Source organism: Folsomia candida, unplaced genomic scaffold (genome assembly GCF_002217175.1).
Source record: "Folsomia candida strain VU population unplaced genomic scaffold, ASM221717v1 Fcan01_Sc043, whole genome shotgun sequence".
Classification (NCBI taxonomy): Eukaryota; Metazoa; Arthropoda; class Collembola; order Entomobryomorpha; family Isotomidae; genus Folsomia; species Folsomia candida.
The window spans coordinates 76,167-142,457 of NW_019091235.1; the positions used below are offsets into that span (position 1 = coordinate 76,167).

The window sequence follows — 66,291 nt, forward strand, 5'->3', positions numbered from 1 at the left end:
GTATGTATGTAGTAGTAGCTAGGTATAAAAATTTTAGTTTAAATGTGTACCAGATGTATAACAGTGTATGTACATAATTGTATGCATGTAGTACCACAAGCGTTTAGTTTTCGCCATATAAAAAAGTACTGTAATTAAGCAATAATTTCTGACTAGTGTATTGCAAGGTGGATTTGAAGCCAGACTTTTGCAATGTCTCTGTTAATATAATTTATACACATATGTATCTATGTATGTATGTATGGATACGATTATGTATTTATAACTACATATATTATAATAGTTATATTTGTATACAAATAAATACATAATCTATAACTCACCGTGCGGTCACCTTTGTCACACACAAGTCCTTTACACATGCATGAAGATGCATATACATACATCCATACATACATACACCTGAAGATTTGTATGTTTGTTTAAATATGTAGGTATGTAAATATGCACATACATATATATATGTATGTATGTATGTATGTAAATAAATACATACATATTTGTTTGCATAATGTAAATATGCAAATACCTACATATTTTCATCTTTCTCTTGGGAAAATCGTGCACTAATAGTGCTACAACAGATATATAAATATGTATGTACATACATAGAAACATATCTGCATGTGTTTGAGTTTCCGGAGAATGAATTTTCATGCCAAAGCACTCCACTTCTTTTCAAGTTAACGGGTCCTAACTTATACAAACTTGCAATTTTTCCATGGTGATGCCTATTGTGTGTGAATATGTAAATAAGTATATATGTACAAAGTGAGAAGTGTGCAAATGCATGCCACTTCTCCTTGCCCGGATTTTATACGCATCTCCAATGTATGTACATTCCTCGTATTATGCCCGGATTTATTATACTATCGATTTCTTCCACTGCGGAAGTCATATGTATGTGATGGTGAAAGTTGGTTTGGTCCAAGTTGTATACATACATACAAATAATGTTTGTAAATAAACCTTGGTTTACCAGTTGTTTACGTATAATTCGGCTTCAGTGAGATATTTTTATCTTTAAATGCGTACCTTTCTGTGCAAACTGTTTAAAATTAGGAGTGAGAGAAATTAAAAGTTAAATCGATTAAAATGCAGATTTTGCTACAGTTTTGTGGGTCGTCATAGTTTATAAAACTGATAACTTGTTGAAATTATGTACGCTATTATTATCTTTCGGACATGAATTAGTGTTATTTAACGTGATATTAATACATATGTAAATACTTAGAAGCTGTGTTAAAAAATTTGCTGGGTAAGTACATATGCGTCAATTTGTTGATTAGTTAAATAATTATTTGCCTTATTATACGTTAGTAAACTACATGTACCAGAAATTGAGACCATAATTACAAATTTAATTTGCCAACAATTTCAAATTTCTAAAATTGCTTTGTTACATATGTAGAAGTGATGGCTTGAGTAGTACAATTTTCTTGTGCAAAACCAATTAAATTGCATATAGATAATTTTATGCACACATAAGTACGTGCATAACTAATTCGCAAATATTTTACCCAGGCGAATCGCCATGTCGACGAATGGAGGATTTGCCTAAATCTGTCCTAAATGTTACCAGAAATCTGGCAAAATTGGATACTCATTATCATAACGCGCTTCGAAATTACGCTTTGACCCAGTCGGAAAGCACCCTTCATCAAGGGCACCGTCCCCTTTCCCCCAGGAGCGGAAATTCCTTATCATCCTGCTCGGATTTTTTGCGGCCTGTGTCATGCTGAGGTTAATTGAGTCCTATGTAAAAACATTGACGAAGGATTGTTGTCGCAGAAATGGGACAACGGACCTTCGGCGACCGAGACCTCGGGGGGTGGGGACGACGGATGTGGTACAAAATAGTTCGATAGTTAGTGATAACGACCTTATCACGTATGGTGACCTCGGGGAAGGGGAAGAGTGTCAGGTCGTGATACAGATTGAACTTCGTGATGACCCTCCGCCACCGTACTCGTGGGGCAGACCGGATACTCCGCCACCGTTGTATAAAGATATCGTGAGGGATGATAAGTGATGTTTTTTTTAATTTTGAGTTCCACGCATCATTTCCGAGAAATTTATGTATGTACGAATTACGCGACCTTAAATACAGACGCGCATTGTTTTTATAATACTTAGTTAATCTTCTATGTTAAGTTAATTGTGGGCTATGTACATACATATCGTCGGCTTAATTGCATATGTAAAAAAAATCGGACCAGAGACATGAGTGGTGATTTATGTAAATATGTTTCCTGAAGAGATTTTACTTAATGTGACATTTTATTGTTGAAATTTATATATGTGTATTTACGAATTTTAATCCTGATTACCTTAATCTTAATTGTAAGTTTAAGGATGAAAATAATATTTAATTTTTGGTTTGACGCTCATTGTATGACTGCGAATATACAATAAATACGAAGAAATTTATATTACATACAATTAATACCGCGGTACATACATATTTATTTAAATATTTTACACATTTATTTAAATACTTTACATAAATGCAACTTTAGAGAATTACTATGTATACATAGTATTACATACAGACATTCATATGTAACAACATATGTATCAGTGTTTTTGTGAGATTTAGCACAATGTTTGGCGGAAAGATAGGTGATTTTTTGCAAATTCATCCAGTGTATATGTATATGTAACTCATTTATTAAGCTACACATTTAACGGTAATGCATACAATAGCATACATATATGTACATGTGTATGTAGTATACTGCCATGCGAAAATTTGCGTCATGCGTTTGAAATTTGTCGTCTACCTATATATATTTATCTAACATCATAAAGGCTGGCCAAGTACATATTTTTGATAAGCCTGACAAGAATTAATGTGTTTCTTCATCCTGTCCGCCCTATGGCTTACTAAAGTTGTGCAATGGATACATTTCGATTTCTTCATTCCTCTCGTATTCTGAATTGTAGTAAATTCATCCCAAACGGGGTCCCAAGGTCGACCATTGCCCCACATTCGTTGCGATTTATTATTGTCAACGAGGCCCTCATTTTTGTCTCTGGGTGGTAACAATTCTTCCCTGGTGGAGAAGGACAGAGGATCAGGTGTGATTTCCGCGTCAATGTCCAGATCTACAGATTCGTCTTCGACCTTGATCCAGGGGCCGGTATTGTCGTCGTCGTGGTCAGCATCTTCGTTTGGGAAATTGGAGTCTGTAACAACATAATGAGGAAAGTAATATGCAAATAACTTGAAACTTGAAAATGACTAAATCACAATTACTAATTCTATTATGACTAAATCACAATTATCAATTATACTACCATTTGAATTATTACGTGACAAAAAATTTGTGTAAAACTTTTTGTGTTAGCCGTCAAGCGTAACAAGATTTTTGTAAATCAAGCTTGATGTGAATAAATCAATCAATCAATCAACTTTGCAAAATTTGTAAATCTCAATGAAAATTAACTTTCAAATTCTTGTTCTTATACAATTTACGGATTTTACAAAGTTACGAAGAAGTGCGTTCATAGCAAATTTACGAAATATGTTCATATGGACATACAGACAATCACATAAGTAGTGATTTTCGTATGCACAATTTTTTGCAGATTGTGTTGTGTTACAATCACATGTACAAAATTATGTATGCATGCTTAAAGTATTGGGGAACTTAATTTTTGTTAAGTATTACCTTCAGTAAAATTGAGATTTCCAGTTTCGCTCGGTGTTTCTCGAAATGTATTTTCAGCTAGAATTGCCTCATTTGTTTGCAATCTGATTTTCTTCCGGTCTAAGAAATAAAGATAACAGTTCAATGTCTAAAAATCTAGGTATGCAAAAATTACTGTAGTCCAATTACACACACACCTTTCCCTTTTTGCATCGATCTTGTCAAAATATCTGTGATTTGTTCTTTAATTGCGACCATGGCCATGTGCAAATTCCACACTTTTTGCATCTCTTGTCGACAAGTTGGGCAGGATTGGTTGTTGTTCTCTGTATTTGCGTAATTCTTACCCGACAACGGCGACAACTCGATTTCTTCAAGGAACGTTTTACATAAAGATATCTGTTGCGCGATGTGGTCGTCTGTGGGAAAAGGAGTGGATTCTTGAAGTGAGGTCGCGCACAGGAAGCAGTAATTGTGGCATTGTTCTTCATCCAATTTTCGACCTGCAAATTTCGTTGGAATTTGCAGCACACAATTTAAAGAGATTTGTGCTAAATTTAAATATTTACTTATATCGTATTACTTGTCAATCTCGCCGTGACGTTTTCAACCGTACGAGTCAATTGTGAGAGTATAGAGGATGATTCCATTTTGTGCCTAGTGCCTAGAAATTTGAAAATGGAAATGTGAAATATGGATGTATCTTACATAGAAAGGGAGAAAGTTAATGTACGAGATTTTTCAAAATTTATAACTACGAGGATGGATAGTAAATATTCGCCGAGAAGTGTGTACATACCTCGTCGTTGATTTGGTACAATTTGCTTTGCAACGTGACAATTTACATTTACAGAAGTTTATAACTTCTTTTGTTGGGTATTTGTTTCGTATTTTGAGAGCTGAGCAGGTGACGATGGGCTGGCGCTGTTGGGAATCGATCTTTGTTTGCATGAAGTATGGATTTGATGTAAACTGTAAAGCAGTACACGTAATAAATATGGCTTATGTGCACACATATTTATGTACATACTGCACATATGGACAACGCGCAACATGAAATTAATTTCTTTAAATTGTGCATGTTATTATTACAACGGACACACATGTACACATACAACATCATAGCCCATCTTCAAAGAAGGTGGATATTTCGGAGAGGAGTTGTGCAACTAAATAATTATCATACGCATGCACATATGTACATAGATAGTTATATGTACTATTACAGGTGAAATTTAGCAGCGGAAACGGGTAGTTCGTAAATTTGTATATAAAGTGTGTATGTTCTGGAATTAGTGTAGCGTTGTAAGTACATATGTACACACTTGTTTCTGTTACATGAAAATGTAATTAATATCCATTGATTTTCGCATTTAACAGATAAAATGTTAAAATGTTAAAAATGTTAAAATGTGACAGTTTTACATCGCCAGGACTCAGATTTCTCTGCTTTTCAGCCTCAGATGGCGACTTCTTGCCATAATTTCGTAGCAAGTTGTCTCATCCCCACAGAGAACGGACTCTGCTAGGGGCTGTACACAGTGACATTGCCATTCCGTATGGCTGGGCTCACCCTGTCACGAGACAGCACCTACCCCGTACTAACACCGAGCCGAGTAGGATTAGCAATAGCTTCCCGGCCAGAGGAATCGAACGTGTGACTGCGTGGTGACAATCCTACCCTCGTACCTCTGAGCCATAGGGCCTTGCATAAAAGGCAAAGTAAATTATATACACACTTTAATTTAATTGCGTACGTCTAGTTTTGCTTGAGGGTACATTTTTTAGAAATTAGTACGGTTTTATTTCTTGCTCATTATGTGCAGGACACACATATTGTGGAATTTATTGTGTACATTTGCATGCATATTTGTATGCCTGTTTATATTTTATTTACTTCTTACTAAATGTACACAAATTTCACGGTAATTTGATAATGTATACCAAAGTTTTAGTCAGCTCGCGTTGGTGTTGCCCAGTTGCCGGGGAAGCGTGGGGACCGAGGGACAATGTCCCCCGTTATTTGATATCCACATCATCCGTGCATATTACATACATATGTAAATCCCTCCCTCCAATATCCTACAATAGTAGCGTCCCTAGATGTTCTTACAGGTTCCGCGGCCACTGGTGTTGCAAATACTTCTTGAATGAACTACATACATATGTATTTATATATTGATATATATATTTTGGGATCTCTTCCAGCCGGACGAGAGTTGGATGAGATTTTTTACCTTTAGGACAACTACAATTAAAAGAGTTTTTTAAATATTCAGATAGGGACACTTATGTACGGCGCTGGTCGTTTAGCTTTTTCAAAATACATTATGTAAAATGATTTCATGGATATGTGCAAAAATGCAATAAAGTATGTAGTACATAAAAAAAAAAAAAAAAATATTGATATATTAAGCATAAATGTCCCCCTTAAAATGTTAATACCCAACAGTTTAATAATTTTACAATTTAATGGTAAATATTTTTATTGTGGTGCGAGTTTTAATGATTTTTAACGATTGTAAAATGTCATACCGATTACTGATTTGAATACTTGATTCGATATCGGTCAAAAAATCCTGTGCTCTTTGCCAATGCCAGATCCTTTTTGAATACTTCCCACGATAGTGGAATCTTTACCGGGTATAAATCGGGCATAAGCTTGGCCAACTTCTTGCTCCAGGTAAGATTTTGCTTGCCTTGAAGAAATGCAAGTTGAAAAGAGCGAGGATCATCTGCAAATTTGTTCACATCCTCCTTAAATTCGAGGATTTGTTTAACGAACTTAAGCATCGGATCTGTGTCGTCTAATGAGTTTAAGTATTCAAAAAATTCGTCCGGCTCCACAACCTCGACTTTCACCCCCAACTCTGCTGCAATTTCGTCAAACTCGCGTTCGTCACCTGTTGAAAATGAAAGGTTTTAGGAAATAACCAATTCAGATCGTCTTATAAATACGTTAAATAGGCTAAGCCTTAAATACGTTACCTAAGTTTGGGTTGAATATGTTGTAAATGCTGCTTGGAGCTTCGTCATTGAAAAATAGGTTAACTGAAAATTCTGCACACAGGTCAACTGGCATCATGCAAAGGGGTATGTTATATGCAGGCATTATACCAAGATACATATACGTGTAGAATCGAATCATCATAAAATTATCGAGTTTGATATTTCCACAAGTCACACTGTCTCCACCAATATTCGGGAAACGAAAAACCTTACAAGGTATTCTTCTCTGAATCGTCTCTTGAGCTATGAGGTCGCAGATCACTTTGGATATTGGGTACGCAGAATTTGGAAGGTGTGCAATTTGATCCAATGTTGGCCAACTCTCAGAGTATAATCCATCCTCTCCAATTTCTTTTTGGGCTACGATTGTGGACGCGTAGAATACGTGTTTGAGTTTTTTAGACACTGCGAACTCGAAAATATTTTTCAGTCCTTGAATGTTACAGATTCTACAAGAAGAAATTTCCTTCGAAGCGTAGTACTTTTCCTGGAAAGAATTATTCACTGCAACGTTGATTATCGCCTCAACGTGTTCACATAAGTTTACATATGTTGATGAATTCAACCCGAACATTTCCCTTCCCATATCACCAGGAACTACCTCAACCCAGCCATCAAGTTGACAATTTGTCAAGATATTCTTCCCTCCAATTATACGATTAAATCTGTCTTCATGAGGCAGGAAAGGAGTTGGGCGAATTTTTTATAGGGGTTAATGTGTTTACGAGGAAGTCGTCCACATGAATAGCATTAGGTAGGTGTAAATCTTCCTCAGCTAGTTGTAGACGTTCAATTAATGTTAGTTTTGGAATGTTGTCCTCCCCAGATAACAATTCTACAAGTCTATTTGACAGTTCCGCAATTGTTTTACAGTCTTTGATAGCCTGAAGTGAAATATTCACCCGTTTCCCAAGAGAAGTTTGGAGGCTGTTTTTCATCTCAATCATCATAAGTGAATCCAATCCCATATCCTTGAAACTCACGCTATCATCAATTACGTGACTCACGTTCATTTTTAGTGTAGATAGAACACATTTATTGAGCAATTTCTTTAGTGTAACAAATTTCTGTTCCCTTCCAACTGCCGAATTATATTCATCCCAAAATCCTTCCCCGTCAATTTGAGTAATGTCCATTGCAGCTGTATCAGAAACTCCTGTAAGAAGGCCTCTAGCTGAAGGAATGTATTTTTTTATTAAACTCAAGTCTGCATCATATGCTAGCAATTGAGACTTGTGAAGCCGATATTCCTTGACAAACTGTGAATGGTTTGAAAGCTCGATGTGCAATATCTGCAGCCAGGCCGACCTGTCCCCATTGCCCCCAATTTATTGTTAATCCAGGTAAACCGAGCGACCGCCTGTAGTGAATAAGTGAATCAAAGTAAAAATTTGCAGCTACGTAGTTACTTTGTCCGTAAGAACCCAAGACGGATGCCATTGAGGAAAATACAACAAAATGTTCCAAGGGAAATTTCATGGATGAGCTAACTTCGTGCAGATTCCATCCTCCGCGAATTTTTGGACGAAATACATTTTCGAAAGACTGCCATGTTTGCTTCTCTAATGGGCCATCCTCCAGTACACCAGCTGCGTGCATTATGCCTCGAATTGGGTACAATCCGTTTTCGGCACAAAATTCATTAAACAACCCATTCACTTCGTGAAGGTTTCCGACATCCTTTTGCTTGTGGGTAATAGAGACTCCGCTTTGCTCCATCGTTTCAATCGCTCGAAGGGTCCTGGCGTTGGGCGGACTACGACAAACTAAGAGAAGATTCTGTGCACCAAAGGACACCATCCATTTTGCAACTTCTAGCCCAATTCCTCCAAGCCCGCCAGTTATTAGATAGGTTGCTTCCTTGTTGAACAATATGTACTGGAGCTTAGTAGTTAGTTTGTCGAAGAATGGCATTGTCAAAATTACCTTCCCGATATGCTTTGCCCGTTCAACATATTCTAATGCATTTTTAATGTATCTCAATTCAAATGACGTATAGGGAAGAGGAGTTAGACGTTCGGAATCTTCAATACCTTTCTGCATATTGCTCCAAAGTTCCTCAATCAAGATCTTTACCTCATTCCCGGGCAAAGTTGTTAGATCGATAACGTGATAGCTGACATCAGGTCTGAGTTCTTGTAAATCTTTCTTACTCCAAATGTTCATTTTGCTCATTTCGATAAACGTAGCACCCGTTTTACAAACTGATAATGTAGCCTCTTTAAATCCTTCCCCGGTTAAAGAGTTTAGGGCTATGGTGACAAGATTTCCTCCAAGGGCTTCTCTTATTCCATGTTCAAATGCAAGTGATCTTGAATCGAATACAAGGTTTACGCCTAAGCTTTTCAAATAGTTCCTTTTGCGTACACTCCCGGCTGTGGCAATGATTATGCACCCAATCTTTCTAGCAATTTGTATGCCCAAGAGCCCAACTCCTCCGGATGCTGTATGGATGAGAAGGACGTCCTCCTTTTTGGCCTGGGCAATGTGATGTAGGGCATAAAAGACGGTTAGTGATCCTATAGGTATGGTTGCCGCATCACTGAACGTCATGTCTGTAGGGATGGGTATCGTCAGTTTCTCCAAAACCGAAATGCGGCTTGGTACAGATTCTCCGCCTCGTCGAAAAACAACTACTCGGTCTCCAATTTTTCGCTCTTGGCAACCTGGCCCAAGCGCCGTTACCGTGCCAGTAATATCCATTCCCAGCGTATTGAAAGAATCAAATATAGGATCAGGTTTTCTGGCTACGAGTACATCTAAAAAGTTCAGGCCATATGCTCTAATTTCAGCCTCAACCTGTCCTTCTGTCAGATGAATTGATTGAAAAGGTGTGAAGCAAAAGTCAGAATTAAGATTGCTATAAGGCAAAATCAGACGAATGTTCGGTGTTGTAGGAATAGCAAGCGGATTTTTCTGTACAGTTACTTGTTGCAGCCGTGGAGTGTACTTTTTGTTATTTCTATAGGCAATTTGGGTATCCAAATTCCAGCAATGTAATTCTGAAAATATTTCGTCCACAGCACCACCGCTGAAGTCCAGGTCCAATGCCTTGCACTGGAGATACTCATTTTCGTTTGCCAGAACCTGAATCATTCCCAGAATAGGGGACATGGCTGGGTTCCTTTGACAATAATCCATGGATCCCACTTTCATGCATCCGTTTGTTACAACCATAACCTTGAGATTTACCACGGTCGTAGATAAATATCTGCATATGTACAGAAATGGTTGGCAAACATTGGTTGTGTCAATCATACCAGTGCCCCACATGTAGATTACGCCGCAAATGGGAGGCGATAATACTTCTTCAATCAGGTTTTCCACGTGGTCTCCAGATACGTTATTATCGTCGTGAAGAATCATCTTGACATCGAGACCATAAAGTTCCAACTTCCTCCGTAAAGCTTGACTTGTGGAATCTTTCCCACCAAATAAAACCCACTTGTTGGGGCTGGTGGAAATACTAAGTCCCAATTGTAGTTCTTTTTTCAAGTTGTGGATCGAGTTGAGCAATTATCATTGCCACGCCTTCCTTCGCTATTGAATGTATCTTACAGTCTATGAATCCATGATTTTTAAATAAGGAGTACCATGAATCCAGATCCAATTCGCAATTCCATGGACGTAAGTTAAAGTCTTCAAACCTCCAAAAGCCCTCCAAGCCCCCAAAAGTTAAGTTAACATCCCTGGACTGACCGACAAGCTCTAGAAGTGCAACTACACCTCCAGGTCTTAGCAGGGTTTTCAGATTCATCAAGGTTTCATGTAAATTTTTAGTAGCGTGAAAAACAAATCCGCTGTAGATCAGATCATAGCACTGCGGTACAAATCCTTGGTCTAATGGATTTTTCTCGATATCAAGTATTGCAAATTTTGTGGAAATTCTGGTATCTTGAAAAATTAATTCCCCTTTCTGCAAAAACACTGGTGACAAATCGGTGTAAGTATATTCATAGTTCAAGACGCCTCCTTTTATCATCCCGTTCACCAGCGAGTGTGTGCATCCACCAACACCGGCACCAATTTCAAGAATGCGAACAACTGCATCGTCACAGATTGTTGACATTCGCTGGCAAATGTAAGTCCCAAAACTATAAAGATCTTGGCTGGCATATTTAAAGAAAGAATTCGTGTAAAAGATTTCGGCCAAACATTGTTGATTGGGTTGGTCAGAATCGTTTTCAAACAACGTTTGAAGTGCCTGCTGTTTACCAGTCAAGATTTGACCTAATTGTGTCCAGTAGCTTGAGAGTAAAGACAATGTTTTTGTCCAAGGAGAATTTGTTGCATTGAAAGCGTCGACTGAGGACGAAATCTGGGAACAAATAATCCCTAAGCTTGGGAACGGTTGAACTGGTGATAATTTAAAATCTAGGATTGAGTCGTTCAGATTCTGGTTAGCACTCAAAATCAGGTATCCGTCAATCGCCAACTCCAGCAGGATATAACGTAAGAACTTGTTAAGATGTTTTGAAACCTTAAGCATTTCCGAGATATCTGGCCACGTAAATTGACTATGCTCATCCAGCTTTAGCTCTTTCATTGCCTTAAGCATGTATAGCCCACAATGCTTCCTGTATTTATTGTAAATATTTTGTTCGGCGGGTGTCAAGTTCATGGTTTCGACAGAAGTGCTTCCAAGAAGTGTTTCCAACCTAGACCTTTCTCCTCCAAGCTGAAGTCGTTTTTCATTTATTCCAAGATGCTTCTTCCACTCATATTCCCCTAGAATTGGGAGTGGATTTCTTTGGGAGTCTATCATGCCGATTATGCTGTTTATCGTCGTTTCCATAAATTCAGTCCCAAATAAAGATGCTATTAAAATACCATGATCGTTGTAAATATGGGCCTCGTTATGTCGATTGTTATTTTTCGAATAGATATATCCCGATTCACAAGATTTGCCCCACCATATAAATTTTTCGATCTGCACCGGGACAATTAGTTGACCTTTCTCAAAGGTTGTCCAATTCTGAATGCCCATTCCAAATTGTAATGCAAAAAACATGGCATCAATAATGCATGGATGGAGTATGAACTTATCATGGTCTTTGCCTAGTTCCCTGCATTTGAATAAACACATATATTCACCAGAGTCCGCTTCTGGGTTTCTCCAGCAATCATTCAAAATGTTTTGCAGTGAAGGACCAAAATTATATCCGTACTCCTTCAAATGCTCGTAGCTGAACGAGTGGGTTATTGGTTCGCATATTCTTGACTTAATTACTTGAAAATTTGTTAAATGGGTATCTGCAGCGGTCGAGTTCCAGGCGAATAGTGCTTCTGCATTCTTAACCCATTTGTATTTTGATTGTTCCAGCAATAAACGCGAGTTTATTCTTGTTGATATTTCTCCTTGAGCATTTTTTGATACAATAACCTGCAAGGGTTGGCAATATATTCAAATCCCTTGGATTCTTAAAACGTGTAAATTGTGAAGTTTTGTTTACATTTTTATACCTGAAAGTCGGTACTGTGAGTCTCACTTAGGCATACTGGGGAGGCTACTGAGAAATTGTGAATCAAAATGGATGCAATCGGTTTTGTGTACTTTCCTTCGTCGCAATGCGTGGCAACGTATCCAGCAGTCAAGCACATATCCACGTAACCTGCGCATGGAAATATAATTTTGTCTACGAGGACGTGATCGCGTAAAAATTGGATCTTGTTGACATCAATATTGGATTGAAATATTGTGGTGTCCGAGGCGTTTGGAATATATGAGCCAATCAGCGGGTGAATGGCATTATTTCTCTGGCTAGTGATATTAATCCAATAAGGCGATTCGTCAAAAGCGTAGCCGGGCAGATCAATCTTCCTGGCAAACGAAAAACGATGAAAATTATCCCAATTAATGGGAACTCCTTCCAAATATAGTTTCTCCATTGAAGTTAGAATTGTCGTCTAATCGGATGCATTCTTTCTAACTGAAGGCAACATCATTATCTCTTCCGACCTCTGCAATTAAAAGTCATCAAGTGAATCAGTATCTACGATACACTCACATAGCATTCATTGTTGACAAAATCTGAGCACACCTCATCTACGTTACTTGCCAGGAGACCTGATAGAATTGGCTGAGGTCCGAGTTCGATAAACAGTCGGTACCCAGCTTTCACAGCGGTATGGGACGCATCTGCAAATCTCACTTTTTCTCTTATGTGCTTAATGAGATAGTTAACATCAATTTTGTCTACAGACTTTCCTTCCACCCCGGAGAAGAAAGATATATGGGGTTTAGCTTCTTTAAACGTAATGTTTGCTACAGTCTTTCTATACTCATCAAGAATTGGGTCCATGTGACTCGAATGAAAAGCACGCGATGAGTCCAAGACATGTGCCAATATTTTATTTTTGTCACAGAAAGCCTTAAATCTCTCTATCATATCGAAATCTCCCGCAACGACAGTTTGAGTCACAGAATTTTCACATGCAATTTCCAAACCCGGTGAGTTGATTTTCCCCATTCCCGCAGAATCCAAACTGAGAATCACTTGTTCAGGATTTAATCCAACGACAAGCATTCCACCAGGTGGGGAACTTTCTATTAGCTTTGATCGTGTGACAACCAGTGTAAGTGCATCCTCAATGTCCAACATCCCAGCCGCCACTGCTGCTGCGCATTCGCCCAAACTATGTCCTAATACAGCATCAGGGATCACACCCCATGATTCCCACAGACGAAGCATGCATAATTCCAAGCAGAAAATGGACGTCTGACTGATCAATGTATTATTGACAGAATCTGGGCCCAAGCATGAATTAGCAAGAACGCCCTTAATGGTGAAGCCGTGTTTCGCTTGTAAATTTTCATCAAGTCTGTCAAAGTTTGACCGAAATACAACACTTCCTTCATACAATTGTTTACACATTGCTTGATATTGCGAGCCTTGACCGGTAAAAAGGAAGCAAATTTTAGGAATTATGTTTGGTATGTGTTTTGCTGCTTTCACGTTTCCAATCGTCGCCAACACTTCCTGTTTCGTGTTGGCCAGAAGCACCTGCCTCACACAGAAATGTGATTTGCCTGAGTGCATGGTATATTCGATGTCATCCAAAGTAGCATCCGAATTTTCTAAGCAATTCTTAAATACCTCTAGTTGAGAGTGCAGTGAATGTTCGGTTTTCGCAGAAAACGTCAAGATTTTCATATCCCTGTTGTCAATAAGGGTTAATGGATTATTTGGATTCTGCTGTGGCTCTTGAATGATTGCATGGGCTTGTAATCCAGTAATTCCGAACGAATTGATACCAGCAATCCGAGACCGATTTCCTTTCGTCCATGGAACTTCCTCGGTAGGAATTCTCGCAGGTATATTCACCAAATCAATATTCGGGTTAAGATGAGTCAGATAAAGATGTTTTGGTATTTTTTCGTGCTTCATGGAAAGTACGGTTTTCTGAATACTCGCAATTCCACACATAGATTCAGTGTGCCCAATGTTAGTCTTGACCGAGGCAATTGTTAGGGGATTATCGTGTTTTCGACCTCCATATATTTTTTCAATTGCCTTTATCTCGATGGGGTCACCTGTCGGGGTCCCTGTGCCATGGGCTTCAATAAATTCTACGTCGACCGGATTCACAGCTGCTCGCTGAAGGGCAAGCAACATCGCTTTAGCTTCTGCAGCCACAGTAGGAGTACCCATATTTTTTGACGTTCCGTCTTGGACAACTGCCATTCCACGAATGAGCCCCCATATTCTATCACCATGGGCTGCTGCATCCGAGTATCGTTTTAGAATAATAGCACCGGCCCCCTCAGCCCGTCCAAATCCATCGGCAGATGCGTCGAATGTCTTGCACCGACCATCTGGTGCTAGAAATCCTTCTAAGGCTCCAATTGAAAACGGATGTAGGAGGAGATTAACTCCAAATGCAATACAAAGATCTACCTTCTCGTTTTTCAAGGCCTCGCAAGCCATATCTACGCTTGCTATAGATGTTGAGCATCCGCTTTCGTTAGAGTAACAAGGGCCAATGAGTTCAAAAAAGTGAGAAATTCTAGCTGTCATTGATCCCAGCCCATTTCCCATGTAACCGCGGAAAAAATCCTTGTCGTCAAATCCTTGATTCTGCAACATTTCTTTATAGTCGCAACGCCAAAAACCGCCAAAAACTCCTGTGACAGAATTTTTCAATCTGACTGGATCAATTCCAGCATTCTCAATGGCCTCCCACACTACTTTCAAAGCCAAGCGGTGTTGTGGATCTAGGTAAGCCAAATCAGCCTGGCTGATGTTAAAAAATTTTGAGTCAAACATGTCAATCGGGCAGGAAAGGAAGCCAGCCTCCGTTTCATGGACGTGATCCATTTGTGTGTATGAGTTTTCCTTTGTCCACCGCGTTTCAGGGGGACGAGTAATGCAATCTGTGCCATTCTCCAACAGTTTCCAAAATTCTTCAATCGTATTTGCCCCAGGGTACTTGCATGACATTCCGATAATTGCGACGGAATTATGAAGTTCAGGTGACATTGATGAATTGATGTTTATTGAGTGGATTAAACACTACAAACAAGAATTTGCATATTAATTTGGGAAAATTTTCATATATTTTTTGCCGACTCTCCATCACTTACATCCTTCGGATTTGGGACGTTGGCTGGAACAAACGTTTCCCAAAATCTGACCAAGTCTTGGCTAAACTGGTCAAGGCGGTGGTCAGTTCTTCCCCCGGATATCATCGGGTGACTTCCGTTGGTAAAGTAGACCATCCCTATCTCATCCCCACTCAGTGCAATTGGGATCTCACTAAAAAACCATTACAAGGAGTATGCAATTTTTGCAATTGTAAAACCGACAAATTTGCAAATTGGGTATAGTCAGGCAGGTTTATATTTTTCAGTGTTAAAATTATACCGGACTAAAGATCTGCTATCGATGGTATTATACTACACGGTATTGTATTACCGCTTGATATTAGTTTGGAGTATTTGTATGTATAAATCTTGAAAATTGTTAGTCTTACCAATTCAGATCCACTTGCATGCAAAAATTAATTTTCTCAAGCTTCGGCATGTCGACAATCTCGCTTTTTATTCCATTCTCTCGTGCAGCAATTATTTGCATAATTTTTTTCTGATTTTCTTTTTTAGTGCACGGTGAGTTTATTAGAAGTACTGCGTATTCCGAACCCTCCTTGTCTTGGACCCATTGAATCCCATTTTTTCGAAAAAGTGCATCAGTATTCTTCAGAACTAGACAATTGCAATCGATAAAGACGCTATGGTCCAGATATCCAAATTGTTGCGTGTAAATCTTTGCGACAGATAGAAATTTTTGAGGTGCTGGATCGATGCGGTGACAGAGGGCAAACTCAGATTGGAGAAGACGGCTAAATAAAATAAATTGTCGGCTCATTTTTGGAATACCCTTGTATGTACATGCGTACGTCTAAACTACGTATTATTATAGTCTTATGCATGTGTGTGTATGGATAGGTACTCTTGTTTGATGGTTTCTATGTACCTGGTTCACACAGTTCGTACCGCTCCATTAAAAATTTTTGGTTAAAAGCTGCAGCATACGTTTTTGAGTTGAAATGGACTGGGTGCGAACGGTGTAACCCAGGTGGAAATCTTTCTACAGCGAGATTTTATAGCAAGTAGAATAAGAGTAAATAAATTTGCTTAAGTATCCCACTACCCCATGTCGTGCGACACTTTATCCGACAAAATCACTCCGAGTGGGCGTGTGGTCAAGCTTCGTTGAAGAGAACGAGCCAGTCCGATACATTTCCAAGCCTCCGTGTCATCCTCTGCATACGTGATCCAGAATTGGCTTCCTGCAATTAATTTGTGTATTTAGTAAATAGTTTATTTCATGACTGCGGTATGAATCTGTAAAATACGATGGTTAAGGCACTAATGATATTTGTATGGGTTATTTTTCGTACATTTGATTCTATTGTCCACTGTATGCCTTTGCATAAAGTACGGACTTAATGTATCAGGTATTTAAATATGGTCATATGGATAGGTGTGTAGGTCGGTAATTTTTACATCTTGCTATTTTTCCCGGTTCCGGAAACTTAACTTTTTCATTGTTTTAGTTGTTGAAATTAATGTACAAACATATATACATTTGAAAATTTTTTGCGCCCCAAATGCCACTTTAAATTTCTACTAGCCCCAAATTTAACAAACTAGCTTGATTGAATCAACGTATTAGTAATTTTGTAAAAGAAAATCAGTATTTCAGAAATATAAGACCATCTTAGCTATTATTTAATGCATGATTGATTGATAGCTTATGAATGGAAAGTATTCTTAGCAAGCAAAAATATGTAAAACACAACGTACCGAAATTTCCACTCATTTTGTAAATCTCAAAATGTATGTAACGCGATTTTTATATTCTTTCTTAGAAAAGTTTCCGGAAACGTTTTGAAAGTCATTATATCGACTGACCAGATTTTGTCGATGCTTCTTCGCTTTTATTACTTTTTGGTTTCGCTCACCGCCCAACAAATTAAGCTTTGCATGTGTATGTACAGGCATACATATGCACAAAAGGAAATCGTGTAAGGAAAATGTGCCCAAAATATTTAGTGGTTCCTCAGAAATCTTAAAATGTGACCAAGATTTCCTTGTAAGATGTGCCCCGATTCATGCTCAGCTTAATGTTTGTATTACAAAGATTTAACCTATCTCGTAAAAAGTTATCGTTTCAAGAATTTTTCTAAATTATGAATAATTTTAGCAATTTTTTCCTCAACTAACATGCTTCGTGTAGAAGAGGGGGCCGTCCTTACAACGTGTTCAGTTTGGTAGCGTATGTATAATTCAATGAAAAATATCCTTCCCTGCTTAACTCTTGGACCATCTTAATGTAAGTTCTTCCTTTTCATGTACATACTTAATGGGCGGTCCCAAACTATTTTGGTACAGATTTACCTCCAGAAACGATGATGGATGGATGCAAACGAATCACTTTATTGTGACCGGATGTTGGTATCATAATTATCATGATCCTCTTAATTACCCCTTGCGCATTAGCTTATTACTTAAATATTTGCTATATAAGGTTACTTACATAATATGTAAATGTATAATATGCATTACAATTAAAATCTCTTCAATTACATATAAATGATGCCTGACTAATTACCAAATTAATTCCACCTTAATTCAGTACGTGTCACTTTAGCAGAAATTTAAAGCGTACATACAAGAAAAGGGTGTTTGTAATCATTATAAAATTATTACCCTAATAAAATTATATTTGGAGGAATAAGATAAGGTTTCTTTTTAAAACTCAGGATTAGATACGAGTTAATAATTTAATTGCTTAAGGATAAGCCGGCGTTAATTAAACAAGGCACATCTGTTCAGCCGCACTTATTTGTGAATCTTACATAAATACGTAAATGTTTGCTATGCGTTCGTCGAAAAGGAGCTAAATAGGGAAGACCTGGAATATATATGTAAATATGCATACAAGATTATCTACGTATTTATGTACATATATCAAAATCATTTCAACCACTTTTAATACGTGTAATTGCAATTTTTAACTTTACAATTTTTGGTTACGACGGTTAAAAAAGTTACATCATTCAACCACGATAGATATTTAAAATATTCCCGGCTTAATTAATTAATTTGTTGAGTAAAATTAAACAAATAGCAATGCTTTTGAGGATCGCAATAAAAGTCACGATGGAGTTTTTGAAAATTCTAACCCTTTAATATCCGCCCCATGCATGCAATAGTCCCACCAAAAGTATGTATTGCATGATATGCAATGATGTCTAAAAATCGTTATTGAATATTAATCACGTCTTTATTTACCATATTTATGTACATACCTATATAAGTCATGAGATATTAGTCATATAACGGGGATAAATTTCACACATGTCAGCATGCATGTCATTGTATTCACGTCACTCACAAGCACCACTTCGCAACACGTCTCTTTGCTAAAAGTTTGAGAAATCCATGTAAAAGACTAAATTATTTTAAATGAAAATATGTATTTACATGAAATTTAATGAAAATGAGAGGAGAAATGAAAGTTCCATTTGATCATGATTTTCTGAAAACGATACGTATTATATGCATTTTTATTTCCCAAGATTTCATAAACATGATGTAGAATTTTGGTTTGTTCTTCCTAAGCATTGCAAAGTCACCAAAATATTTTGCCAGGCAAGTTTTATGCCTTTTACGAAGTTGAAGTGAGTACCCCCATCATAAAAAAATTATAAAGTGTCATACATAAACTAAAAATGAGAGAACTGAAAATTCCATGCGTCCCCAAAAATAGTTTACGATGATACACATGTATTTAACTAATTTTTTCGAGTATTTTGAACATAAATATAAAAAATTCTGATTGATTTTCGCATCCCAATTCTTCTCAAACATCATAAAGTGACGAAAACATTTTTCCAAGCCAGATTTACGCATTTTACGAAGTTGACGTGAGTACCCCCATCCCAAAAACTTGATAAAATGGTGAATTTGCACAAATGAAGTATAAATTAATCCTTTCCCAACAATAAATAGGCAAACAAAATAATTGGCGGCGAGCAAAAATTCTGCTCTAGGTGAGGGTCGAACTCACAACCCCGGCATCACTCATACGAATACTGCATTATAAGTACCGTGCGCTGCCTTTGCGCCACTAGAGCGTTAGTGTTTAAGCACCCCATTTTTGGAACGTGTTAAGCCTCAGGCGAAAATCTCCAACTGCGAGGGACATTTTTCATATGTAAATGAGAGATGTGAACTGTGTAAATGTTTAAATTAACATTTTTCCACTTTTTTCGAGAAATTTGCAATGTCATTTTCGAGAAAAAAAATCTTAAAATTTGTATGCATGTGTGCATATTTTCTGCAAACAAGACAGACTTGGATTATTTTAGAAAAAAATTGTATTTATTTGTCTTTTATTTTTTTACTCTGAATTTTATTTCATAATTTATTGCCTAGATATGTTATGAATGGGTATGAAAATACCATTGTTTGAAATTGTGTATGTGCATAAATGGGAAAGTGTATTTTTTAGCGTATTTTTTTGTAAAAATATGTTTTTAAATTTATTGCAAAAATTTTGCAGCAATAAAATTTATATGCAGATTCGTATTCACAATTTCTATTAGTGTATGCATGGATTAAAAACACCTTTATGGGAATGTCTGTCTGTCGGTCCCTCCATCCGTCAACACTGTGATATCTCCAGAACTGGTACGAATTTGGACATGCGGTTTACAATAATTTTTATGTAAGTCCCCAAGACATTGCAGTTTTGAAGGTGGACATTGTAGCTAAAAAAGGTCACGGCGCCAGGTCACAGGTCATGCTTTCTTCAAATTAGGACGACAACATGTGAGTACCCAAATCGATAGTACTTTTAAAGAGCAATCCAACAGACTATGTAATTTTGACCTGCAGTGACCCTTTGACCAAGGTGAAAGGTCACATAAGTCGAAAACACTTTAGACGTGTCAATTTGCACAGATTTTGAACGCTGAATATGAAAATCATATTCATTTTGACTTACTTATGCACACCGTGCGATGACGACTAACACCAGATTATTAAGAGTATATGAATGTACATGCATGCACTTATGTATGCGTTGTACATTGTGCATAATAACTCATCTTCAGCGTATGCCAAAGCCATTTGTATATGCAACACTTGAATATCTGATTAAATATTTATCGACACTGAGCTTTATACATATGTATGTAACACAGATGAATGTATGTATGTGCATATGTACTATATATGCATATGCTCATCATATGAATACCGCTAGGTATTACATTTTAATACCGGATTGTTAAGAGCGTATTCCTTCCTAAATACACTTTTATGCATATGACACTTTGTGCATTTCATTGCATGACATGGCCCTGAAAAATGCAAATACAGGACCTTAATATTTCCTGTAAAGTTGGACATGCTATGTTCTACTTTCTGGTATATACATAAATGCCAACTTCATACACGGATTTCCGGATGGGATTTATTTATTGTAATGTCCTTGCAGTGCAATGCATGAAATATGAAGAAGGAGCAAGAAAGCAAACAGGGTTTAAAATATTAAGCTAGAACCACAGGAATTGTGACACATGTACTTATGTAAAATAGGATATGAAATGAGAGTGGATTAAATTTCCAGTAGTTGTTAAATAATTAAATAGAACTTTGCCAACGCAAACACGCCTCATTTCTGGCTAATTAATTCCAAAAGCTTGTACAATATGTATATAACGAATTTTATACTTACATATGTAAATATATACATACCTAAAGAAGCATCATATCTACATATATTTCAGTAAGGTTTCACATACCCTGGAGCACCATATTGGTCACAATAACAATGATTTTTCAGAATATTGTAGCATTCCTATTCATCATCAAATTAGAATCTTCTCACTGCGAAGACTGGGAAAGCGATCCACGTGTCGTAAATAGAGGAAAATGGCCCTCCAAACCGGAATACTTAACCTTCACCATTTCAAACTTGGATGAATACTTGACCCCCTTCAATTCATGTTTTGTCCACATTATTAACTTTGAGTACTTGGATTTACCCAAAATTTCTGTCCCAATAGCTCTTTCCCGATATGATTTCGTACTTCGAAACTTAGCACCTAATGGATCTACTGCAGAAAAGTTTTATGTAAAATTCCCTGTCGGAAAGAAGTTACCTGAACGAATTGATGAGTACAAGTATTACGACGGTTACAAAGACTATAGCCGGCCCGAAACAAAGTCTCACAAGTATCGAGGGTGGATCTGTTCCGTGCAGTTGTACAGTTTTCCACCTGGAAACCAGCCGAACACGAAGGACCCCATGAAGGTAAAGCTCATTGTATGTACTACAAATGAGTTGAGGGTACATATTAACCTAACTCAACTCAATCGTCGACTCAAATTCAACTCATATCATAAAAGTCGACTTGCCTTTTTTCAGAGTGACGTATTTATTTAAATAAATGCGTTCAAACCAGGTTCTAAAGTTAATTTATCAAAAATCGGGGACTTGATATTTAGTAATTTACTTTCATAAAGGTGAAAATCTCGAAATGGCCAAATCGGCCATAAAAAAATCATTTTATTCTCATTTTCTGTAATTCAACTTAAACTTATTATTGTTCGCTATTTCAAAATGAGTCGAGACTCAAACTCAATTAAATACTTTTGAGTCATGAGTTGACTCGAACTCATTGGTAGTCGTAAATATTTAAAGTTATGTCAAAATGCTTTTTTAGCGGCTTATCTGGTACAATAATGTACCTACCGCTTATTGGAAAACATGGAATAATTTCTACCCAATGACACCTTACGGGAATTGGTATTTCTTCTCGTCCTTCACCCATCCATGGTACCACATACTACTGAGGACATCGTCAAACCAGGAAGTTCACTTTAAATGGACTGAGATGCTTCAATTGATCACAAAGACTCATCATTCCACCAGTCATCTTATTGTCTTTGAGACGAATGGCTTACTTCCTAACTCTTCGATATCGAGAATTAAATTTGGTTGCAAATATTGCTCAATTAATGGGATCCAGTTTGTTGAATTTGGAGGAATATGGAACAGAGTATCGATTGATGATGAGCTTCTAAGGCTGGACCACCATGTGCGAACGACTCGTTGGTACGCAGCAATTAAATTGACCAATAATATGTAAAGGGTGTTGATTTATTTTGTCCAGATTTTTTTCCAAATACTTGAAAAGTTGTAACTCGAAAACTGAAAACTTGGATTCTTCTGGTGAATGCTAGGATGCTCATAATCAGGACTTATCTTTATTCTTCGCATAGCAGAATTTCAAAGAAAAATATTCACGTTATGCTAAAGTGTGGTTTGAGCCCAGAAAGCTATCATCTGGATGAATTAAATCAACACCCTTTGCATGAATTAATTATGCATTTGCCCACATATTTTTAGCATACATATATATGTAAAAGGTGTTAATTTAATTCGTCCCGATGTTTTTTTGTGAACCCGGAATATACAAATTTATTAAAATTAAGATAAATTAAAAACAGAATGGTTAAGGGCATGATAAGTATACATACATAAATTGTCCAAATACTAATTAGCAATTTATCTTTGATAAAAAAATGACCTCGAAGTTTTCACCGTCTTTAAGACAATTCTTCAAACATTGAAAGGAGAAATCTGGACGAATTAGATCAATGCCCTTTACATAAATGATTTATGCATTGGTCCACCCACAGGTTCAACCTTGCTGCAAGCCGATCCACAAAGTTGGATACATTCTATGCAATCCCGTATGCCGATTTAGCTCCGAAATTATCCTTTCGTAACGCTCTTAAATACCGATTGGAGTACGATGCAAACATTGACGACACCATGGTCCGCATGATGACGGGGAATGTGACCTGGTGGCGGAAGGGGAGCAGTGGTTACGAACTTTTTCCATTTATTGATACTGACGCCAAAGATGAGTTAGCAATGACCACTTCTGAAGATAACCTAACCTGGGTTGCCTGTGGCTCGAGGAAGAAGTCAAGGATAAATTTTGAAGGGTATATCGCCGCATATGACACGTGGACTTGGATCTACGTCGTAATCTTGTACGTCGGACTGAGCGTGTTTCTGCAGATGAACGATTGGCTTAAATTGAACAAGTTAACGGTGGACGTGGACACACGACGAGATATGAAGGCGAAACCGTTCTTTATGGGAATCAAGGTGAGTGGCTAAAAAACGGTGCATTGTTTGATAAGTTATAATAAAAACGGGAACTAAGAATTCCCATACTAGAAAATTCTTACAATGGGGACGCAAACAATGTTCAACCCAGATTATTTTTTGGCCATATTAGTTTTAAAGTGGTACCCTTTTGAAGCGTTTAGTGCGGATCTTGCTAAAGATTTCTCTGGGCACAAAGATAGCGAAAAAGCTCAGTTTGCAAGCGATATCTGAGCTTTGAGGCCGCAGTTGCGCGTTTGCGCGAATTTGCGGCGCCCAACACTTTCCGAATTTTTCGCATTTGCACAAGTTTCGTACTAAATTTTGTTTCTAAAGAGTTGCTCTTTCAAACTAACTGCTCAGAAAATAATCCGGGTTGAACATGGTTTGCGTCCCCATTATTAGTGTGATCATAAATCAAAACCTCTTTATTTAGTGAAAGTATAAACTCATGAATCTAAGATTTTTAAAGTATTTATTGAAGATGCACGGAATATTGATCTATTCTAGGTATTACTTGAACAAGGTGACGATGTCGCCGTAAATACGCACAGATTGAGTTGGATGTACTGGGTTTGCAGTGTTTGGATAGTGATGGCCGTAGTTATAACGAACGCTTACAAAGGGGAAAATATTTCCAGTATCACGGCGCCCTTTAAAGATGCGCCTTTCAATACGTTACAAAAGCTCGTTGATGCCAAGTACAGAATGTTCACCTTCATTGAAAAACGTAAGCACTTAATAACAAGGTAAAAATACAGTGTGGTCAGTATATCTTCTCACCCATAAACCAATAAGATGACGTAATATGATAGACTTGTTGCGAATTTTATACATGTGAAATTTAATGCCAATACTGAATACATATAGATGTAGTGTGCAAATTTTTTAATTGATCTCAAAAATTTTGAATTGCATAGTAATTATATAAATTTTCAGCGAAACAACAAGCCTCAGTATATGGACAATGGGGAATAAATATCTTTGCCTACTGGGACATTAATAGTTACGAGTCTCTCCTCGATGTTCTACTTGCCGTGAATTTCTTTTTTCCTCGAGATCCCAGCATCTGGTCGGCTGATACTGCACTGCCACATATGAAACTGCTAGACCAACTTTTCTGGGATCGGAAGATATCACTCCATCCTGACGCTGCAAACTGGCGATTCCTTGGAGGATTACCTGGAAATGAATATTTCGAAAAAGAAATGTATTTTAACATGATGCATGACTGCAATAACATTGCTTTGTTTGGATGGTGGACCAAGAACAGGCTGAAAAATATCTATGAGTCTATGCGCCTATGAAGTCAGATAAGATCAAGACAAACTGTATCCGTCGGGAATGAAACGTACTTTAAATTCAAGGTATACATAATTTTTTGGTACGGTTTACTTGCTGATAAGTGATGTACATAAATCATTGTGTAAACAAAATTATAATATCTGTGTCGAATTCTGCAGTAATCGACAAAAGCTCTATTTCACAGTATATTTCACTCTACATACTCATTTTAACATACATGATAATGCAGAAAATTTCTTTGTTAAACTGTTCATATGTGCATAACTTTGCCCAAATCGTTCAAGTTTTGTGGAGGAAATTGGGCCAAATTTCTGCAAGAAAGCAGATACAATTTTTACTTGAGATTCTTATGATATTCTTGAAACATTATTTGCATTTCGGATAATTTCAAAAATGTTTTTCGTTCATTATAATCGTGATTTTTATTATGACGTTGTTCAGGAAAACCAATACTTGAAACATGACCAGTATTTCTGCGATTGGACTTTATACTTAGACAAATTATTATACCTTTACTTTTAATGGTTGATCTATGTAGATGGGATGGAAGCTCAAACGCTGGTGTCACCCATCAATCCTTACGAGACTGTATGCCTTGGAAGAATCCGGCATAAAAGACCAATGGCGTCGTATCTCAGATGAATTGGCGAAACTGAGAGCATACAAATTTGGACGGCGTGCAAATAATGGAACTCTACAATTGCAATCTAAACAACCCGTCTCCGTCTCATTGTTGGATTCCAATATTGCGACGGTATTTGTAATTGGTGGGGTTGGGGTGGGCCTTTGTATCGCAGTATGGCTCTTAGAGGTCATTCCAACGTGTCTGAAGGGTGCATGGAAATTGGGAAAACGCTGCATTGCAAGGAGGAAGATGGCTAAAATTAATGCAAAAAAACGTAAAGTGAAAGTCCGTCGATCAAAAACTGTTTACAAATTGGACAGTAAAAATGCAGCACATTGATCATGTATATAAATTGTTGAAATTTTAAATTTCTCATATCCAATTTCGCAATAGCAGCTTTTTAAAGACCAGTTACATAACTATGTATATATGTAGATCAAATATTATTACATATGTACATATATCCTTATTGGGCATATGCCTTCACATTCTAGTAAGTTTGGCTTGTAACTTGAGGCAAAATGAGCAAGTTTTCCTAATTTTGGTCGAAGTTGTAGGAGTACTTAAGAAGAATACGTAAGAAGAAATTTATCTGCACGATCTTTATAGATAGGTAATACAATATATGTAATACAACGCTCCTATATTTTTATATCGAACATTTTGTTTGCTTCGTTAACATACATGCGAATATTTACACACATGAAGCTTAAAACTTTTAAACAATTATGTATGTATGTAAACAGTGTTACAAGGAACTAGTTACCGTAAAGTCAACTTCATGAAATTCAGCATTCAACCCAAGTTACATACTTTCTGTGGTCCGTACTTTGTATGCATGACTAATAATAAATTGGTGAACAAAATAAAATTAAATAAATAAAAACCTTACAACGGTACAAAAGTACAACGGTGAATCAAGCACACGCATTAAAAATAAAGTTTAAAACAATCTAAAGCTGTATCAACTATAGATTATTATTTACGTATGTATATGTACATATGTAACTGTGATAAAAGCGTTACATTTTTAGACACCATTAATTTCTTATGTATAGTCGTATCCTCAATTTCACAACTTGTTTAAGAAATATATTTATTTGCTAATACTATTTTGATCTCGAAAAAAAATTATATTGTTCTGTGCCATCTTTACATTTACATATTTGTCGTCCATACATGCGTCATCAATTTATAGCTTGGCTCCTTATTTCTAAGCTATCAATAAACTAATCTAATAAATATTGATTTTTTTTACGCAAACCAAGTAAATGTTAAACTTTAATTCCTAATTTTCCCTTCAAAAACAACTAACTCAAATTGTAACCGGAGCAAAATTGTCTCAGCAAATTAAATATGTATACATACGAACCAAATACGCAATATAACAATAATCTTATAGATTTTTCGATACCATGCAAAATTTAGAGCAAATATTACACCAAAGCGTAAATCAGTCAAATGGTAGCCATGTACAAGGTAAGCATTCTATCAGTTAAGCGTGGACTTCTTCGAGCATACAGTATTTTCCGGAGGATTTGTAACACTTTTGTTCGAAACTTCAAACTTGGCAATTATACATACAAATTTGAAGAAATGATTGTCACCCCGCTAATGTGGTCGTCGCTTAACCTCTGTTCCAAATACTATGGCCACTTCTGGTCACACCGTTCGACTGGGATGTGCCGAACAAAAAGTTTAAAGTGAATGCAAAGTTATCAAAGCTGATTTTCTATGGTGTCTCCATGACCGCCATGGGATTTGCACCGATCGCATGTTTAATATTATTGGTGGGAAATTCATTTGGCCTTGGAAAGCTGGCATTTGTCGAAGTGCTCGTAACTGTATTGGCTTTGTTATTCTCAACGCTAACTATTGTAGCGGAATTATTGTTTACAAATTATTCTGGCGAGATGGAACTTTACCACAACTATTTAATCTCACTGGAAAATCTGGTTCAATCACGTAAGCTCACAAGCTCAAATTTATGTATGTACATTTGTTGTAGTATCTGGGATAATTAGAAACTATAAGACAGCTCAATGTAAAAAATAGGTTGAGTAGCCAGGTAGGGAACGTCCATAAATTATGCACACACAAATGAGGACTTTTTAGACCCTTCTAACCCCACTGTCGCGCGTTACGCCCACTTTTAACATGCGGCGAAAATGGGGTTGTCACGCATAACCAGACATCGGATATGAATGACCGATAAAACCTCAAAATATGAATGAAAAATTACCGTAAACATCCCAAAAATATGACCATACAAATGACTTTATTTTTTAAATTTGTGGCTTAATTTTTTGCTATATTTTCTTGTAATGCTCAATTTTTATCAAATAAACAAGTTCTTTGGCGATTTAATGCATTTCCAATGAATTAAATCACCTTAGGCGAAAGTGAACGTAAAATTCTGAAAGTTTCTCACAATGAATCATTGTGAGAAAACTGAATTTTTTGTCAGTTTTTTGTCGATTTGGTTGCCAAATCTTAGAATTTGGCCAAAAATGATAAAATGAACGAAAAAAACCCGAAATATGATCGGAAATATGAATATGTCCCAAACCCCGAAAATATGACCAATATGAGAAAATATGCTTTGACCTGCGTGACCTACTAGTGACCATAAACATTCTCAGAAAGTTTGGCGACTGTAGGTCAATAAATGGAAAAAGTCATTTTTCATTCATAACCGACGTATGCGCATAACTACAACCTCCCTCAGTCGTGACATAATTTATGCACTCACAATGGAGGTCTCCAGGAGACCGTCTCCCACCAAATGCACTCCAATTCTGACCAAATTGGCATGAATCAATAAGAAATTTGATAAGTATGAAATATGCGAAGCATACTACCTGAGAATATTCAGATTTGTCAGAGATATGTACATCCATTCGGAGAGGAGAAAACGCGCAGTAAATTTGTGAAGGGTAACATTTGTGAGATTTATGAAACACGTTCTCCTCTAAATATGGATGCAAATATCTCTGGCCGTTTGAAAATTTCATATTGACTTTTGCCACTAATTTGGCCCAAATCGGAGCGCATACCCGGAGGACCTCAATTTCCGGTAACCATGTTAATAATTGTTTTTTCTTCAGGTACCAAGCCAAGGGCAGCTACAGTTTGGTCATTTAAATTAGAGACTCTTTTTGCATTTTGCAATTTTTCCCAGGATAGCAACAAATTAAAATTAAAATTCGCGAAGAGCCGTTCGTAGACTTATGCAATGAATTATTTGATAGCAATTGCATTTTTTAATTGGCATACAATTTGTGAACAGCTCTTTTTAAATTTTTTAAATATTTTTCTTAGTTACCAGAAAATTTGAAAATTTACCAAAAGAGTCTCTAATTCAAATGACCAAACTGTAGAAAGTTGGATCTTTTAGGAATATACCTGAATTGTTTATTCTTCGCTTTTGCGATTAGCCCCTGGCCTGCGGTCGCCTTCAACATTGCCTTTGATGTAGAACTGGATCCCATAATTCTAATCATGAAACACATCTTGCCCCATTATCGAGTCCTGTTCCAACTACATTATTACCTTGTTCGACCCTTATTTATCATTCCCTTGGCCCAATGCAGTCGCACTTTGTGCTTTGTCACACTAATGTACGTCATACAGGGTCACCTCGTCCTAACTTGTGTCGACCATCTGGACAAAACCGTGTTTCGGGTGGCAAGTAATTTCCGCCAAAGGGTTGACCAATATTTGCGAGATTATAACAACTTGCGGATTTGTGTCATGATGATATCGTTGACGGCCGGGCCGTTCACGTGGTTCGGGTTGACGTCCGGTTTCATAGTGTCCGTGGTATGCAATTATATTTGGATTCGATTAAGGAACGAAATTCGCATGCCGATGTACATGCTTTTCCCCGCAATGGGAGTAATTGTCCCGGCCACGATTTTGATGATGTTCTCGTACATGGTTCCGGTTAACGAGAATTCGAAAACTATTTTGAGAAAGGGTGCATTTAATAGTAGTAAAAGTAAGGAGATGAAATATGTGAGACGCAAGTTGTGCTCGATGCAACCACTTTGCATTTATGGGGAAGTTATGGGGGTTAGGATAATTAGGTGTGATAGGTCTGCAAGGACGCAGTATTTTTCGGGGATGTTGCATAATACGGTGAGCGCTGTAATGGTTGAAAGTTGAGAGTATGTAGGGAAAACATGGATAACGACATATGTATGTACATACATACCTGTTCAAAAATTTATTTTTCATTCAAAAGTCAGTCATCCTAATTTCTCGTTGAAGATTTTCCATCACATTCATTCGTTTTCGTTCAAATTCAGTTCATTTCACTTCATTTCTCACTTCGCACCATGTACATATTAGGCATAGGCTGAAAAATGAAGAAGTTGCAAATCTTTTCATTCACAGTCATTCATCTGAAATGGCAGAAGAATCCTTCACTCATTTTCATTCAAATCAATCAAATGGCAGGAAATTTATCCTCATTCACTACAATAATCATTCAAATGAATGAAAGTGAACAGGTATGGATAAGGGTGAAAAGCATGTTCTATTTATTTTGACGCATTTTTGAGAGACACTAGTCAACATGGAAAGCCTATTTCGCCGAAAATGGGCATATAGTTAGATTTATGCATAATGATAAATATGAAATGATAAAAAAGGTGACAGGCATAAATAATTCCCCTGTATATATGCAAATTTGGGCCAATTTATATTTTAAACAGTAACAAATGTGTACCACATACATATAAATAATCACGGATTATAAATATTATTACAGCCAATAAAAACATTGATTTCAATTACATATGTACAACTCGGTGTCAGAGAATCATATTTCTAATTTACTAATTTAAGAATATTAATTTCCATTCATAAAAATTCATCAATTGTTCTTCACCTCTCGTAATCTGTCCATCCATTCATTCGTTCCTCACATTTGGAAATATTTCCGGGAGTCGGTCAGCTTGACGATATCGCTTTAAAAAAATATGTACATTTGTTATGACGAAATCAATCTCAATCCGTGCCTGCCATTGAAAATGGAGCCGGGCGGCCCATTCAACTTCTCGTCGTTGTCAACAACAACAACAGCAAATCTCCACGTCACACATTTCGAAAAATTAATTTTGTTCTTATATCATTTCAAGTTGAGAAAAATATAATGTCAAAAGCCAACCGATCCGGGGCCGGAGATTTTTCGGTCTTCGGGAAAAGGTCCACGCCCACCACAAGTATCAACGTGATCGCCGGTGGAGCACGAATAAAGACCGAACCAGGGGAGGAATTCCAATCGTGCGGGAATGGAAGAGACGGTGATAAGCGTAAGGGTAACGAGGTCAAGGTGAGGATTAGCCCTTAAAATATGATTTTAGTACTGTCGCCCATAATTTTTATTGATTGGGGTCCTATTTTTCTAGCCGAGAGCTGGCCCCTTTAAGAAATTTCGTTTGAGACAAACCGAACTAAAATTTGACAAGGTTAGTAAGTTATCAAAATTATTAAATTTCTTTGCATTGCAGCGTATTTTCTATAGTTCAATAAGTTCAATGGTTAATGGTTGATTCGCATCTCTTTTTCAGGAATCTCCACCTCCTTCTCGTGCCGTGGTGCACTCATCTTGGATCAAAATGGACAAACATAAGATAATCCCAAAAGACGACCGATTCGAGATAGAATATTTTTCCGTCTTCAGAAATAGGACCACGGTCACCTCAACTGCTAACCGTGAAGCACGAATAAAGACAGAACCGGGGGAGGAATTTCATTCGAGCCGGAACGAAAACGAGGACGATAAGCGACAGGATGTGGAGGCTGATAAGATCAAGGTGAGTGAAGATGCCTCACTGAAAAATATGACTTTAGTATTTTTGCATACTTTTAATTTTATATTTGTGTTCAATGTGTATTCTAATTTTTCTAGGCGAAAGTTGACCCTTTCGAGAAGTTTCGTCGTGATATGCAAACCGAACAAAAATATGTGAAGGTATATAACTGAATATTAAATCTCTTTGAATCGTAGATATTTTTCATAGTTTAATTCATTTTATTTGGTTGGTTCTCATTTTTTTCAGGAAACTCGACCTCCTTCTCCCGTCGTTGTCTCCCGATCATTGGAGAACTCTTCGAATGAAGTCGTCGTCAATCTGGATCAGCAGCAGGGACGATCCCCTAACATGAACCGGCAGACAGAATTACCATCAAACTCGGAAGAAGAAGCACCGTCTCAATCGAGTGCTTATCAGAGGAAACACTCGAACAATTCTGCTAAACGCAACACAGAGAAGAAGGGAGGGGTGAATTTTCTCTTAAAATATATCGCTCTAAAGGTATGTACGATTTGTTAAAAAGGCCTCAATTAACTAAACAGTTGACTTATCAAGTTACACTCTTAAAAATAATGATACCCTTTCGAAAAGTAAATATACTCTAATTTTGTTTACATTACGTAAACTATACAAAATCCAGAGTAAACTTTACTTTTTACCAAGTCATCGATACTCTAGATTTATTAGAGTTCGATTAATTAATACAGAATTCAGACTGCATTTACTTTTTAAAAAGGCAACATTATTTTTAAGAGGGTACTTTTCCCCTAAATAATTGTTAACCATCTTTTCCATATTTCCCCAGCGTTCGGAAGGTCCCTCCAGCTGCGACAATTGTAGGAAGCGGTTCACCGGAAATGACGACGACGGACACAAATGTAGGGTCACCACGAGTCCGAGAAAATTCCCATGTTCTACTTGCGGCAAAGCCTTCATTAGACAAGATCACCAGATCGTTCACAAACTCGGTGTGCACGACATGGTCAAGTTCCCCTGTGCCAAGTGTCACATGAGGTTCACCACGCAGGCTTCCATGAAGCGACACGTGGACACCGTCCATTCCAGGATTAGGCACCGTTGCTTCCGCTGCGGGTGGACATGCACCAGGATGGAATATCTGAACGCTCATTGGAAGAAGAAGCACCGCTTCAATCGCTGAAACACTTACGCAATTATTTGCTTTAATTGAAAAAAATAATTGGAATCTCATTAAAATGGAAACATTCGACGATAAAATTGTAAACCTTTAGAATTTGTACCTTTAAACTTTTATGAATTAGTATTGTATTAATTACCAAAATTATGCTGTTATACGTACACGCATTATGGATATGGAATTAGCCATATGTGGAAGAATTGTTATTATTCTCACAGTCAAAATTATTTTGTGGCGTGTAATAGTAATGTAACTTTAATACATTCATTTAGCAAGCTGTAATTTTTGAAATTCCGTCTTATCAAATTGAACTAGAATTAATTACTAATTTAAATTTAGTCTGACTAGAAAAGTAATGCAAAATTGGAAAATAAATAGAGCATTTCTGGAATTTAAAATTCTCTCATAAAAGCTTATCTTTTGAACAATCAATTTTTCAGTGTAAAAGATGAGCTCATTTTTTCATAATAATGTTTACCCTGATCAACCATTTTATCGGACTTTATTCCTTGTTTCTGATAAACCGGATTTCCCTTTAAACCGAAACCCTGTTTTTAACAGATTTTACAAAGTCGGAAACCCCAGTTTTGCTTGGCATAACACGAGATCGTACAGCTCGACAAGTGATCATTTTCACCCTCGTAAAAACCACGCTGGCAGAAATAACCACTGTTTTCCTCCATTCCACCATAAACACACCCACCCATACGACTAACGCTACGCCATTTAACACAATAAACTGCTTCAAGTGTTTCAAACTAATGAACGTTTCCTCCTCATCCGAACCCTTTCTACTTTCTCTTATTTGGTTTGGCAGTTCTAATTCAGCGAAATTTAACAAAACGTCATCGAAATGCCGTGTTATTCCGAACTCTAACAAATTCACGTGTAGCTGCGTCGCCCTCCTGGCCAACGCAAATCCGAAAATGGCCCACGAAATTGTTCTACTTCCGAATGCAAACTTGTCACAAATATAATTTTCACTGTCACCTTTCGAGCCATAAATCATATCTGCGTAATGTTGTAGCTTCTTCATACGAAGTGGGATGGTAGGGGTTACTCTTTTGTCGAGATAACCCACCCAAGATAAGTTTCCCCACTGCAGAAAATCTTCGTCAAATATGTACCTGAAAGTTGTGACGATGTGAAACGAATCGTTAATTCGGTTGGGTGGAACGCTATGACTTTTTAGCACGTTGACGAACGTGGGATGGTGCTTATCTATATCCTCGGGTAGGACTAAATTTCTCGTAAATCCGACCACGTGTTTGGAAGAATTTATAAAGTTTGCAACGTCCTTGTACCGATACGGTTTGGCGAGTGCGATTAAGCTGCCGGTGATGATGCATTCGTAGCAGGTGGATATTAATAGAGCTAGAAAGACGAAGGGGACATGTTTCTGGGTAAAATTCCGGATAGGTTCCCGTGTCAGGAGGGAGAATAAGAAGTAGGATGATTCCAAAGTGGATTTAAAGGAGGATCCAATTCGTCGCATAATTTGGTGGAGATAAATGTTCCCATAATTAGGCCGGGTTGTATACCTGTTCAAAAAATATTTCTTCACTTATGATATTCATTCATTCATTTTAAAAATTGGAAAAAGTTATTCATTCATTAAAATTTGAAGAGAAGTATTTATATATATTCATCATTCATTTTTAATACATTTTAACGCAAATTCGCCTTGTTAGGTGGATTTTTCAATATTTCCCATGTACTATGATGCGTGTGCATAGGTCGGAAACAGGGTTCGGAAAAACCCGGGGTTTTACTCTGAAAACAACTACCCCGGGGTTTTACTGGGTTTTACTGGGTTTTGGGGTTTTACTGGGTTTTACTCAATGTTTGGGGTGAAGTCATAAAACTTACAATGTTACGTCAATTTGTTAAATTAATGAATTTTATCAAGATTTATTAAAGAACTTCAATTCAAAATGCCAGGAACACAAAAAAATACGAATTTGATCAAACTCCAAGTTAAGCTGTAAATTGTGATTTTTAGGTCATAAACAAAAATTCGAAATGAATAGAGAATATTGATCAGAGTACTTAATTCGAGCTAGATATGCACCTGCAAACTGATTCTATTGATTTATCTATTTGAATTTTAGATAAAACTTAGTAAAACCCCAGTAAAACCTCTTTAACATAGTAAAACCCGCTGGGTTTCATTAATTTACGACCCAGTAAAACCCCAACCCAGTAAAACCCGGGGTCGGAATACCCTGGTCGGAAAAGGAATAATAAAGGAAATTATTCATTCTTACTTCATGAATATGAAACTAATAAATATGTATGCATTTAAAAATTTCAAAAATCTTGAAAAAATGCTTCACTCATTATTCCTGAACTAATTGAATTATTTATGAACGAATAATTTATCCATTCTGTATATAACAATTGAACAAATGAATGTGAGCAGTCATATGTATGTACATACCTGCTAGTTATTGATGACGCCATAAATGCGAGAACAATTCCAATCCAAGCGTTCCCTTGAAACGGTTTCATCCAATTTTCTAAAGAAGCGCTGAACCGCGCATGCGTCCGACAGTAGACCACGAAGAGTTCGGCTTCCCCTGACCAAACGATTCGACTTATCAGAGGCAAGATATTTTCGTCCGGATTAGTGAATTGTAAGGAGATTTGGGGGGTAAAGTAATTCATGTGGCAAGTAACGTTGAGGATAACTTGAAGAAGTATGAACTCTTCGACTAATCGGTCACACAAGCCAAATTTACGATAAGCAGCGTCGCGTCGGTAAAAAGATAAGATGCCCAACTGGATCGGATGACAGATGAAAGATTTCCATGGAGTCGGGTGAAATATGCGGACTATGTGTCCTCGATGGTTTACATCGGTGGGAAGGAATCGATTACCTGATAAAGTCGTATTTTTTTAATTGGTTTTATGTATAGCATAGAGGATGGAAACTATGAGAGAATTTATTAAAAACTGTTCAAATCAGATCGACATAAAGCGATTATTGATAAAAAGACCAAAACCAAGATGCATACACTCCATAGTTTTAATATACATAAGAGTAACCGGTGTTCATATTTGACTCTACCAAAGTGGCATTGATAAGTGTAATACCATATAGTAATAGCTCGGTATTAAAGTTTTACTGTATCGAGAGCAAATTTTTACGGACAGGTATAATTTTAATACCAAGCGGTAGCAACTTTAATACCGGGAAATCAATATATGCCTGACTATATCAGATTTCTAATGGTGTTTGTAACATGTGACTCCTATATAAATACGTATTATGTATTTATGTACCTTGGTACAAATCCCGTAGACTGAAATCTTGCTGTTCCATTAGTTCGAACTTTTGAAATTGTCTCGAATAGTAGTATCGAATCGGGATGTTTTCAATGTGAACGTATGGTTCGATTGTCAATATATTTGTGGATAACAGCATTAGATAAATTGACGTGGGAAATTCGGTGCAGACGAGACAAGAGACCAATGGCATATCGACGCCTGGAACCATTAGTACGAAAACAGCATTCAGAATGAAGGGATGAAGCGATGGGATATATCCTGCCTGAGCTACTTCGTTGTCGAAATCTAGAAAATTTTGCTTGTCTGGGGTAGTGGGAAGGAAACAGATTTCAAAATTTATGTTGTGCCTGGAAACCCATGGGATACGTGTGTAAGACTGTTTAATGGAAAAATTGTGGTTAAAAACTACTCGAAACTACTATTGGAAACTTGCTTGGAAAATAGGTGGATCAAAGGCTCACCAAGATTGGTATTGTTTGGTACACCTATGTAATTTAGGGGATAGTTTACAATTTCACTGGAAATTATTTGTGCGGGGTGGAATATGAGAAAGAGGCGGATTTGGAAAATTTCTAGTTTCATTTTGATTTCTGGGAAAATATTTAGTATTAACGTTTAACCAGTTCAACAAATGACAGATTAGAGCATGAAAAAAGTGAGGGCTTTAGAACCTAAAAGTTTATGTGTAGTTTTGCGTGATGAAAGTACGGAATATTTGACATTGGAGATTTTATCCCAATAAAATATGTCCGGTATGTGTACAGTGGCCGCAGAAGTGTGGGGATTGAGGGACAATGAGTGATATGAATAAACTTAGGCAAAAGCCTTTTCCCTAGGGAAATCCCCGATTTCATATGAATAAAACTTGGGGTCTTTCCTTTTGCCTAGGTCAGGGAAAAAGGCAAAAGCTTTTACCCAGTCGTCGACCTTTTCCCCCGTCACGGGGGAAATTTATATGAATAAAGTTAGGCAAAAGCCTTTTCTAATACGGCAATTGCCTCTAAAACGCCGATCAGGTCAAACCCATCCCCGATACCAAGAGAAAAGCTCATTCCGGTAATAATCCGGTCGAATTGGCATTACCAGGCGATGGCTATATATGTGTGACTACCGCCATGGTGGTAATTAATTTGTTACCGAGTGGTATGTAGTTTTGTTACCTAGTGATAGTAAATTTATTACCGAGTGATAGTAAATTTGTTACCGAGTGGTATTATATTTGTTACCGAGTGGTAGAATATTTCTTACCGAGTGGTAGTAAATTTCTTACCGAGTGGTTGTAAATTTATTACCGAGTGGTAGAAAATTTGTTACCAGTGATAGTAAATTTGTTACCAGTGATAGTAAATTTGTTACCAGTGATAGTAAATTTGTTACCAGTGATAGTAAATTTGTTACCAGTGATAGTAAATTTGTTACCAGTGATAGTAAATTTGTTACCAGTGATAGTAAATTTGTTACCAGTGATAGTAAATTTGTTACCAGTGATAGTAAATTTGTTACCAGTGATAGTAAATTTGTTACCAGTGATAGTAAATTTGTTACCGAGTGGTATTAAATTTGTTACCGAGTGGTACTAAATTTCTTACCACGCTAGTAATAAATGCAGCCGGGTAGCAATCTAAATACTACCACAGCGGTAACAAATTACTATAAGTCGGTTCCACGGTTCATACCAACATACATATGTAAATATGTATGTATGTATTTACCTGTGTTACATACGTACGCATGCGTGCGTACACTCAAAATTTAGGATTTTATGACAAATTGTAAATATCAACTTTTTAATTTACATTCAAACTCTAGCCAAAACCAAAGCCAAACCAACTGGTATTAAATCATTACTGAATAGAATACATATATGCTCTATGGGTACTGGTACCAATCCGATAGGAAGTTATTAGCAAATCAATACCGGTACGGAGTATATATGTGACTCTACCAGATTTTTAAAAGTGTAGAATTTACTAATCAGATCAGCAAATATGACAACTTGTTCACCACTTACAATGCAGGTTTTTCACATGTAAAACTCAGATTTATATGGGACCAATTTAAGTTAACTACAAAAAATAAGCATATCCGTATTTTTGCAATTTTTATAATGCGCTAATTTGAGCGCGAGGCGCGAATTTTAAATTGTTTTCCAGCCGAAACCCTGGGTTTTCAAAATGTTCTAAGTTTTCGAATTTTAGCGTGAGTTAAAAAATTCGGAAACATATCTCCAGAATGACTTGCTAAAAATCCAATTGTCGCGAAATTTAAAATTTTTTACCAGTCTTTGAAATTTTGAAAGATAACAATTCCCGTCTATTCAGATTTAAGCTTACAAGCATTATTACTAGGAATTTGCACCAGAACGAATACAATAAAGGCAAATGCAATTTTCCCTAAGGGTAAGGGAAAAGGGTAAGGCTAAGGCAAAAGGTTATTCATACCACGCAGGGCATTTCCCTTTGCCTTGACCCTTTGCCACAGGCTATAGCCTTTCCCTTTTCCCCTTTCCCAGGAGCTTTTGCCCGAGTTTATTCATACCAGTAAATGTTCCCACGGTTATTCGATGTCCCATCATCTGCCAATCTTATGTTGCGTTATTTGTCCTCCCTCTCCTATTCTACCATGTTAATGTCCCCAGATGGCTTCGACGGACTCCGTGTGTTCGCATATCGGACCTGATAGCTATAGTATAAATTATTCAGTAACGTTATCAATTTCAATGTACACTTAAAACCTGTCCAGTATTTAGATTGCAAAATTCATTAACAAAATTGGAATACACGCGATATTTTTCTTCCTCTATGTATGTATCTATGTACAAACGTAGGCATGCTGCGATGCTAATGGTAAGCAGGAGGAGCGACCCTCTGTACACACACACACACACACAAAGTAGATGAATACTACATACATTTTTCATGGGTGTTAAGGAAGTCAAATGAAATGATGTTTCCCCCGGAACTTTTACAGGATGTTTTTTAAGGATGAATCATTTCAAGATTATGACCATGCAAAGCCAAATGAGTTTGCGAAATATTCAGGCCTAAGTTTGGGACTGGACTCAATGTTTTATCTGCTTTCTATATTTTCATCATTTTTTGCGGCCTGTGCTTTGTCCTGTGTATCGTTGAGCGATTTACATAGCACTGACATGCAACATTGCAGGGTGCAGAAATTTGTCAAGCAATTGTTGCCAGTGGCGTCGGAAGGCGGGGACATATGGAAAAGTTAGAATTGTAAGATATGCACATAGAAGAATGCAGTGTTTATTAAAATTCAAGATCGTACGTAGGGAAAGATATAATTTTTAGTGATTTTCTTGAGGAACAATGTCCTCCTGTCCACCCGCTTCCGCCGCCACTGTAGCTCTGAGCTCCTGGTTTCCAACATTTCAATTTTGGGAACCAGGAAGTTTAAAACATAGGTAAGCATTTTAATATGCATTGCTAACAAATGACATTGTAAACACATTTAAATCGTATGTACGTACAGTAAACATACGTGTATGTAAATACCGTTAAGTGATTTAACATTTTAACTAAATAAATTTATTTTAGTCCTGTAATATCGATCCACTTTTAACTAACAGACATAGTTACAATCATGAAACACAGGCAGAATTTGAGAAAGATAATAAAATCAGAAAGATTAATTATAGGAATCATGCTTATTTATGTGTTTACTTGTGTTTTGGCGATTTATTCCATTTTCGAGGACGAAATGAACAACAGCGATTTGGGTTCACTAGCTGAAGCATCAACACCTTTCCTAACCAATATTGAGTAAGAATATATTCTAAAAATTTGGGAGCGTCCCATATATTCATACTCCGTACTGATATTGATTTGGTAATAACTTCCCACCCGGTTAGTATTAGATTGCTTCTGAGTGATCAATTTTTCATTACGACAACATTACTAAACTGTAATGCTAGTTGTTACCGTGCCGGTAGAGTGCACGTACACCAGCAAAACTAACGATATTTATTAAGAATAATAAGTCTTCTCATTACGACTAAATAAAAACAGGTCATCAGAGTTTAAGGAATTTGTTGGAAACACCAAACTACAACAGGATGACGATCGCTTGATCAATTACATGCGCCAAAAAGTGTTAATTCCGCCACCCACTCGTAAGGAACCTGTACTCTTGAGTTTGAAAAATCCTCACAAGGAACCATCCCAGCAAGAAGAAATTTACAGATATGTCTTCAAATTACTTGGTGAAAAGGTGCATTCTTAAAAATAATGATACCCTTTAGAAGCGTAAATGCACTTTCAATTCTATATTAAGCAAACTATACTAAATCCAGAGTAATATTAACTTGATACACACTAAAGTTTACTCTGGATGTCGTAAACTTTACTTAACGTGAGACTCGTGTCGTCACTACCAACTAGTACCAACGTCATAACAATGACGTCATAACCCTACATTTTCAATTATTTCTCAGCTACCAGAAGGAATTTTGAAATTCTTTCTACCGCTATTTTAGATAATTCCGTTGTGGTCGTACTAGAATAAGAGATTCAATATTTCGGTGGTTTTCAAAAGCTGAGGTACAAGAAATATGTAAAAAGCATAAGACCACCTGTTATATTCAATTTGTACCACAGCAAAATTGGCCAATGGAAATGGAAAAATTTCAAAACCATCATCTTAATTAGCTAATTATCTACAATAGCCGTAGAAAGAATTTCAAAATTCGATTTCAAAGTTTCGGAAAATGAGTTTGAAATCTATGAACATGACTGTGTATCTATGCATGTAAAAGTATGGGAGGGCTGGGGTGTGTGGAGTGAAGGCTTCGCGATTACATTAGCCGAATGATCCGAACGATTTTATTATTTAACACCATTCTCTTTTAGTTTGGCGTAGAAATCATACGAAATTGAATAATTTGAACGACAAAATAAAAAAAACTGGAGCTAAATAATAAAATAATTCGGCTCATTCGGCTAATGTAAGTCAAAGTCCAAAGGGGGGTGCAAATTTCGCGCAGTTTAATTTACTCCATGAATTTTTGAGACAACTCCGTCATCGATAGGGACGTTAATACAAAAGTGGATTTACTGTTTATAAAGTCGACATTATTTTTAAGTGTAATATATATTTATGCGACTTTACGCTTTATTGAAAATGAAAGATAGGTTGATAATTAGTTAACGTGTAGGAGGACGGATTTTTCATCGAATGTGGCGGAAACGATGGAGAACTATACTCGAACACGTTGGCGTTGGAGTTGCTCCACGGCTGGACAGGGCTCCTCGTTGAGCCAGATCCACTTCCTCTGAGCAAACTTCGAACCCGACGTCGAAATGTCTGGATTGCTCCGGTCTGTCTCTCCGGTGTCACGTGGCCCATAAAAGTAACTACTCTAAATCCACGCAGGATTGAACTTTTATAGAAATTGAGAATTCTGAGAAACTACGCTACTCCCAGTCTCAAAGTGATTTGAGAGATTTGATACCGTCAACATGATTTGAGGGAATTTGAGACTATGTATGTACTTTGATGGATTGGGTAGAACACCCAGCAGCTCAGACCAGAGATCTATTGCTGACTCTCCATTGAATTTAAGACTAACAGTGGCGTAGTTTCTCGGAATTCTCAATTTCAGTAAATGTTCAATCCTACGTGGATGTAGAGTACAAAATTTATTACAGTGAATCCGCGGGTGACGATTTGGCATCCAGTTTTTTTGTGTGTAAATACATGTACACTTATATTTTCTTAACAAATCGAATTCCGCTATAATATTCATTCACTTCAGGTGGACATGTTTCGTCCAAACAATGACGATCTCATGACACGATTGGGGTTTGTGGAAAATGCCTCCTTCACTGCAGAATGCTATCCAGTATTTTCACTCCTAAAAGCTATAAATATCACTTCGGTAGACTACTTCAGTTTGGATATCGAGGGGGCGGAGCTGCCCGTATTAAAAACAATTCCTTGGAATCGCGTTCGAATAAAGGTAAATATTTGCACTGAACTGTTAGAAATCTGGTATAATCACGCGGGGAAATTGATTTCTCGGTATTAAAGTTGCTACCTGTTGGTTCTAAAATTATACAAAGATTCTCAAAAATTTGTTGTCGATATGGTAGAAATTTAATGCCTAGCATATTTACATACTATACACCGAATTACTACTTACTATCTACTTATCAATGCCAATAACAATTTGGTAGTTTCACGTATGAATGCCGCTTGGAATGATTTTAATACCGGATTTTTAAGAGTGTACACATATTTATGAGCATTACATATTTTCTGCCCTATTCATCTACATATTGATTTCCAGGTTATATCCATTGAAGTTCCTCTCAATTTCCAGGAAAGGAAAGCAATTAATTCGTACATGAAATCAGTGGGCTATAAATTCATGACGCACATTTCAAATACATATTCACACGATAATATTTACATTCATTCGTCCGTCTAATATGATGCATAAATTATTCAGGCGTGAAATTTAGATTGTTTTATTTTATTTTTACATATCTCTTTAAAGCAGGTTGCGTATAACATAAATAATTTTACTTATGTTAACAAAGCCTGGTGGTTATGTAAATAATTTCCGTAGTATATTGCAATTGTATGTATGTATGTACTTAAGTATGTACATATCTCCCGACAAACTATCAATTTTACATATATATTTGTATAAAGCAGCCCAGCCTTAGGTTGTGTCTTCTAAGCAAATTAGTAAGAAATGGTTTCCTAAATAAATTTTGTAACAGTAAATTTCCATATTTATACATATGCTCATGAGCAAAAAACGGAAAACACCGCTCATGAAGGAAGCTGACAGGACAAATTATCTATAATGTACATATGTAACTGCATTTCAATAATTTTCCATCCAGATTACACACGATTGTTTGTCCAATCATTAGCAATATCAATAGAATGGATCAATACTGAGAAATACTTAGTTTTCCTGTTACGATGCCAGCCTCGACAAATAAATGCGTAATTCTGTAAAGAATAAAGATCTGAGATTATGTAAACAACCGTCAGGTAACATTACTCACAAGCTTCTTCTTATTTAAAAAATAACAAATTAGTACATGTCAATAGTTGGAAATCATCATGTTATAAAGGTGTTACATACCTTTCGACTTTCGACCATAAAGACTTATTGTTAGCAATTAAATCCAAACCGTAAGGATAAGGGTTAGTAAAAACAGACATTTTCTAAATTTCCTGGCCAATTCGGTTCTAGCTAATCAAAACCAGAACCTCATCTTAGAAAACAAAGTTTTTTTCAAACTTACAAACTCAACTTTGGTGTACATTGGTGTTAATCGCTCAACAATACAAACCCCTAAGCTCAGTGCGCATAAAGCAATTAAAATATAGAACGAGGACAAAACATTCGAATCTAGTCCCAACTTTTGAACTGGATATTTCCCAAACCCACTTCTCTTATCAGTATCAAAATCTTGAAATGACTCATCCCTAACAAACATCCTGTAAAGGTTCGCCCAATAACTGTGAATCCCTGAACTCATAAAAATCTGTATCCGTTTTCCATACACTAGGAACATGTGACCACTCCTAAAATGGCCCATGGACCATCCCGTATAAGATCCCGCCACGGGTTCCTTTCCCTTTTTAAAATGGCTCACCTTGCCCGTGTAGCGCAACGTATTTTCAACATTTACCCGCGTATCGACATAAACCCTTCCCTTGCACTTCGGATGTGACAAATTGCCCCAGAAATGTTCCGGATGGGAGAACGTCAAAGCTTCACATTTGCCACATACGCCGTTCTCTTGGTTAGACATGGCCATTGCAAAGTCCTTTTGCCAGCATATTGGCGACTTCAGCCATCCCGAAAGGAAATATAACGGGTCCGGCAATGGATTCGGTGACATGAGGGGCTTCTCATATATTTCATATATCCATTTTGGAATCGAGAAGAAGTACGTGAAGTTAGCAATATCGTTGAATTTCTGATACTTTGACGATGTCTGAAACGGGGAGACGATTTCAGTCGTAAAAGTGGCTTTATACCCGTTGACCAGAATAATGCAAGAAATACCCCATAGCACGAGGACCCCTTTGGTAATAATATTTACTCCAAGAAGTTCTTCACGCCCACCCGACTTCAAACTGCTCGACTGTTCTAGCAAGGTAGCGCCAAAGTTGAAAACATTCTCCACAGTTTTCCCACCAGATGGTGCCCCTATCAAGCACCCCAAGGATACCAGGCTGATACCCACTGCTACCCAAATATATTCATCGAACGGATTCGTATACATTTTATAGCTCAAAATTTCCTGCACGCCGTCACACGTTAAAAAATTGTACTCTACCCGTCCCGAAAGCACGGTGTATCGTCTGTCGGTTTCATACGGTTTTGGAATTTCTCCGTGTTCCGGAATGGACACCCAGATCCGGGCCTGCCAACTAGGCAAGTCTCCTGTGGCGTTGAGTAATCCTAATAAATCTGGAAGAATAAAAAATGCAGCCATGTGTTCATATGGGATCAGTTTTAACACGTTTGGTGCCCAGGAAAAGAATAGGTTGGACAGTGGTTCTGGATTAAAGGTGTCGAGAATCCCTGCTTCATGAAGGTCAAGCAGACACTTTTTTACAAGGTGCAGCCTGTCCGGGATGGTCTTGCAGGTGTCATGCGTTCTCATTACTTGAAAGGTGTGTCGAATATGAAATAATGAGATTAAGTATTCAGATTCCTCTATGTGGATAACCGCCTCTATAAATTTAGTTAATTCCCGCGGTAATTTAGGTTGATTAACTTCTTCCGTTAATAATGCTACTGGGTGATATTGACGCGTACACGTGTAGCATATCATGACAAGCTTCTTGCATTTGGGTGTGTCTTCTTCCATAGTTCTTTGTGGGATTAGGAACGTCTTGCTAAAATCTGCCCAGAAGTCAATAATCCTTTCACGTCCGCCATTTTTTGCTTTTGATAACCACGAACTATACTCTTCTCTAAGAAGTGGAATTACTCTGAATTTAAATGAGATGGGAAGTATTGCTAGAACATCTTGCAAAAATTGTTGATATGCGTAGAGCCCCTCTTTATCCACAGGTACGGATTTTCCCGTTGTGCCATGATTTCCCACAATGTACTGCACGTAGCAAGACGATTTGGACGTTAAGGAATGCTTCACGTCGGAGTAAAAATATGGGATAATTTTCAATAGCGAGAAATTATCTACTTTTGTAAAAATGAGGGTGGGTTTTACGACTTGGGCGGCACTCCAGAGGTTGATATCATCCAAGGAAAATAAACTGTTGGAAGTGGGACTTCCGAACATTGAGAGGCAGGAGGAAAACGTATTGTAAAAAGATGTGAGTCCGAGCACTTTACAATTTGAGATGGTGCAACTACTTCCGAAGTGAAGTATAAAAATGGTAAATTTTAGGTTTAATATCATTTCAGTAGATACATGCGCAATATTTGAACTTAAATAGTAGAAGGTTGACTTGAAGAGAAAAAAACTTGGATACACAGGTAAAATAATTGGTGGTATGGTATTTTATAATGGGAGTGGAGGTATTATATAATTGACAACCATTGATAATACGTGAACTTTGCCATTAAATTCATGTCACAAGATGTATAATGTAGTGACTAATGAGGTACAGAGTATAAATCCAGGTCGAACTTTTCCTATTTCGATATCTGAGGTTGCCGGATAACCTTTAAGATTTAAAAATGAATGGAAGGGAGCGCACACACATTTTTGGTACAAAACTGTATTCAAAGTAAAAAGTTTGTGACTGTAATACCAGCACTATATTTAACCAATTATTTCTGTAATTGGTGCGAAAAAATCCTGTTCAATACCTTACAAAGTGTGTTGACGTCAAAGTGAGTGCGCAATTTCAATTTTGAATCGTTTAAGTTGCTTTGAGTTACTGTAATACCAGCACTATCTTTAAGTAATTATTTCGCTAATTAAAGTCAGTAGAAATTGTTTTTCACTTTACAAAATTTGTCAACTTCAAAGTAATTTCACAGTTGTAAATTTGAACTGATTAAGCCGTTTTGAGTGACTGTAATACCAGCACTATCTAAACCAATTATCTCCGTAATTAGTAATTATGCTCATCACAATTTACAATTGCATTACAACTTTTTTAGAATTTGGTAGAATTTTATTTTAAATAAAAAAACGTCATGGTCTATGTGTTTGTCCCCTCCAGCTATCTTTATGCTGTTTTCAATGCTGAAAAGTCTTATGGCATTCAGGTCGAACTCAGCCCTATCTCGGTTCGATCTGGATTTATACTCTGGTGAGGTATACGTATGTACTGACATATGTAGGAGGTCAGCCAGCATATTTTCTCCAATTTTGGCCAAACTAGATAACAAATTTACTTAATATGACATTTGCAGAAAGTGCGATGTATCTGACAATGTTTTGGTTTGTATTTATTTGCATCTAAATAAACTTGTCATCGATTCATGCTATTTAGTTTAACAAAAAAATGTAACAGCATACGCTGAGAAACCTCTACTATCGCTGATAATTTCTAAGTGCGTCACTTTATGGTGACAGGTTAGTTGTAACTATCAAATATTTTGAGTGGTGTCCTACAGTTTGAAATTCGGTTTATGTAGAAACGAATCAACTTTGAAGTTAAGTGTTTCAATTGAAGGAACGACATTTCTGGATAAGTGTTATTTGCATCGATTTAATCGATTTTAAAAGTTTAGCAGAATGAACATAAAGATATTTTATGGAAAATAAATTAGTTCTTCGTGCATTACTTATTTTTGTTTTGTCTGAGTAAGTATGTACGCAAAATTGACAACTAGATACTTTAAAATTGCACACTGTTAAAAGTTTTAACGCCAGTGCGAGTAAAATCTCATCCCGTGTGGGATTAAAAGTGCTCTTACGCCAGACAGGGTTGCAGAGCACGCGAAGGCAGAAGGGTAACGCAGTTTACTCGGAGCCACAAGCAGTTTACGCACACCTGGGTAAACGCATTTCGGCGGTAACAATGCTGAGCAGGGTTACGTTTACTGAGCTTCAGTTAGTTTAATTTCCCCTGGAAGGGGTCAATTTAATTGCGGTAGTAGTAAATATTAAAATGCAGTAAATGAAAGCTTAACCCGATTTATCGATTCGCATTTTAAGATATTTATCCCATTTATTAATTAACAAATAGATTAATTGAATAACAAATACTTAAGTAATTGACTAAATAATTCAGAGTATAAGCTGTGTTCGCAGAGTTGGTACTAAATAATTTATCACAACCTATGCATTAATTGCCCAATGAGAGCTTGTACGGCTGGTGACCCAGATAAATCTAAGTTACCAAAACTCTCTCGACATTTAAAACATACGTAGACGGCTCCAGTTTTTAGTTGATGAATTGCTTTGAGGAGTTTTGACCTGTGTCCTATACCTGGAACGAGTTGACGATGTCTTTGTTGGAAAGTTCCAAAACTGCTTCTTCGTTAATGTGATTATCTGGAAACTAATAAAAATAACAAATTTTATACGGTGGAAAGATATTAACATGAATTAAATTTATGGAATACATTTTTAACAGTGCATATGTACAAGCATACCCACACTGTTAAAAATGTCATCAACTTTAATTTGTGTTAATATTCGGGTGACGCTGGCTGGGGTAAAATTTATACGAGTCAGAATTAAAAGCTCTACCCATTACCAGGTAACACGCAAGACAGTGCCAGAAATGGTAAGAGCTGCAAAGTTACCCTGGCTGGCATTGTGAGCAACCCTTATAAAGTTGCCATTAGATTTTAACTCGGTGCGAGATTACAAATGGGCGGGTTTTGGTCGAGGCTGCCACCGCGCTCCATTCATTCTTGTACTCCTATATATATGCATATCTCGTTCCAGCTCGGCGATCTTTGTGAATTTCCAAGATTTAAAAAATTTCTAACGTAAATTTCGAAAAAATGTCATACGTTGAGGTCTTCTTCAATAGTGCGGTTTGGATGATTATATCACCAAGTTTGAAGGTAAGTGAATTTACTTAATAAATGTAGAAGCAATATAGGAATTAAGTATTCCATAAATTTAATTCATGTTAATATCTTTCCACCGTATAAAATTTGTTATTTTTATTAGTTTCCAGATAATCACATTAACGAAGAAGCAGTTTTGGAACTTTCCAACAAAGACATCGTCAACTCGTTCCAGGTATAGGACACAGGTCAAAACTCCTCAAAGCAATTCATCAACTAAAAACTGGAGCCGTCTACGTATGTTTTAAATGTCGAGAGAGTTTTGGTAACTTAGATTTATCTGGGTCACCAGCCGTACAAGCTCTCATTGGGCAATTAATGCATAGGTTGTGATAAATTATTTAGTACCAACTCTGCGAACACAGCTTATACTCTGAATTATTTAGTCAATTACTTAAGTATTTGTTATTCAATTAATCTATTTGTTAATTAATAAATGGGATAAATATCTTAAAATGCGAATCGATAAATCGGGTTAAGCTTTCATTTACTGCATTTTAATATTTACTACTACCGCAATTAAATTGACCCCTTCCAGGGGAAATTAAACTAACTGAAGCTCAGTAAACGTAACCCTGCTCAGCATTGTTACCGCCGAAATGCGTTTACCCAGGTGTGCGTAAACTGCTTGTGGCTCCGAGTAAACTGCGTTACCCTTCTGCCTTCGCGTGCTCTGGAACCCTGTCTGGCGTAAGAGCACTTTTAATCCCACACGGGATGAGATTTTACTCGCACTGGCGTTAAAACTTTTAACAGTGCATAGATTCGACTGGACATGGTTGAATGGACATGAATTGACGATTTAAATTTATATCTATTTATATATCGGGTATATGTATGTACATATGCATATACATACGCATGTGTATCGACTATAGTTAATCATGCAAACATGGAAATAAACATCTATCCGTGTGAAAAAGGGCATCTTTTGAGAAGTGTTTCTTCTAAATCTTTGTAAACTTTACAGTGTAATTTTAAATGCAAATAAATTACTGAAAGAATTTTGTTCACGGGAATAACTATAATTTTATATTTTTTTCAAATTTTGTAAATATACATAATCATTTGTCACTAATCCTCAGTTATTCAAAATATCTCGTCTACAACTGAATGTACTGAATCCTATCCGTCGCGTATAACCACCATTCTTCATGATTTTCTCCAAACATGTAAATCCTCCTCAGTTCTGGGACCCACGCCATGCCAAACCGGATCGCAGAATATTCCATGAAATGCTCCAAATGAATACTGCCCACTTCCCGTGTCGTCGGTTTGAAAAACATTAGCACCGGCCACATCGTGCTGTCATGGAACATCCATGCCGTCCCGGTTTCCTGATCCCAGATCAAGTTCCCGTCCGTATCCGAATACGGCAAATGTTCCTCGAGCAAAGTTAACGTTTCGTTGGTCGGATCCCACGCATAAATCGTGTCCAAGCTAACTGATCCCTCCCACCTAATCCCGCCAAGAAAGTAGACCTTGTCCGTAACGGAGTCGTAAAAGGACGCCACGTTCGCAACATCCCCCGGCCATACACCACTGATCAGCTGGAGGCGTTCTTGTACGTTTTCAATGGCAGGGTCGTACAGGTAGAAACCTTGCCCGGGGTTTTCGTAGTACGGTTTCCCCAAGATGTAGCCCTGTCGGCGGGTCGAGTCCCACGCTACCCGGGTAAACATGAGGTCATTATTGCCAATATTGCCTTCAATCGTGGACGAAATGGTGTCTTCGGAGTGGTTCAAGGATATCCGGATGAGGTCGGGGACCCGGAAACCGCCACCCATGTAGAGGATTACGTCTTCTGAAGGAATGTAGGCACTCCCTCCCGTGTAAACTTCGCCAGGCAGATGACCCACGAGGGTGAATGATTCGTCCGTGATGTTGAAACAGTAGACCGTGTCGAGTTTGGTGGAGGAGGAAGTAACCCCGCCGAGAATGTAGATTTGATTCCCGCCAACGTATTGGGCCGAGGTGTAGGTGATCGGCATGGGCAAGGTGGCGTTTAAGATGTAAACATCCGGGTAGGAAAGGGCAAATGGGGAGGACAGGATTCCAAGTAGGAACAGAGCGAAGGGAAATTGCAACATTTTTGCAAAAAAAATTGCTTAAAATAACTTATGCAGCCGTTATTTGTAATATGTGAATTTGACAGAAATTGGTTTTCTCTGTGGGAATAGTAGCTATTGATTGATGATCAATTGTGACAATCCTCACGTTTTTATTCGTACCACATGACGCAATTAAACGTAGGCGTGTCTCTTATCTTGCCCTACTGTACATATGTATGTAAACTACGTTAAGATAACAACCCAACAAGAACAAAATCATGATTTCACGCCGATCCCATGCGGGAAATCACAATAGAAACTACGCTACAAATGAAAATACGTCCGCCGTCAATTCGAACTGGGGATCCCACATGGGTGCCCACCTCTTTCCCATTCAGATTCGACTAGCTTTTCGTAGGTATTTTATGCAACAAATGCGCAATTTTAGCGTGGGACACTAATCCCTTCCCCACCATATTCCCACTCGCTATCGCATCTAAAATAATTGTTACGAAATTTCAATTTTCAAGTAAGATTTTATTTTAATTTCATTTGAACCATTGGTGTACAAATACAAATGTTTGGATTATTAGTTTTAAATGGTAATACAACGTATTTGGAAACAATAGTGTTCACGTTTACATTTTGCAATCCTTTAAAGTTATTTAGATTAATTTCAAATATTGCTAAGCTAGAACTAGCAATGGGATAATATTTCACCACCTTTTTACAACTTAAAATTCTACAACTAAATGAGTCGTAGGCTAAAATTCGAACCACTTGAATTATTTCTCCTGTATTAAGTAAAAAGTAGCAATCGCGTCTGGAGGGCGATACTTTTATATTATCCTTAGTAAATATTTGGACAATTATTTTTTTTGTGCGTAGGATTAGAAACAACGATACCACACGTTTAGCAACTTGCTCAATCTCACACCTTTTACCACGAATCATACGCTTCATGTCACCTAAAAAATTCTCAAATGGAAATGCACTTACGTTATCTAAATTTCCGTAATAAATACTGTCATCTGCTACATGGAGTAGCGAGTGCACATTGTAGCTCATAAATGTGCTGCCATACAAATCATTACTTTTATCGACAAATTTCCTTAATATTATTTTAGCAACATTATTGAACTCCGGAATATGAGCCTTGTCAGACACTTTAATAAATGTCGCAGTGTGTAGCATAAGAAAATATCTGTACAAATTGGCTGGTAAAATATTTTTCAAAGCTACAGTTCCGAGATACAGAAGAAATTGACGGAATTCTGTAGCTTTAAAACGATGCAAATCATCAAACGACCTCGGCTTACGCGTAAATTCAGACGGGACAAATTCAGAGATACTTACTAAGAAACACGAAATATTTTTGAACAACCTATTCGGAAGTCGAGTAGCAAGATCGCCAGATTCCCAAGTGTAAAGTAATTTACGCATTACCCCCAAACAAATTAGGTGCATGTAGTCAAGCACCACATTAGATACCAAACCTACATCTAAGGCTAAAAGAGGAGAATTACCAAGATGGTGATCAGGATCGCATTTTGATCGAAACCCGGTATCATTTCTTAATCTAGAATTAGAGTTTACAAAAACTAGCCTATTTCGATAGTGGTCACCTTCTTCCTCACAACGCTCACACCCATGATATCCCGTGTGACCTTTGATAACTTTTATCATACTACGGACTGGAGCATCAGCAATGACACAACTAATTCTTACGAAATATTTAATACCGTTAACTACAAATCCATCATTTTGTAACATTTTGACTTCTTCTACAAATTTTCTAAAAAACTCTTGTATATCAGACGGTTTAGTCCTTCCACTGTAAAGCGCCACAAGTTTAATTTTCTTAATTTTGGCTTGGTCTAATCTAACTAAAATTGGCCACATTTCACGCCCACTACTTTTTGCAATTGGAATACCATCACTGGAGATACTTATGGTAAGAAGCTTTTTCTTATCAGTATCAAAATTGGTCGTCCAGTTAGCTACTAAAGGAAGATGGGACTCGACCAAACCATTAGTAATTTCTTGCTTTAAAAAATTTATGATACCAAAATAAACAAACTTTCCGTCTCCAAAGGAATTAACTAAGATACGCCTAGGAGTTGAAAGAAGAGTCTTGGAAGATCTTGGAAGTTTAGAATCTACGTATGGATCTAAAATTTTAAGCAAATCTGAAGTGGCAGTATGTGTAATATTATGTTGAACCGCCCATCCAGCTAATTTACTTACTAAACTAGGTTCGCCTATATCGTTAACTTGAGAAGTAACAAAAGAATCCTCTGATTCATAACTAAGGTTTACACTATTTACATTAAGATCAATAGAACTACTGTAACTATTTTCTTCACGATCCGTTTCTTCCATTTCCTGCTCACTGATTTCCACCAGCGATAGAAGTCGTCGAACCTCCTGCCGTATCAATCGTCGTCTTCTTTGATACATGTCGAGAACGAACTCGGGCGCCTGGTCCTTTCTTATCCCGCGTATCTCTAAAATAATTGAGTATTACTCTCTCAATTTTTGCAATCTCGGTGTTTTTTGCGGGGTCGCACTCCCGTGCAGCAGCTAAAAATTCAAACGAAGCAACAAGTCAAATATGTGAGAAAACAAAAAATTTAAACAATTTAGAAATGTTTGGAATCTCTTTATTTCATACCGACAACTATATTGTGAAGTTCTAATGCAGAAAACGAGTGTTTCTCCAATTTACCACCTCCCGTATAATTAAATTGTCTAGCGAGAACCGGTTCAAAAATTTCCCCTAAAATTCTACGAGTGACTTTCTCTGGTGTTTCACCTCCCCACTGTGACAAATGCTCCACCTGGAATTTATAAAGCTATGTAATTTCTAATCTGAGATATAAAATAGAGTAGAAGTAATAAGCAGTAATCATTCGTACCAAATCTGAAGAGTTTTTCTGGTCGGCCCGAATCCAAGCCTCCAGCTTGTCTAGGTCACTTTTTAAACTCAACGGAAGTTTAAACGGGATGCTGACAATTTTCTTGGCTGGGTTATTCACCTTTGATCGTCTCAAAAGTTCGGCAACGTCCGTCTTCAACTCTGTCAGCAAATTTATCACCACCTCCTCAAATCCTCCTGTACAGCATGAATAATGCGAATAAATAAGTACAAATGTTATCAAAGTGTTTAATTGAAAAAAAATCATAACAATTATCACCTTTTGGTCTTGGGTGAACCTCCGAAAACAATTGACGGCCAGTTCTTTGTGTCGTAGAATTCCTTAGTGCTGAGGTAGGCAAAGGTTCGTTTAAGTTTTCTGAGGATCCATAAGTTGAGTTTTGAAGATTAGAAGTCGTCGACCTATTCTGCTCATCCGAAACTAATACGAGTGAAGAGGTAAAATTGCTCGAAGAAGAGGTTGATGCAAAATTTGGGCGGGTCTGCACTGCATCTACATCTGGAACCAAGTAAAACTTTTTAGAAATAAGGACACGAAGGATAACTTGTAAAAGAGACAAGGATTATTGCGGTTACCATCCTGGGAAAATATATTTCCGCTAAAACCGGCTAAATCCAAATCATCGTCAACCTCGGCAACCGAGTCGTCGTCTTCAGAGGACGAAGTTGTTGGTGGTTGAATTTTCTTGGCCTTCTTGCTACGTGATTCCAATACTCTGCCAGCAACCCTTTTTAGATTTGAAATGTCGCTCGTGTCCAATGCTTCCGCTTTTTCAGCCTCTTTTTCTATAGATTTTGCGGCCAATAGCGTATCTATTTACAAATAGATACAATTTAGCAATTAAATATTCAAATACGATTTCTCAAATAGATTGCACCGAAGCTGTGGTGAAACAGAGCTGTAGTGGAAAATTAATGGGGAATTAATGTTATTCTAACTGCAGCTAAAAGTCCTCACCTGCGGTCTTGTAGAATTTAATGGGGTGAGCCGTCCAAGTTGGGTCAGGAGACTTTTGTGAAGCGATGGCCTTAGACACAGTTGCTGGAAGTCCCGGGGCCAGAAACACTTTGACCCCTTTCTACTAACCCACGAAGATGGAACCGTCGAAACTGAATTTTCTGATACAAATTTTACTACTGAAAACATTGCAATAATTGCCGACTGGAAACTTGCCGTTAAATAAACAGAAGGAAAACTGACTGGTGGGAAGAGGGAGCAACTGACTAAGAAGCGTGCCTACCTTTATCCCGCCACTTTAACCCCACATCATTCCGCCTGAGAATCGATGCATAAGAGTCTCACAAATATTGCTCATGCATATTATGCGCATATTCTGTGTGGGGTAAGATTTACAAAATGCTAAGCATTCCACCCATGCAAAGGTTGCATGGGTAACAATTGGGCAAATCTTCTTTACAATTTACTGGAAATCCCCACGCCAATGTTGCGTGGATTTATCGCCACAAATATTTATGTGTGCAAGTTATCTTTGTCCCATGCAATTTATACTCGAAAAACTCGACAAAACCCCACAAATTTTCGTTGCCCACGTCAAATCCACTTGCCCACAAGAAACCCACTCGTTTCCCACCCCTTATCAACGGCATGTTCTTGTTGGGAAGTTGTATGGTTCGATGGTCCAATGTTTACAGTTTGTACTTTGTTCACTTATGCTTCAATTTTGCATTGCTTAAACGAATTTATCTGACAAAGTGATGAAATTATGACGAAAGGCATGCAATTAACACACGAATAAAATAGTAAAAAATGTCAAGTAAAATGTTTAAAACCAATAATAGTAACTATAGCCAGAGTTTTATGAACCCAATATTAAAGTAAAAATTTCCAATAATGTCGTAGTGCAATTAGATAATATCTAATTTATATTTGTAATTCTCCATTTTGTATCGTATGTATTTTTGTTTGTATTTTTGGAGGAAAAATACATATGTATTATGTATTTTTCCTTCACCTTATTCAATGATAAATGGATTTGGATTAAGTACATCATGTACATACATAAGTTCAATATTTGATAATGCCTTGGGGTGCTCTAATAGAGTAGAAGACGTTCTTCATAAATTTTGGAGATAGGCTGATAGTAAAAATAATACTCAGGCTTGGATCGAAGAGAGTATTTATTCGATCCTGCATAATGTCCTAAATTGCTCTGGCTTGGGGCACATTTAGGTTTTGTCTTTGATTCCTGATTTTGATCAGATTTTGACAAGACTTGACAAGATTTGATAAGATTTTCATTCTTGATTAGGAACTCGATGATATTCCGGCTGCAGTGGAAAATTTTTCATATCTCACAAAAATAACTAGTTTTTGATATGGCTGATGTTCTTGTCGTTTAATTTAGGTTCCTTTCTACATTTTCCAATTACACAATTGTTATCAATTAAAATCCAATCAATCCATAAATAAAAAATATCTATACCCGAACTATTAATATTTTTCAAGATGTACCTCTATCATTGTTCAGTCACTTACTTATCCTTAGTTGTTACTTATTTTACTTGTAAAATAAGTATGGAGATGCATGGGTACACATACTTCTCGGCAATACTTATTTGATAACGATAAACCTTTAATTCTCTAAGTTCTTTGCTAAAATTTTAATTCTCTAAGCTCTAATCATTTACTGGAAAAGATTGTCTTGCTGATTGATTTTCTTGGATTAATCATTGAACGAAATTAAGCTAAATATTTAGTATACATGGAAAATAGAAACATTTGAAAAGATTACCGATTGATTGAAGCGGAATTGGATTTTAAATATTCACTAAAAAATATATACATAAATCCTCAGACTTGTGCATAACCTTTCACCGTGTTTAACCTGGATCATTTTTGCACTAAATTAGTTTTAAATAGAGAATCGGGCACACAATATATTGATTTTGTTGCACTTGTTTTAACATAAATTCTCAACTACCTATGTAAGTTTCATAAATCATCTGCGAATATGTTATCCACGTATATAGAAGTTTTGAGGACTTTGCAATACTTATACTTCGACCATTTCCCGCTCTTCTATAAACTCCCTTTTGAATTCCGTCAAACTAAAGGGAAAGTAATTCGAGTGGCAAAGGTGAATCGGAACTTCGACGTGGTAATTTCACTTCTACCCGCGATTCTCTTCACCCTGGCGGTATTGTTTTGCATTATTGCGATGTGGCTGCGATCACCCTTAACACGGAATCCAATAGGCGACGTCAAAATGTGGTCTTGGTTAATGGTAGCTATCGTTTGCTTTTGTGGTCTTTACTTCTACACATTGTGGATGCTGGTGTACCAGACAGTGGGAATCTTCATGTTGAATGAGATCTTCCAGTATGAGGAAGTGCTTAGCAAAGGTAAGAGTTTATTTAGCAAATGAAGAACATTACAAATAATTAATACGAAGGGCAAGTTTGCCGATTAGCTCGGAATTTCGAGAGTTAAATCGTATTTCAAGACATGAAATAAAAATGCTAACTTTTTAGATTAAATCTTAATTCTTAATTTTTTATGCAATCATAGATTCCATCTTAGCAAGACACTCAACTATGAAGCCCAGCCCAACCGAGTACTTCTTGCTGCTCTTGTTTAAGCTCACCATCTGGACCTTCTACTTAATGACCCCGGGTTACGCCACCATCGTAACGTTCTTCGGATTGGATCCACTTCACCCGCTTTTTAACTTCGTCCTCATCTCGAACCCACAACTGCGAAAATTTATCCTGTTCTTTGCATTTAATTCAGAAGCACTTTTAATGCTTGGCATTTTCACCTTTAAAGTCGGTTGCGTTACGATTTTTTTATACGAAGGTATCCGTGTGGCAGGCTTTTTTATCGGATTAGTCCTACTGATGGGCAAAATGGTAATTTCTTACTTATCTAGTTTGTCACACTTAACGGATAAGTATAAATCTAGCATTGTTCACCGGAGCTATAGGTCACATTTGAAAATTTATAAAGTTTTAATGATCATATTTCAAAGTTTGGAATCTCCAATGAAATCCACTGCTAGTTTAGCAATTATTGCCGGCATGGTGGGCGTTTCTGGTTGTTTCTTCGTCCTAGTGAAGCTGCCTGCCGTTAACGAAGTTTATTTTACAGTAGCATGTGCTATGATTAGCGTTTGTGGGGTAATCTTGACAAAGGTTATTTTAGATACGCTGGGAAATCTTCATGTGACTTCGGAAAAGTTGTTACTGCATTATAAGAACCTTGAGATTGTACTTGGGATGAGGGCTAATTGTAAAAAATTGTACTTAAAGGAATTTTATTGTTTGAAGGCAATTTCTATTCCGGTGGGACTGGGGACGGCTAGATTTTCTAAAATGACATATTCAGTGAAGACTGAAATTCTTAAAAACATGTTTGAGAGTACTATTAATTTTTTAATCGCGTTTTAATAAAAGCTTGGAAGTATGAGAAACTGTATATGAGAAGAGGCATGCAATTAATACACCCAATAAAATAGTTAAATAAACAGAAAAGTGGTAGGATTCAATAATGGTAACTATTGCCCAGATACACACATAGTTTTATTAACCCAATATTAAACTAAAAATTTCCAGTAATGTCGTACATAAAGCGATACACAATGGGGAATTACAAACATACAAATGAGAGGCTTAAATCCTCTAATTCGACACTAATCCTAATCTCTAATCTAATTCTAATCATTTAATACTACTATTTTTTAGTGGTGCTAATAAACTATTTTTAACTTTGCTAAGGTATTTTTTTAAGGTTGATAAATAATTTTTTTAAATGTTGTACATACTAGAATACCCCACTGTCGCAAACTTTTCCATGTAATTTTCCTGCAGGTCGTGTAAAATTTTTCGGTCAGAAAAACTAAAGCAGTGAAAAGCGAAGCTTGAAAGAAGATGATGAAAATTTGTGCTATGTTTCCACCCATGATTAACGGCTCAGGCCCGACTTCCCTATATGGTTTCCGATTCCTCAACTTCTCCGCCATCTCGCTGTACCACAGCCATTTCCTGGCAATCCCAGATTGATGTAATGCCCGCATTCTGACTGGAATTCTGGGGTCGACAACATTTTGAATTTGCCATCCAGTCGGTATCAAGCCTGTGAATTCTTTTCCAATTCTATACTCTGGGCCTGGGCGATATTTTTCCAATAATGCTTTTACCTTTTCCAATTCGCTAACCTATCCCAAATATGCCATCCTCTCAGCGGCACAAGTAAACTTGCTCGAGTTTGAATTAATTAGAGTTGGATAATAATGCCAGAGATTGGTTTCCTGCCTAATACGCACATTATCCACATGGACAGAACCGTTACTCAAATGCTTATAAACCTTGTAAGAAATGACACCAGAATAAGTTTCGACGTTAGCGAGGGAAAAGGTATTTGCCGAAGCCCATCCGCCACGAAATTGCACACCGTTTCTGTGTGAAAGTCGTATGTCGTATAGGTTTCCCATCAACAAAGGTGAAATTGCTGCTAATCAACTGGCTAAAATTTTCGTACAGGACTGCATGCAGTGGGGCGATAGTGGATTGTACGTTATCACCTCGGATTAGATTTGTCATGACTAACGACATTAGGATCCATGGCGCAAATACGAAATACAGATAGGTTTCTTGCTGCGAATTCTTCGTAATGCTCGAGCCTTGTTCGAGTAAGATGTTATATCCGGTAGTTAACACGTATAACTCGGTCAAGCCGTTTTTCCACGTTAACATAACAAAGAGGCCAAGGAAAAACCAGGTAGATATTAGCAGAGTCCATAAATCCCATGTGAATACATATACTAAATTCTCCAACGAGCTTGGCCGTACACGTTTCTTAGAGCAACTAAGAAAACCATACGGTCGTACACTCGTCACCAGCTCAAGCTCCGTATTGTCTCGTACATTAATACTGGGGGGCTGGGGCCCTTTATGTAAACATTGATCTTGGAGAAGTGTATCGTTTTGTACAAGTCCATCTCCAAATTTTGTGGTAGCGTTTCTCCATAGAAGCAAATTTAGCAATACGTCATCAATGCCTACCCCCGCCTTTATAACTTCGGAGAATCTGATGCTTCTGGATACAGGAGGAATCCACTTGGGAAGAATATGCCAAGGGGTTTTTTCACCAATTGTGTTAAACTTATTTGCCACTCGTTCTATTTCTATTTCATCTACGTGATCATAAATTATATCGTAACAAACCTGATAACATCCATTGCAGTATCGGCAGCAAAACTGGAAATTAACTATGACTGCATTCTTTACCAACAGGAGGAGCATGTCAAGTCCGGAATTTTCATCCAAAAGGATTGTCATTTCCTGGCCCCAAGTCTTCAAATCCATTCCAGATTTCTGCACTAAAACATGATACCCTTTCATGTAGTAGCGTTTCATCATGTCCCAATCTGCTGTAAATTTTTCCTCATACAAATCTGGTGGTAAGACGCCCATTTTCCCTTTGACAGGTGGTAAAATGTAGAAACGAGTCAAGAATTTCCAACCTCGCTGTTGCCCCACATTTTTTCGAAGAGGTATTTCCAAGCTGCGGTCGAATGGGGCGCAGCGAGGGAAGGTTAAGTTTGTATCAAAATCTAGTCGAATAACCTTGAATTCTGGAGGCTTTCTGCCAAGCTTGGTGAGCCCAAAACCGCAAAGTCCTAAAACCTTGTACCTGGTTGTAAAAATTGGGACGGATATTGTCGATGGAATATTGATATTTTCGTAGTTAATAAGATTAACGACACATCCGGCGAATATATTAATGTATTGGGCTAAGTTTGCAAGATCCATGATTTTGATCAGGTTTCCAATCAGACATTAACCGCTCTTGCAAAGCAGGAGGATCCGCAACTGTGTACAGATCTATCAATGTCGTCGCCAAAGTCAAACTTTTGAAAATTTTGTGCAATTAAATTTTAGCATTGTGTCCACGTACATATTTATTCATAAATATTCATAAATACATGTTGTTTGAATATTTCAAACTTGCGTGTTTTGTTTAACTTGAATTTTTCTTAAATGAGGCAAAGGATATGTAACCAACAAAAGAAAAACAAAGTTACGGTGAAGTCGTACTCGGAAATTAAGACAAATTCAGAACGCTTCCGTCTGGGCTGAAGATGAAAAAGGTTGCGATTAGAGAAAAATTATTGAAACGAAAGAAGTTCCAAATACAAAATCTAAAGTTTTAATTTTTCCGTTACTAAACTCAACCAGTAAATGTACCTAATGTGATGTGAAAATTTCTAACGCGGTTGAATTTCTTAGCCGTATAAAGGTTTCAATTTGAAACCTTTGAATGGCTTTAGAATTCATAAGGGCGGAGAAAAATTTTTAATTACAAATACATAGGTGTTGGTGTAAAATTGCGCGGAAAGTAAAAGTGAAGGACAAGAAACCTATCAACTTTTACGAAATATATCACCACAATTTATATGTAATTAGACCAAATTTAGCCAACCGTGAAAGATTGGTAATTAAGTATTAAATTTGTATGTGCGATAATTTGAAATTTTATTCAATACACTTGTTCTAAAATTATTTATGATTTCCTAACCTAAGAATGTTCTTTTTAAAAGATGTTGGTATTTTAATCAAGCTGTAAATATTTTTCGGCTTGGTCCAAATTTAATACAACAGGCATAAGTACATACTTGTATTCAAGTTTAGATAAAACCTGGCATCGTGATAACCTGCGACAGCGTCATGCAATCATGAAAAACATGCTAGCAATAAGCGTCGTGTAATAATAATAATACTTGCGTGTCATGAGACTCCTGTGAACATTCACTAACAGAAATTTAGCAATAAGCACTTCAACTGTAACTTAAATAATTTATTCATCCCAGAGTTTATTGGATATCTGGAGGTGTCTGTCGGGGGGGGGGGGGAAGAATTTGGATATGGATATGGATACTTGGATATTGAAGGGATAAAATTATTTCTATTGAAAATTATACCTGTCAGTAAACATTTAGTATAGATTAGTGAAACCTTATTACTAGACGTCATTAGTTATCATTACCACTTTGATGAGTCACATATGTACTTATGCATGAATACTGCTTGATATCCCCCCCAGTGGAAAATGTCAACCATAAGCTAGATGTATACATTTAAATATGTAAATTTTATGCACTTTACACTAGGGAAGTATGCAAACTGCTTATGTATGTATGAATTTAATATTCTGCACAGAACCAAAACCTTGTGCACGCAAAGGTTTATGAAAGCACTGTGCTAATCCGGAGTGTTCTAAATACATACAGACATGTAAACCACACAAGAAGACGTGGAATATTCATTATTAGCTCGCCCTGCGTAGCACGAGAGCTATTGAATTCCTCATGTCCGTCTGTCCGTCTGTCTGTTAACGACCTTTTTGCATCAATTGATGCTAGTTAAAAATCCCCTTGACAATTATTGAATATATTAGGCGCACCATTGGTATTGAACAAACCGAATCTAATTTTTTGGTAAATAAGTAGCACAGTTGATATCTAACAATCGGTAACACAAAATGATGCGAAATAATTGGGGGATGGGATTCATAACGCACCAATAATGCATACTACTCGGCGGATTTTATTAGACAATTTTGACATAAATTTTTCAAAATTATCGTTGTTCGTTGGTAGGTAATTCTGCACCAGTGATGCAAAATTTTTGGACTGTCCTCGATGCATAATAATTATTGATCTATTTTGTTTAACTTTTCTGCACCATTGGTGCAATATTGATAAACATTATTGATCTACTTTGTTGGATTTTTCTGCACCATTGGTGCATAATTGCCAAAAAATTATGTATCTATTTTGTTGCATTTTTCTGCACCTTTGGGGCAAGTTATAACCATATCATTATTACAGGGTGAGCTACTTCTAACGTTACTACGGTTTATTGATTTTAACGGTACTTTAGAGGATATATTTTTAGAGATATTTATTCTTCACCAGCTTACGTGTGTATGCTTAAACTGCACACTTCATTAGGCAATAAATAGGTGCAGATCTGAAATTGAGGGACTTGCAACAACTTGTTAAGCAAGAGTTTCATTTTCATGGATATATGCATTAAAAAGCTAGTCAGTGTTACTTCGAAAAACGTCTTCTTTAAATTTTCTAATTTTTTTCAGAACAAAAATACCCCTTAAAGATTAACCGGTGTTTCATACATAAAACACTGTAAAACAAGAAAAATACATATTCATGCTAAAAAAATTCAGCGCTAAATTTTGCAAACACGTATGTACATACTTATTACCAATGCACATGAATCATGTGACATGATCCATAAAGAAATGGTGTCTCCAATTTTGGTGTGGTCATTCTTTGTCTTAATTATCTTTTCCCCTCGGAGAACCTTTTCAATTTCATTATTCACTAAGGAAAACCTGTTTTCCAACCTATCCAAAATTCTTTTTCACCATTCGCGACCACAATATCGGGACACCCCTTTCCCTCGAGTACCACCAGAGTTGGGAATTGTTACGCCGTAAATATTACCAGAATGCAAGATATTCAGATTTATCCATGCATTTAAAATCCAAACCTGTCACGAAGCGACAAGGCCATGACCACGTGACCTTCATAGATTTAAAGAGAGACTGTGGAACCTCACTTAACGCCAGGGCATCAAATTTGTACAACGAGTTTACATATCTTCTGCTCGACTTTTCCGCCATGGGTCACAATCCTGCCTACATTTTCCTCCAGATTGATATAAAGGACCAATTGGGGGTGTTAAACAGTCTCGTTGTATACCCGGGTTTAGGCTTCACGTCGATTTTTGTAGGATTCGATGGTCCAACTCTGTGCACCTTTTGTATTCCGTGTTTCTCCCAACTGGTCATTCTAGAGGGGAAATTTTCGTTACGAAGGTTGACCAAGGTATGGACCAATTTTTTGTTGCGAATTTTTTTGAATGAATTTAAACTTCATTTCATATTCATGAAGAATTAATGAATAATTTTTCATCCTATGTGCACCCTAATACATGGTTTATATTGAGAGATCCACTTATGGGTAATTGGGTGAATTTGAGATAAAATAAATAATGAAAAAATATTTATTGACAAATTTTTTAGCAAATGAATAATGAATGAATATTTTTTTCCAATTTTAAATTGAATGAATATTCAATGAAGAAACATTTTTCCAATAGATATGGGCCCGGTTGCACGGAAATCTTCGCAGGAATCGCGTCCTGATCGGTGAATCCGTTCAATTCGGATCGCTCCAGGGTAATGTGTGTCCTCCCAGTAATTTTCTAGTATTTCAGCGGCACACAGATTGTGCAATTACGGTAATGGGAAAAGATTTAAATTTTACGAATGTCTATCTACCCCATCCCCGCGGGAAGGTGGAGGGCTACATAATATTAGGGGTTATCAATCAAGGGAGAGTAATCGAAGATTACATCTTATCCGGAGATACGGGAAGGTACGAGCTGGTCCCGTTTGGGGACGAAGTTTACTTTTACAACTTTCTAATCGTTACGAAGAAACAGACGATACTGGATGGGTTGGAATCTTTGATAAGCCCATTTGATAAGATTACCTGGATATTGGTAATTCTCTCCTGCACCGGTGTCATAATAATGTTCCAACTACAGCCCGAACAAATTAAGGTGGAATGACGTCGTGATAAATTTTTAATCTCACTCTACCCTTGTTTTATGTCTTTAAATGCAAATTTCTAAAATAGCATCAGATTCATAAGTTTTGAGATAAATGCAAAAGCTTGTTAAACTTTAGGGTGACGTTAATTTTGAATTTTACAAATCGATATTTTTGTAGTACTGAAAATTAACTTTATTTATATTAAACTGTCAAAAGTTACATATCTACATACATATTTACACTTGCATATCTCAAACCGCATGAAATTTCCATTTAAAGACAATGAAGTGGGGTAAAATGAGATTAAAAATCTAACCTACATTAGATCATAATCCAATATAACCTTCAGGCGACCAATGGAGTAAGACTGTTAAAAAATAGTGCAGCATTTTTCTTTTGGAGTGTCACCTCGATCATGGGGCAAGTTGGGAGAATTCCGGTAAAAGTGAAAACTACATTCTCATTGTTGGGGGGTTGGTCATGTTTCTGCTTCTTCCTTAACAATTTTTACCAAGGGGCCATCTACTCCGCCTTGACGACCGAAAGTTTACCCCCCGTTCCAAAAACGATGGAAGAACTGGCAGATTCCGGATTGAAAATTGTTACGACGAAGCGTTCCATTGATACGAGAAATTCAGAAATACTGTCGGAACTCAAAGATATTTTGTTGCCCGACCTAATTCACAGCTTGAAGAAAGAAAAGTTTCCCAGGTTTTATGAAACGCTAAAGAAATTGAATGGGAGTTTGATACCGGCGCAAATTGATGAAGTAGAAACAGTGGAAACAATTATTGGTGGCCTTTCCTTCAGCTCGGGTGATTGTTAATATTCATTTATTTTATTTTATTTATTTTTTAATGAATGAATTAATTCTGCATAAAATTATTCAACAAGTTTGTGAGTAATGACGGAATAATTTTTCAACATTTTTGAATGTATGAGCATTGAATAAATATTTCTTTATTCCATATTCATTAAGAATGAATGAATAATTGTGTTCAGTTTTCACTGGAGGAAAAATATATTGGGTACATGTAAGGTACAGTTAGATGAACTATTTATTTTCAAATATTGAAGAAATGAATAATGAGTGAATAATTTCTTTCCATTTTGAATAAATTAAGAATTCTTTCCAATTTTTAAATTGAATGAATTATGAATGAAGAAATATTTTTTTGAACAGGTTTGGTCCCGACGATGCAAAATTTCGCAATGTTGGATTATCACCACAGTTTGAAAGAATTGCGAGAAACTATCGAGTTCTTCAGCGATAATGCCGTCATCCTAAGAAAAGCAGAAGAAACGCCATTTCGTATCGCAAAGTTTGCAATGGTTAGAAGAAATTATATTTTCCCGCAGATTTCCTACATCTTGGGGTGTTTTAGTGAGTCCGGGATTTATGGGAAATGGAAGGAGACATATTTCGCAAAGTGGCATCATTTTGTTGCGAATAAAATTCAACATGTAAGGCCGGAAGCAAGCTATGCTAAATTCTTTATGAAAAAGTTGACGAACGCTGGTGGGAACGAGGTTAACTGGCAAGAGGCAAAATCAGTATCGTGGGAATTTCTGAGGGCATTTTTTGCCTTTATAGGTGTCCTGATAGGGATGGAACTTGCTATATTTTGCGGGGAAATTAATTTGCCCGCAAAAATGTGGCGGTTATGGGACACTTTGCGAAGCAAGATTAAGGCTTACATGCAAGGAATGAGAAAGAGAAAACTCTTGAGAAAGTGGGCGACAAATAAGAAAAATGGGTAGACTATACTCGTTCCTGATATTCTTGTTCAGTACTTTATAATTGAAGTAGTATTACATAATAAAGTTAAATCGTGTTAAATCTATTTACAAAGTTAGAAATAAATATTTAGCATAACACATAAGCGATTAGAAACCAACCGTGTTCAAGTATTTTACTACTGCATAGTTGTGATTTTGTAAGTCAGACCTGTGTGAACCACGCGCTTCGGGAATACCACTGTTTAATTTTAAGATTAACCATATCAAATTTAAATAGTTTCATTAATTAAAAAAGTTTTTCCGTAACAAAACTTTAGCCAAAGCTAGCAACAAGTAGCGGAAATGTGTTCTTATTTCTCAGAGCCAAGTTAGACTAACGGCAGATGTGTCCGCCAGTGGTGAGACTATCCTAGGTTCGAAACCTGCCGCATTCCATGTGCACAGGCTGGAGTACTCAATACACCAGTTAGTTAATAACGGGATGCAACATTAATAGTGTGACGTGGGTGACTCCCGGAGGGTCAGAACTTTCCACACTTTCGACTGCTAACGCTCACTTGAAACTTTCAGTGTCGAGAGATTTGCTGGTTCGAACATACATACTTTTTGCAGTTAATTAATTTCACAACTTTTGGAGCATCTTGATCAGGTGTGGTGTATAAATATTTATCGGTATTCTGCTCATTTTCATCACAGTAAACGCGATAGGAAATGAATTTTTATGTAAAAGTAAAACACAAATGAATTAGATTGGGCTTATCAAAAAAGTGTTTTAGGACCGTCCATATAAATTACGTAGCGCAGAAATCGCGATTTTCTAGACCCCCCCTTTCAACATTTGACATGGGTAGCGTAGGTACGATATCATTCTTTAAGCTTTACGTAGTTTTTCATTGTTTTAAATATTTTGTCTACGTCGTTATTTTCATATTTCAGTATGTATTTGATAGATCGCAGTCCCCCGCATGATTAATATAAATAGGAACACAGAGTATCATGATGATACTATATCATCGTTGTGTACTTGGAAAATTATGTACATTAATATTCATATTTGTTCTTATGTGAATAAAGCACGACTTCACAAATTGTATATATGCATTTATAAATACAACCGTTCTGTGAAATTGATTAACGTGGCTTATCTGCGAAGACAAGCAACGGTTCATTATTTTCAACTACACTCTTAAAAATCTGGTAGTCACCTGCATACACAGTACATACTTGTATTGATACCATACGAACAATGCTTAGGATACGAAGGAATCATTATTTTCATGAATACTATCGATGATCTGGGTTGAATTAAAAACTACCTTGTTTCCCAGCATTTTAATTTTCACGAGATCAGTGAATTACTTATTCACGTACAGATATCCGCATGCATAGATACGTGTGTATACCGC

General features: G+C 37.0%; 4 protein-coding genes, 1 long non-coding RNA gene and 1 other non-coding gene across 6 annotated transcripts; 3 read left to right on the plus strand and 3 right to left on the minus strand.

The window, feature by feature from the left end:
• The first annotated feature begins 714 nt into the window (after positions 1–714).
• Positions 715–2,446, plus strand: LOC118433159. Its single transcript, XR_004833213.1, has 2 exons — positions 715–1,258; positions 1,525–2,446. It is a non-coding gene; the product is annotated as an uncharacterized LOC118433159 (long non-coding RNA).
• Positions 2,447–2,648: 202 nt separating this feature from the next.
• LOC110861602 lies at positions 2,649–4,610 on the minus strand. The gene is made up of 5 exons (XM_022110733.2): positions 4,453–4,610; positions 4,237–4,317; positions 3,851–4,156; positions 3,675–3,773; positions 2,649–3,189 (listed from the first exon to the last, which is right to left on the minus strand). The coding sequence occupies exons 2-5, from the start codon at positions 4,301–4,303 to the stop codon at positions 2,804–2,806; spliced, it is 858 nt and encodes a 285-aa protein (XP_021966425.1). The 5' UTR covers positions 4,304–4,317; positions 4,453–4,610; the 3' UTR covers positions 2,649–2,803.
• A 1,581-nt stretch (positions 4,611–6,191) lies between these two features.
• LOC110861572 (phenolphthiocerol synthesis polyketide synthase type I Pks15/1-like) lies at positions 6,192–16,984 on the minus strand. Its single transcript, XM_035844797.1, has 13 exons — positions 16,969–16,984; positions 16,313–16,451; positions 15,247–15,418; positions 12,671–15,175; positions 12,604–12,623; positions 12,126–12,483; positions 10,256–12,045; positions 8,064–10,116; positions 7,923–8,022; positions 7,388–7,836; positions 6,876–7,149; positions 6,642–6,728; positions 6,192–6,556 (listed from the first exon to the last, which is right to left on the minus strand). Exons 1-13 carry the CDS (start codon positions 16,982–16,984, stop codon positions 6,192–6,194), a joined length of 8,328 nt encoding a protein of 2,775 aa, XP_035700690.1.
• A 2,228-nt stretch (positions 16,985–19,212) lies between these two features.
• Positions 19,213–19,304, minus strand: Trnai-uau. The gene is made up of 2 exons: positions 19,269–19,304; positions 19,213–19,248 (listed from the first exon to the last, which is right to left on the minus strand). It is a non-coding gene; the product is annotated as a tRNA-Ile (tRNA).
• An 11,039-nt stretch (positions 19,305–30,343) lies between these two features.
• Positions 30,344–32,640, plus strand: LOC110861623 (zinc finger protein with KRAB and SCAN domains 1). Its single transcript, XM_022110755.2, has 6 exons — positions 30,344–30,627; positions 30,704–30,763; positions 30,866–31,111; positions 31,207–31,269; positions 31,358–31,612; positions 31,917–32,640. The coding sequence occupies exons 1-6, from the start codon at positions 30,448–30,450 to the stop codon at positions 32,268–32,270; spliced, it is 1,158 nt and encodes a 385-aa protein (XP_021966447.1). The 5' UTR covers positions 30,344–30,447; the 3' UTR covers positions 32,271–32,640.
• Positions 32,641–40,742: 8,102 nt separating this feature from the next.
• Positions 40,743–42,637, plus strand: LOC118433166 (protein Star-like). Its single transcript, XM_035844828.1, has 3 exons — positions 40,743–40,926; positions 41,332–41,535; positions 41,866–42,637. Exons 2-3 carry the CDS (start codon positions 41,338–41,340, stop codon positions 42,004–42,006), a joined length of 339 nt encoding a protein of 112 aa, XP_035700721.1. The 5' UTR covers positions 40,743–40,926; positions 41,332–41,337; the 3' UTR covers positions 42,007–42,637.
• The last annotated feature ends 23,654 nt before the right edge of the window (positions 42,638–66,291 follow it).

Coding starts and splice junctions, on each gene's coding strand:
- LOC110861602 (XM_022110733.2), bottom strand. CDS start 4,303: ATGGAATCATCCTCTATACTCTCACAATTGACTCGTACGGTTGAAAAC. Junction 4,157..4,236: donor CGTCACGGCGAGATTGACAA/GTAATACGATAT, acceptor CGAAATTTGCAG/GTCGAAAATTGGATGAAGAA. Junction 3,190..3,674: donor AAATCTCAATTTTACTGAAG/GTAATACTTAAC, acceptor ATGTTGTTACAG/ACTCCAATTTCCCAAACGAA.
- LOC110861572 (XM_035844797.1), bottom strand. Junction 15,419..16,312: donor AAAGTGTCGCACGACATGGG/GTAGTGGGATAC, acceptor ATGGTTTTTTAG/TGAGATCCCAATTGCACTGA. Junction 10,117..10,255: donor GAATTGGATCTGGATTCATG/GTACTCCTTATT, acceptor TATTTCCACCAG/CCCCAACAAGTGGGTTTTAT.
- LOC110861623 (XM_022110755.2), top strand. CDS start 30,448: ATGTCAAAAGCCAACCGATCCGGGGCCGGAGATTTTTCGGTCTTCGGG. Junction 30,764..30,865: donor CCGAACTAAAATTTGACAAG/GTTAGTAAGTTA, acceptor TCTCTTTTTCAG/GAATCTCCACCTCCTTCTCG. Junction 31,270..31,357: donor CCGAACAAAAATATGTGAAG/GTATATAACTGA, acceptor CATTTTTTTCAG/GAAACTCGACCTCCTTCTCC.
- LOC118433166 (XM_035844828.1), top strand. CDS start 41,338: ATGTTTCGTCCAAACAATGACGATCTCATGACACGATTGGGGTTTGTG. Junction 41,536..41,865: donor GGAATCGCGTTCGAATAAAG/GTAAATATTTGC, acceptor ATTGATTTCCAG/GTTATATCCATTGAAGTTCC.